The 60,948-nt window shown below is 35.2% G+C and overlaps 1 protein-coding gene across 4 annotated transcripts; it reads left to right on the top strand.

Annotated features, from left to right (window-relative positions):
• The first annotated feature begins 361 nt into the window (after window positions 1-361).
• Window positions 362-34,838, top strand: epb41l5 (erythrocyte membrane protein band 4.1 like 5). 4 transcript variants are annotated; one of them, XM_056389591.1, is made up of 26 exons: window positions 362-777; window positions 2,124-2,335; window positions 7,099-7,203; window positions 8,406-8,448; window positions 8,709-8,787; window positions 9,220-9,264; window positions 10,247-10,299; window positions 12,605-12,725; window positions 12,905-12,992; window positions 13,245-13,333; window positions 13,471-13,540; window positions 15,586-15,755; window positions 16,667-16,773; window positions 17,019-17,037; window positions 17,694-17,739; window positions 17,999-18,117; window positions 25,400-25,551; window positions 25,897-25,991; window positions 26,156-26,287; window positions 27,639-27,706; window positions 28,598-28,720; window positions 30,231-30,312; window positions 30,685-30,765; window positions 31,359-31,421; window positions 31,708-31,847; window positions 32,425-34,838. In XM_056389591.1, exons 2-26 carry the CDS (start codon window positions 2,156-2,158, stop codon window positions 32,492-32,494), a joined length of 2,340 nt encoding a protein of 779 aa, XP_056245566.1. In that variant the 5' UTR covers window positions 362-777; window positions 2,124-2,155; the 3' UTR covers window positions 32,495-34,838. The 4 variants fall into 4 exon arrangements, with proteins under 4 accessions (XP_056245566.1, XP_056245568.1, XP_056245567.1 ...); XM_056389592.1 differs by having other exon boundaries at window positions 364-777; window positions 25,894-25,991; window positions 28,652-28,720; XM_056389590.1 differs by having other exon boundaries at window positions 364-777; window positions 25,894-25,991.
• Window positions 34,839-60,948: the final 26,110 nt, after the last annotated feature.

Below are 60,948 nucleotides of genomic sequence, written 5' to 3'. Positions count from 1 at the left end.
TATGATACATATTTAGGTGAGAGGTTAGGACAAGCTCCAGAGCTCTGTCTCTACTCCTGGCTTCAAAATACACTTAAATTAAATATAATTGTTATATAATTATACATGCCCCTGCTACTCAAAATGCGTAATGAACTTTAAGCCTTAAAAAAGCACAGTGGTCTCTGGCAACATTTGTAAATCATTATTCCTCAACTAACCAGAAGGAGGTGCTGCTGTCAAATGGAGACTGACGCACTCTAAGATTGAAATTCAGAAAATGAATGAGGAGGCCACGCCTCTAACACTGGAAGTTTTAAACAGCACACAACTATTCCATGAATATATGGCTATTTATATATTTGACTTTATATTAGTATTTTTTGTCTGGTCTTGTAATAACAAATGACACTGAAAATCGCTGAAAATATTAAATTATAAATTCAATCATGTATGAATATAACCTGTGGGTTTTATAGGTTGGAAAAGAAAATTGCGTAAAGCCTAATTTAACAACACTAACTCAAAAGGAAAAGAAAAAAAAGTTTGTCGCTTTAAAAATGCTAATTTAGTTTTGTTGGGGCTTTATAGTGACGTCACATCCTGAGGAGAGCTTTGCCTCCTACTTTTTGTTGGGACCTGGGAGGAAATTATCCCGCAGGGGTAACGAGCTGGAATTAAAGAAGAAAAAGAAACGAGAAACAAGTTACAAACCATGGAAATGTACGAGGTTGCTGTTTAGTCGTCTGCAATGCAAGCAGACGTGTTTTCACCGTGAATTCATACGAGGAGGTTTGTGTAAGTATCCCTTCATCCAGGCGTCCTCGGATCCACAAGTGGCTGCGGAGCAAGTGTCTGTCTGATCCAGCTCTCAGAGCCAAAGGCGGCGTTTGTTTTGCTGTACGGGACACAGTCGCACGGTCGGTGTTATACGTATTCTGTGCGTTCGTTGCTAACGGTTAGCTCTTCCAATAAAACAAACGGACACCTTTTTATTTTTGCTTACACCAGGTACCTCAGGCCTGAGCTGAGTACAAGTGAAGCTAGTGGTTATATTTTGTGTTTTTGTTTGATTAATATTATATTATAATCCAGCGGATGTGTTAAAGTTTTTCTGTTGATTTTTATATTTCAGAGGAGATTGGCAGCATGGAAAGCTCCGTCCGTCTCAGTCCATCTGAGCGGTTTCTTTTTCTGGCAGACCTGAAAACAAGTTTACACATCTTAGGAGTCGAGTAACGTTAGCTGACTGCTTCATTTAGCTAATGTGTAAACTCCCTCTCAAATCTCTTCTCTGTACTTGCCACTGGACATTTTATATTCGTCGAATACCATTACACAATTAAAGTAAATATTTTATGTATAAGACATTTTTATCCTTGTTTGAAGTTAACGTTAGCTTTGTTGTAGTGAGGTTTTAACACATACCTGTTACTGTTACTATGGATAATCAAGACACTGTTAACTGTGATACCGTGACAAACAAATACTGGTACACATTAACTAACTTTAACTTGATATATTAATATTACTTCTCTCCTTAGCTTATATACCTTATAAAAAGTAATATCCGTAGTTGTTTTTTTTTACTTACTAGCCTCTTGTTAGCCAATATTTAATTTGCCACCTGTAACTGTCACTATATAGGGAGGTTAGGTTGCAGGCAAGCTATTTAGGTAACATAACCAAACGTTAAAAACCAAAATTTAAAATAATAGCAGTTGCGTTATGTTCCCTCCTGCACCCAAAATATTAGATAGTGACTAATGTTAATTATATGTGTGTCATAATGTAATAGTCATAATGTGAACAATAGTGGTGCACCTGCCAAATTTTTGGTACATCATTTTCTTAGTTAATGTCAGTTAATCATGGTGGGTAACTAGACACCTTCTGGCTGACATTACAACTGTCTACACAAAACCAGTGTAATACACTGGTTAATATTAAAAACAATTTAACACACACACAGAGAGAGCATCTTTCTAGTATTTAATTGTTCACCTGACCAATCAAAAGTTTGGACACACTTGCCGATGTGACTGGTACTGTATATGTAACATTTCTGAAGGCCTGTACAGTTTTCAAATGCAAAAATAGCCTTATTTCTTATGAATTTTAATCTCTGCCCTCACCCCTCACAGGTGTGGTATTGTAACCCTCCCTCTCCACCATCATGCTGAGTTTCCTGCGCAGGACGCTGGGCCGACACTCCATCCGGAAACATGTAGAGAAAACCCGGTTAAGGGAGGCCCAGCGAGCCACAACACACATCCCTGCTGCTGGGGATGCAAAATCTATCATAACCTGCCGTGTATCCTTACTGGATGGGACGGATGTCAGCGTTGACCTGCCGGTAAGAAGAGTTGCTAGAATTTTAGCCTTTACATTTTTTAACTAGGTAGCAAGGCTTACCTTTGTATCAGGAGACTACATACAGAGAAAGATATCACACATGAACCTAAATGTAGATGGTTTCAACAGGGATGTGAACCTATAAACTGTGTCTTGTAATGGGTTTCCCAGTCTTTTTTTCTATTGTGCATACTTTTCTGCTGTTGTTAAGAGGACAGTTAATGCTCAGTAAATGGATTACAGTTTCTGACAGCTCTCTGTCAAATGTTCATTCAGCTTTACCAACAAGCACAAGAGGTGTGCTATTGACCCATGTATGCCTGTGTCAGTAGAACAGTCCTTTTAAGCCTATGTAGTGTGAGTGGGAGTGGGAGTGTGTGGTAGTGTTGCAGTGTTGCTGATCACCTGTAATTCCATGATCCTCTCTGGAGAACACACTTAATCACATGACCACATCATGTGACATGTTGGGCTCATCACCAAGTGGACACAGAGCAGGACTTCACTCTCCCCACCTCTGACTGTCTATTCTGTCTTACTTCTCATGTCCTGTCCCTTTTTCTCATGCTTTGTTATTTTGTTTCTCTGTATGAACTTCTCCTAGACAAACACCAAGGCACTGCTGGGGAAAACTTAAAGTAGCGTTAACTATAACAGTGATTTTGAACCAATGGCATAAATACTTGGATCTTCTTCTGCCATGCAATCTTTATTTTTACCCAGCTCACAGATTACACTCCTGGGACTGTCTGTCTCTCAAATCTGGCAAATCTGCAGCATTTCATTGAGGCCAGTCTGGTATCTAACTGTCCTTTATGACTCTTATCTTTAGCTGTCTGGCATATATTCCAAAGAAAATCTGCTGAAGAGAGTATCATTCCTCGTTATTACTATATATATGTCTTGTTATTATTTTAAACTCCAATTTTGTCTATTCTCTACAAAAAAAACTCTCTTTCTCTTTACATCTCCATTTATTTTTTTAGTCTAACTGACTCAGAATGAAAGGAGATCATTCCCTAAAATCAACAAGCATTCCAGATCTCCTTAGCTGTTTAGCAGCCACAAGAATGCATAAATGTATTTTATTCAGCACGTCTCGTAAGTGATGTCACACATTTTTCAGCCAGTCTGCTGTAAATCCCTCCTATCAGCTCAGTATTATGTGCATAGAGAGGTCAGATTATATTCTTATTCAGTCTTTCTAGTGGAATGTCATCTGCTTGGACTGTTTTTGCTTTCTCCCTGTTTCTCTTTATCTCTCTTGCTCTCTGTCTTTTGTTAATACTCAAGCAGAAATGATTGCTTGTTTTTCCTGTGTTAGTTGTTATTTTTTTAATACCAATTTATTTTACTGATGGAGTTAATTGATTTTGTCTCATCCTAAATGTACTTTCATGCCTTAAAAATTCCCAGGCATTTGCTGTGTGCACCTGAAGAAGGTTTTCAAATTCACTTAGATTTCTGAATGCATTCCAGCAGGGCCCTGGCCTTTCGTTCGGTTTCAAATGAGCTTTCTTTGTTTTTCCCCTCCCCCAGATATAGGTAGCTTCTGCAAACCCTTATTTCTTATCATTCAACTCTCTCTAAGTGATAAGGTCATAAGAAAGACACACAACACAACCAGGCAAGACATGTGGAAGAGAAGACATCAAGGAAAGAAGTCTTGTCTTTGTTAAAGATGATTTAAAAAAAAAAATGTGTTCAAAATAATCACATGAGACACAGACCTGCCTATATTTTAAGCCACATTTCTCAATTAGCACTTACAGTGTAGACAGTCCCACCTAGGACTTTTAAGTATATACTGTGCTAGTTCTGTAACACAGGCCACAGAACTCTCATTGCAGGAACATTGTGAATATAAACATAGACTAAACATATGAGAGTCGAGGGAAATTGAGCAGGTTTGCAGGGAAATATAGCAGGTTCCCATTATCAGTGTTTCAGCCAGTCTTATCATTTCGTTAAACAGCCCCTGAGAAAAAGTTAATCTTAGCACATTACTGCCTTCTGCATATGGTCTGTGTTTGCTTTAAGTGTAGTTTATGGTCTATAGGGCCTGTGTAGTAGGATGAGATCTATAAAACAAGTTAACACAGTTTCATTCTTAATTAAAAAGACTATAGCTCCCCTTGTTGTAGTTTGGAATCATGTGGTGTTTTTCTTAAGCTGCACAGTTGTCAATTCAACTCAGGGTGGCAGAAATGTGGGGGACCCCCTTGCTAAACGGTGCAGTTTGTTTTTCTGTTTAGATGTTCAAGTGGCTGTAGATGCAGAGACACAATCTAAAACTGAATAGGGCCCATTCACATACTGTGGCTTTCCAGCTGTGTGTGTCCCTAGTATATAAGGCCACCCAAAGTTGTCTCCCTGGGATACGTCTGTTTAGCAGCATCTATGTCCACACAGCCTTATGATTCACATTCTTTACTTTAAATGTATTTAGTTCCCTCTCTTTTCTCTTCATCTTTGCCCCCCACTCACCATCCTATAGCCACTGACACTGTCAGCTCCTCCATCTTCCCTTTTCTCTTGTTGGAAGATTTGTAGCCCAGACAAAAGGTTAAGCAAATACATGCTTTTTTAATTTTTACACAAAATAAGTTATTATTCCATTAATGGTAGTGCAGCTCATCGTTTCAGGCAAATGTCAGCTGTGTGGTCACCTTGGGTGTGGATGAGTATGTGGTATTTGCAGAGTCACACAAACTCAAATGTGCATGTGACCTGATGCATGATTGAGGACAGACAGATGATTGCATCATCTTATCTTTTTTTAATGTAATGAGTAAACATGGCCCTGAAATAATACGTTAAGGGATGTTATTCCTTTTATGGATAGCCATGCTAAAAATGCTAGTTTTTACAGAACAGTCAGGTAAAGCATCAACCAAACTGCATGATATTTCCTTTTTAAAAACCCTTATCCTTCAACTTTAACAGGTGCATTACTACACTGGTTGGTGTGTGGATGCTTACAGATGTCTGTAGATGACAGCATCAGCTCAATTGTAACTTAAATATTCTGACAGAGTGTCTGAAGGACAGAGCTGTATGCTCAAAGGCAGGCAGAAAGACAAACAATACTGCAAGCACTATAACAAGGGTTTGGGTGCAACACACACAAACACACACACACACACACACACACACACACACACACACACACACACACACACAATGAGTCCTTTGTACTGTCTCTCCCTGGGTACTGTAGGGGTGCGGTATGCCTTCTCAGCTATGCCAACTAGCATGGGGCCAGCCCCCCTGAGCTGCCCTGGAGCTCTCTCGGGGTGTGTGTGTGTGTTTGTGTGTGTGTGTGTGAGAGAGAGAGAGAGAGAGAGAGAGTGAGTGTGTGAGTGAGTGAGTGAGAGTGAGTGTGTGAGTGAGTGAGTGAGTGAGAAAGAAAGAGGGAGAGTGTGTGAAGGAGACACAGGGAAACCTTTAGAGCACCCATGGTCCTCTCCTTTGCTGATCCATAGTTTAGCTTTTTTAACTACTTTGATTCGCAAACATTTTGTACATAGTTTATATGAAATAAATATGTTTTTGTGTGGACAGTAACCGTGTTCATTCAAGTTAATTTGAAAAAGAGAGTGATCCTACACTTATGAATGATTATTTGTTTATAATCTCAATATTAAAAATTTAAAAATATTTTTTTAAAATTAGTGTTGATTTTGACCTGGTAGCACGGGAGTAGCAGGAGTGGTGAAACGTTTTTATGTATGTTGCTTTGAACCCACTCCACTATTTTATTCGGGGGATACCTGTTAGACTTAACCACAATCAGCCATACTCAGCCTCAGCCATACTCTTGATTAACATTACAGATCATTTTAGTGCAAGCTCAAATATGGTTAAAGAAATAATTGATCAAAAGTGAAAATAAGACAATATCAAGATGGACAGAGGAGAAAAAAATCCAGCTGCTGGTTGATCTTACATCTTTTCCTAATTCATAGAGCCACATGATCACATGATGTGTGCAGCCACCCCACTTCCCTCAGCTCCTGGGCATCTGGGGCACTTCAACCCAGTTACTATAGCAACCCAGTCGCTGTGCCTCATGGTGGGGTTAGAAAGTTGTGTGTGCGTGTGTGTGCATGTGTGCGCATGTGTGCGTGTGTGTGTGTGTCTGAAGACAGAGTCCACATGTGAGGGAGAGTTCTCCCAGTTGAAGGCAGAGCACAGGCAGTAACTGGTACGGCTTGGTCAGAAAGGGCAGCACCTATTCCAACTTTGAATACTTCATGTTAATATTTTTTCTCCTATCTCTCTATATTCAAACCCATAAAAGACAAATCACAACAACATTTATACTTAAACCAAGTAAAAACATTCAGAAAAGTATTTTGAAGAGGTGCAAAAACTAATTTAGAAATGTCTGTAAAACCCTAACTAGTATTTTTTCTAATGACCATGTTTTGTTTTTGTTTGTTTTTTTTAATACCTTTGCTTTTTGGATTTCATTCTTTCAGAAGGCTTCATTCATGACTGAGTAAAGACCCTCCTCAAATCCAAAACTCTCAACAGGAAAAGCAAAGCCATATTTCACAGTCCTACATTCCTGCGCTGTAATGCAAACTTAGGTTTTAGATGGACGTTTCTTCAGGACTCTGTTGATATATTAACCATTCATAGAGTCCCCTTTATTTCATTTTTAAGTACTTTTGCATGACCCCCATCATGAGTGTCAGTCCTTACTGTGAACTTTGACGCTCAGATATTGAAGTCCCCTGTTTGTTTGTGTGTTCTCAGAAAAAAGCCAAAGGTGAGGAGCTGTTTGAGCAGATTATGTACCATCTGGACATCGTAGAGAAAGACTACTTTGGACTACGCTTCATGGACTCGGCACAAGTGCCGGTAAGATTGGAGATGCACTTTATGCAGTAGTCTCTTTCATAATCTTTGCGTTTGTTTTTTCACTTCATGCCATGGTATGGATGCATAATTTGTTGGGTTGAACAGTTAATTTTGAAAAATAATGTATTATGACTTTTAGTTCCCATAATTAATAATCATGGGAAAATATTAAAGCATGAAGATAACAAAATGATTTTGAAAAGTATTTACTGTGGTGAAATTATCCACATCTGTTCAGTAGTATTATTTTATGTTTCACCAAGTGTTTGAGGCATTCACTTCCTAGCCAGACTTTCCATTTCAGTCCAATTCACTATTCACCCATTTGGTGGAAGGCCTGAGACAAGAACTTTCCCTTTCAGTGAATGGGCTAAAGGGATTGGTTATGGGACTCTTGTCAGCTCTGGGAGTCAGGCTGTGCTCTGAGACAAAGCGTTTTAAGTCGGTGGTCTGACACTGACCCTGTTCCTTCACTCTGATACTCTGTGAAGGCCATGGAAGGAAGGAGAGCTGGTGGGAGTAAAGATGAAGCAGAATGGAGGGACAAAGAGGAGAGTGGTGGAGGTAGACAGTGAAATGGTTGGGAGAGCAAATTGAAGTTGAGTGAGAGAGAGGGAGGACTGTTATAAGGAATGTGGGGGAGAGTAGACTAGAGAGTGCTGAGAGTTCCTCCCTTATCTCTCTCTGTCTCTCTCTCTGTCTCTCTCTCTCTCTCTCTCTCTCTCTCTCTCTCTGTCTTTCTAACCTACACATGCACACACAACACAACCACCGCTGCCACCTCTCCTTGACATTGTTCATGCCTCACAGTGCCTTCAAGAAGAATTACAGCACTGACCAGAACACTGACTTATGTGTCTGTGTGCTAACTTTTCATCAACTTATCTGTTTTATTTTTGTGGATTAATTAATTAATGTTTGTATGTTGAATACAAGCAGGTATAAGAGTTGTGGAAAAAAAGCATATGGTCATGTGTCAAATTGAATAATTTTGTTTTTATTTTTTTTGTACTAAACTTAAGCTAGCTAAAGATGTGGTGCTTTTTAGAGGGACAGGCAGAAATATAATTATCACATCAGTTAAATTATGACTGTTGTATATTGATTATTCAACTTGCCATAAAAATTTGTTTTTTTAAATACTAGACCTTGCTGAAGATGCTGTGCTATTTTAATTGTTAATAATCTGCATTTTGTTTCAGCATTGGCTTGATGTTTCAAAAAGTATCAAAAAGCAAGTGAAAAGTAAGTATACAGAGGCCCTGCCTCAACCTATTTCCTTTCCTTTCCCCAAACATACAGAACAACTTTTTCTTTATCAAAACATCCAATGAACAGAACATTTATCTCTACTCTCCTGCATTATTACTGTATGTTATGTGTTATATTAAATTAACTACATTTTTTTCATCCTAGTACTTTGGTTATTACATACATTGTGATTGTAAATTGTATTGTTAAACTTGATAATATTTACTCAGCTGTGATTTTGATGTGTCCTTTAGTCGGCCCACCATATTGCCTTCACTTGAGAGTGAAGTTCTACTCTTCAGAACCGAACAACCTGCACGAGGAGCTCACCAGGTGAGTTAAGACGTGCACACGAAAACTTTCTACTGTAGCTAAATTTCTCCAACACACAAATTTAAAAAAATTAGGCCTCTGTTCATCTCATAAACCTTCAAAAGTTGGTGTTTTATTGGGTCTCTACAAGCAGGTTGTTTTTTAAGTGTGTGTGAATGTAAACATAATAATAAAGTGATACTGCGCTTTTATATTTATTTTTTGGCTGTTTGTTTTATGGGCAAAAACATTCTAGTCACATGATTAGCAAGTCTCCTGCAGGGTTAATTTAACTCACTCAGATCAAACAGCTACTACCATTGGTTTTTTTTTACTACCAGCTTTTTTCTGCTACCAGTTTGGAATAGATGGTTGTTTTTGTATCATATCCCCTAAAACTGCCAAATTTAGTCAAGTTTCATATTTAACTGTATTGTTTTGTTTTACTTTCAGATACCTATTTGTGTTACAATTGAAGCAAGACATCCTCAGTGGAAAGTAAGTAATTATCCCACATTTTAACGATTCATCGTAATAAAGTACTGCACACAGGACAAAACCTAAAGTGATGTCATGTTACACCAAGGAAATGTTCAGTTAGAGAGAGGGACAGACAGAATCACAGCTATCAAATTAAGACTGACGCATATATAGACCTGACGGTGGCATGTCAGGAACATTTTTCCACTTCACTGATTAAGTCATGCCAGCAGTTGATGCAGTTACTGTGGTAAGCATTAATAATTACAGATGCCTTTTTAAAACACAGACTAAATTGATCAAAACAACTAGAAAATCCCTGAAAAATGGTTCCCCTTTTTTTTTATTATCAGAAAACTTTAGCTCGTAGAGTGATGTAGCAACTTCAGATGTTTGATTTTGTAGTTCAGGGTACCTGCTCCCATGTTTGTTCAACACATTCTGAGTGGGTATCCAGTCTGATTGTTCAGAGGCTGTCAGAGTGAGTCAGTCTCAGAGCAGACAAGAGCAGATAATCAGCTTATCACAGGGTGAGAAACACTAACAATTAAACTTTTCTTCACGTACGCTCAGTGCTGGCCCATGTCAACATTTTTCTGTTTCCTGGAAAGTCATTTTCATTTAGCACTGCATTTGTTATTTAACCTGTTATTTCACACAGCTAACTTCACTAAATCACTTGACCGACACAATATACTGCCTTTCTTCATCAGTTGATATCCCTTGAAACCTGAATCCATCATTTGTGTTGGTAGTCATGGACATCTTACTTTAAGAGGATTACAGGATTACATGTTGGTGAACAGAATAGATTTATTAACAGTAGTATGTTAGTCTACATCTTTATTACAAAGAGATTCACTTTTTTTTGCAATGTTTAGAGAGTACTAATAGGAAGTGGTAGAGACCAGTAGGCCTCAGTGACAGTCAGAGGTGTGGTGGCCTGTGGCAGTGTTTATTAATTTTGCTGTGACTGACTTTTTCATGTCTATATTTTCAGGCTAGAATGTCCATTTGACACAGCAGTGGAGTTGGCTGCCTTCTCGCTACAGGGTAAGCACAGCAGGTATCCAGGATCTCTCCAACTTGTTTTGGTAGTTGGATTCACCTTTGTAACTCTGCGTAGCAAAAATATAGCACCAGTGTGGTGTGAGTCAAACGAGCCTTTGTAAGTTTTAGGTTGGGGCATTATATGCTTGTGTACAAAGTGGCTTTTCCCTCTGCAGTGTATATGTTCTTTTTCTTAAAGCTAGTTTCTCTTTGTCCACATAACATAAATCTGTTACAACTCTCCCACATGCCCAACAGACATTGCTCCGAAGCCCTATGCTTACTTTGTAGCTGGTGAGTCCATAACAGAATGTACCAACATCTCACCAAGGCGCTCACCTGACACAGCCATGTGCTCCCAAGTCCAGCTGCCAGAGTGGACCCTTGTGTTTCTGCTCCACAGGAATTTTCCTTGATCTTTTCAAAGCAGTCATGGCTGTCCTTGTGAATCACCATCTGCTTTGAGTGACGTTCCTGGCAACATTTGCTGCCATGGTCACTGAGGCAAATAAACCCCTTCACTACAATAAGATTGCAAATCAAAGGAGTGGTGTAACTTTAGGTGGAGTGGTAGAGAATGAAATAACAGGCACACGTAGCTGAGATATAATTTCCCATACTACATTGAGGGGGAAACACTCAGACTTTCAAAAGAGCTGTTGCTCCTCTGCATTAACAGGCTGATGGGCTCTTAGAAAGCGATAGGCTGCTATTCATTGTGAATGAGACCTGGCGTTGCAGCTCCGCGCCGCCTGCTGAGCTACAGAGATTTAAAAGGAGAGGAGCCAGCTGAGTAATGTGGACAACTGTTTCAGACTCACCACTGGAGAAGTTGAGGGATGTTGTTGGGAGAAGGTTTGTATTTAGGCTTCTCTTCCTGCTTATTGCCAGTGCAATGATTAGAAAATAGACAGATAATAAATTATGTGACTTTAGGGGCAATTATATTTTGATATTCATAAATCCAAGGACAACAACATTTTATAAAATCATATCTCTGTGTCTCTTTCTAGGACCTTGAAATTCTTTCATTACATTTCTGCTGCTATTGTGTCTCACTTCTGTTAATTCCATAGCATCTTCAAATTTTCTCCCAAGTTGTGTCAGTCAAATATCTCGGTAACAGAAGGCATATTCTCCCTTGTTTACTGGCAATATTTGGTTATCGAACTTCAATTTTAAAGTTTAGAAAAGGATAGCTCTTGATGTTTCCATGGCTACGTATATTATGTTACTTTTAAAAATGCACTAATGGAGCAGAAGTTGATTGGGCTTCCTCTACCACCAAATATTGAAACTACACTATTTTTTTAAGAAGTGCTAAATGCTGCATTTACCTGCAAGAGCCACATAAAGAGAGGTGCTTCAGAGGAACAAAGATTGGGTCAGTAGAGACGTTTATAGAATGGGATTGCGTATAGAAACCCTTGGACACACACACACACACACACACACACACACACACACACACACACACACACACACACACACACAGTCACTGTGGGGTAAATGCCAGCTCATTAGTGCTCCATCCTCTTCAGAGGCCCCCTAATCCAGTACCCTTTCTGTCTTCTCTCTTTTCCACAGTTGAGCTTTCTCCCTTCATTTTCCTTTTTTCAGAATCATGTTGTTGGTCCACTGACATTTATTGGGACAGGAATAGGATGATATTATCTTTATGTTGAGGCTTTGCTCACAGCTGGACTAGCTAAACTGTGAAGAGCTCCCAGCAAATCCTAGATTCTCCTATCTACCCAAACATTGCAAAATGTAATCAGGCCCAGGACTTTCAGTCTTTGTCCACTTTCTATACACAACAGTACCAGAGATAAGGATTTTCACTTTGTCTTGTGTTCAACATACTATACTCATTCTTATCCAGTGAAGATTTATGTTGTATTCCTGCCTCAGTGTCCCTTTGTCTCCTTTTTTCACCTGATTAAATCTATGACCTCTTGTCCACTGAGAGTTAAGTCCCTGACCTGATGCTACACAGCACTTTGTTTTGCTGGGACATGGAGGGAGGGTTTGTTTGTTATTTTGTCCATTAGGATTCCCATTACCTACCACCACAGTATTAGGCACTCTTCTCATGGTCCTCTCCCAGGGGTGGAAAGTCATGGTCTCAGTGACCATTAAAGAATTATTTGAATGTTTTTTGGTCTTCAGTTGAACTGAACAGTGTACACATGTACAGTCTCGTGCAGTTCATGACCACAGTCCCTCAAAAAAACTATCATTATCACCTATTGTCACCTATTCTGCTCAGGGTTGGAATTGACAAGTATGTTTGTCTGTGTGTTTTCAGCTGAGCTGGGTGATTGTGACCCATTAGAACATAATCTGGACCTGGTGTCAGAATTTCGCTTCATCCCAAACCAAACGGAAGATGTGGAGCTAGCTATATACAACACATGGAAGGAGTGCAGGTTTGCATTTCAATATTACTTTATAATGTGTGGGCTTGGTCTGAAACGGTTACCAGGAACACTGCCCTCCTCTTTTTTTTTTTTTTAACATTCTCTCTGCTTGGAGCTGCAGATGTGTTTTTGTTGATGCATTTCTTTCCATTTATTACCTACTCTCTTTTTTCCTTCCTCTCCTTCAGAGGTCAGACACCAGCCCAAGCTGAGATTAACTACCTGAATAAAGCCAAGTGGCTAGAAATGTATGGGGTGGACATGCATATGGTCAAGGTAACTGACACACTCTTTATCTTAAGCATTCACTGTATAGCCTGAATCTACTTGTTTCACATATGTGTAGTTGCACATACATGGACATGTTGCACATCAATAGCATAGCTGAGATTTTAAAACAGGAAGTGTCCTACATAAAAGTCAGGAAGTGGAAGGAATGTGCATAAGAGCATAAACATGTGATTGGGTCATAAAGCTGTCTCTTCTTTTCTTTCTTCTTCCTGCTTTCTGTCCATATCTGCCCTGCAGGCAAGGGATGGTAATGAATACAGTCTGGGTTTGACACCCACTGGAGTTCTGGTGTTTGAAGGACAAACCAAGATCGGACTCTTCTTCTGGTATATTTGGTCATGAACTAATTTACTGAAATATTTACTTAAATGCTTTATTGAAACAACATTTAACTTTTAGTGTGTGTGTGTGTGTGTGTGTGTGTGTGTGTATGTGTGTGTGTGTGTGTGTTTGTTTGTTTTAGGCCCAAGATCACTCGTCTAGATTTCAAAAAGAGCAAATTGACTCTTGTGGTCGTGGAGGATGATGAACAGGTGAGCAGGAGCACATACGTTCACCATACATACAGTACTATGAATGGTATCTGACATTTATAACGACTATAGTTGCAACACTTTCGTGTTGCAGTCAAGGCCATAAAAATGAATATAACACTTAACTGTATTACCAATTCTTTGCTGTCACTTACAGTTTGTATTATGAGCATTGTTATCAATTTTTATGGAAATGTGGGGGTGTGTATGAATCTGAAAGAGTAACCAATCACTTTGCAGAGGACGGCAGATGCAGTCACTTTGTGTTTAATGTGTTAACAGTTGATTCCAATTATGACACAGTTTAATGGCAAAGGTATTAAACTAAGTAAACTTATGTTTGAATTTTATAAATGCTATCTGAACTCTTTGTGAAATGTAAATATTAAATGCTTAAAGTCTATAAATTACTACAGCTGGTAAAATTAATTGACCCCATATCATCTGTCACTTACAAAAGCAAACCTGAAACAACCAAACAAACATATCACTTTGCACTTCAAGATAAATCTCAATATTTTCACAACATGTCATAAACTTTTCACATTTTTTACAAAAAGTAGACTATGCAAGTTACTTTTTAATCACTTGAAACACAATGTACAAACATGCAGAGGGTGCTCTGTTTGTAATAAAAGAAATGAAATAATAAAATAAATCTTTTGTTTGAAGTAGTGCCCGACCCTTAAAAGAGGTTAGTACGAAAACAAAATGAAACAAGACTTAAGATTGTAGTACCCAGAGGCTATTGTATATTAGAGGAGAGTCTGTTTATGTCCATGCTGGAGGTCTGTGAGTGAGGTTAATAAAGAAGCCTGCCCCCTCTGGTATTTCTGGTATGCACCATTCTCCTACACACACACACACACACACACACACACACACACACACACACACACACACACACACACACACACACACACACACACAGAGTTCTCACCTCCCAGCTCTGTCCTAAACAGTTATACTGTTTGCTAGCCTTGTCACCCCAAGAATTTACTGTGTACACTGTACTTGAGTTTTTAATTCTCTAACAAGATGCTTGTCCGTCACACACACAAAGCAGGAGCTTTAGAGATGAACCCAAAAGAGAGAAGCTGGCTGTGAGAGGGTTATTGCATTGACAACTGTTACACATATTTTCAGAGTAAATGGTGTCTGCTTTTTAACAGTGGATGGTGGAAGTGAATCACATCTCATTGTCAAAGAGAACAGGTGGTTAGTTAGAATGCACAGAAGCGACCAAATATTTTCCTAGTCGACTGGTAGCCGTTAGTTCAAGCCATTAGTTGACTAGTCATTGCATGTTTATGATATTAATTAACTTATTCCAATATATACATATATTGGCTCTAGCCAATTTTTTGGCTCCAGCTCAATCTTTTAGAGTAAAAATGTTACAAGAAACATTGTTGACACTGTGCTACATTACAGAGAAATACAAAACTATTAATGAGCCTTTAAAACATAAATATTACTGTCTTGTGTCTTCTGTGTGTTTTGATATTTGAGGTAGTGTGTTCCCTAAAAGTTGCTGCCCGCTTATGACACATGTGCTCGGAAAATAAACAAGTTCTTGCTGGTGTTCATCATACTTGGTTTGTATGTGCACAGTATGTCTGTGAGCTTGTGTGTCTACAAAGCAAAGAAGTGTGCAAAGAATATGACTGTGATAGTGGAATGGCTGCAGTGTAAGTTTTGTAAGTTGCTGTGGTGCTGGGCAGGCTTCATCTAGACTTCAAACACTGTAGTGCAGCAATTCATTCTTCACGTCAGCCTCTTTGCACAAGTTAGAGCGAGCGCATGACCTTTGTTTTTACGGAAAATATATTGGCTAGGACTAAAATAATTTTAATGATTTTTCAGTTTGTTTTGAATTGAACCTGCTATAGCTAATTGTGTGGAGGATTATACAACACTGTACCATGATTGGAAGTTCTATTATATTTGAAGATGCTCACATTAGATGCTTTCATGTTACTCTACTGACAACTTACCCTCTTCTCTGTTTGACCCAAATCTAACCCCATGCCAATCCTTCACAGGGCAAAGAGCAGGAGCACACTTTTGTCTTTAGGATGGACCATCCTAAGGCCTGTAAACACCTGTGGAAGTGTGCGGTGGAGCACCATGCTTTCTTCAGGCTGAGAGGGCCAGTACAGAAGAACTCTGCACGCTCTGGATTCATACGCATGGGGTCACGCTTCAGATACAGGTAACCAAAGTAATCCATGGTAATCAAAAGGTTAGGGAGGCTTTTTTTGTATGTATACAAGGTTTACAAGATATTTTAGGGCTTAAAGTTCTCTGGAAGTTTTAGATTCACAAAATAAAGTAACAGAACAGTTTTTTGTTGGGAAAGAGTGTTTGCAGTAATTTCTTTTTCTCATGTTTTGTTATTAAATTAATTCACAATGGATGAAATTTTTTCCTCTAATCAACTGGAAAAACTAATGTCAATGTAAAAACAAAAATCTTCATTTTTTTAAAATTAAAATGATTATATGATAGATAAAATGAATGATAAAATTATTAGACAACCATTCAGCCCCATTAATATAACACACCAAAATCATCACTTGGTTCCAACTGGTTTCCCAAGACTCAAAATTGCTTATATAAAAGAACACAGAAAATTGCATAACAGTTAAGTGCCACAAATTTAAAGAGCCATGTTTGTTTCTGTACCCTGTGTTTAAACGTACCAACAGAGATAATCCTGGTGTGACATACAGTATCGTTCCTCTGTGCATACAAAAAACCCCACATGTGTACACACAGATACTTGCAGTGGTACAAACCAGGCACTCAATGTCAACATACTGCAGTAGCCAGCTAGTTCCCCTCTCTGTGTGTTTAAACATTACCCAGTTGGATAAGCACTGGCAGTAATGTTGGTTTAACACAGAGGTTACAGGGTTTGTTGTTAAAGGAAGGTTATCGCCTGGATGGGTCCAGAGTTCAGTGGGGGTCATCACTGCGCCTGTTGTTTTTGAGACAATGAGATTTATCAAAAAGATAATTAAGAAAAGTTGAATTTTGTATTTAATGTTTTGGCCTGCGTTAGTAGGTACCATGTAAGTGTAAATTAAGTTTTTGTCCTTGTGTGTGTGTTTTTGTTACCAGTGGCAAGACAGAGTATCAGACAACCAAGGCCAACAAAGCAAGGCGGTCAGCCTCCTTTGAGAGAAGGCCCAGTCGACGTTACTCAAGAAGAACCATGCAGAACAGAGGTGAGTACAATACGCCTGTAGTCTCACACCTGCACAGCACACATGAATTTACCGACTATATACATGACAGTTAACAAAAGCACTTTAACCATCCCATAGTAAAAAAATTACTTTGCAAGCTCATGTGTGCATAAAATATATACACACTCTATGTCCCATTACCCATTATATCAGAAATAGAAATGTCTGACATGTTTCCAGTTCATTCATTGTCGTATACATCTTCTGTGTTTGTGTTTTTACAGGACCATACAATCCACAGGAGTGAGTACACTGATGTTTACTAAACTGTGATTGTGCCATTACCTGTTTAAATGACTTAATCTGTCCTACCCCTGTTGTACATCTTTAATTTGGGGGGGGGGTCACCTACTCCTGCTCCTACTCCTACTACACCTACACACTTTCTCTCTCTCTCTCTCTCTCTAACTCACTCTCTCTGTTTCTCTCTCTCTCCATTCATTCAGTTTCCCCATAAGGCTTGTCTGTAATCATGTTGCAGAGCCTTTTGTTAAAGGGATATGTGTGTGGGCTAAAGACATGATGTCAGTGGTAGTTTTAAGCTATCATGGGACCAACTGACTCAAAGCATTGCGATGATAAAAATTCCTCTGACTTTTCATCACACCTAATTGAACAGACCTACACTCTGGAAATGCTGCTACTTTTGAAGCAACAACCCTGACGAAAGGATGTAACAATGCCGACTTAAATAAGGATTGGGATTTGTGAATTGGCTTGTGGATAACCTGGCAGACGAAATAAAAAGAACATAATTGGAAAAGTGTTACCATGAATCTTTCCAAATTGTACATCTGCATAGTCCAAAATGTGGTTCATGCTGTTTAGAATTCTTTTGAGGTGTTGTTAGTTGTGCTGTTAGTTTTTTCAATAACATCTCAATTTCTTTCTTTGCTCAGAGTTCTTTCCTCAGGAAACGGAGTCAGCTCCAGCAAAGACAACAAGGTGAGGGGCTGAGTTTTTTAATCCCTCCTCCATTATAGTGGGAAACAAAAGAACAGCACCACAGACTCAAGCAGGTTTTGAATTCAGATAGACAGCACATAGAAGACCAAATCATTAGATACAGTTGGCTAATGTAAAATATTAGTGCTTTTACAAAAGTATTACAATGAAAGTGACACTTAATACCTCTCTACCATGTCTACTCCCTTACCTGTTTGCTCTGTTTCATATATTTCCCGTCTTTCTCTCGCCCCCTCAGATTTCTCCCAGTAGAGGTGCCTGGTCAAGCGTGCCTGTGGTCACCCCAGCAGCTGCTTCTGCCTGTGGACCAATGGAAATCGAAGCACTGCCCAGGAGTCCTGGAGGAGAAAAGAGGAGGTTGGTTCCTGGATAAATTGAATGTTCCAGGTTCAGTCATTTCGTTAAAGTGCAATTCATCTTTCATATGCTAGCGGCAGCTTACAGGACCGGTGAGGGAAAAAGAAACAGGTTAGGAAAGGTTGGCATGGACTAACCAATCCCTGTTGGGTGCTGAAAGAAGTAGGTGGATAGCTAGGTGTGTTTTCATGGTCTGATGCCATGAGAGTGGCTTAACGTGGATTATCCACTGACCCTGTCTTGTTGTGACCAGGGCAAGCAGGAAAGAAGGGGGTAGGAAGCCACAGAAATTGAATATATTCTTTTTTCTATTTGTGCCTTTATGTCCCTTCCATGCATGGCTGTTCTATTCCCTTATTTTCAAGTTCCTGCTCTGTTTTGTGTGAGTATAATACAACAGAGTTACTTGAGTGTCAGCATGTATGTGACTTAGTGGATGCAGCACTCGCCTGAAGACTATTATAGCAAAAGTATATACATTCAGGCAGATGGTAGAGTTTAACTCATGGGAAATGGACTGCAGTTAGACAAGAAGCAGGCAGACTGATACTGTACAGTGAACAGAGACAGTCAGTGGATAGATGAGCAATCAGAATCAGATTTATTTGTCACTACCATAATATGCATTTCAGCATATATGGAAGCAAAACACCGTAGTCCACAAATCAGGGTGCGTTGCTTGGCTCACTTCTTCTCGGTACCACCTATATTACCTTTTTTATTGTTTTAGTATGTCATAGCTCATTGCTTACTCTGTTCTGTCATATTTATGCTATATTTTGTGAGTGTGCGTGTGTGAATGTGAGAATGTACTTATGCATACAAATATGTATGCAACCTCCTTATAGTTATAAACCTGCGATGTTCCCCTGTGTGTTCCAGTATTAACATGTACTGAGGACTTGGTCTTGTCTGGAGGCAGGCCAGGTAGGTACGATCAAGCACTGAATTTTGCCATTGCTCTGGCTTTAACCAATCAAACACTGTGCAGTGATGGGCTTCATGATTCTGGCTTTGGGAAAGGTTCTCTCCTGCAGTGCAATTGTCTCCTTTGATTTCTCTGTTTGTCCACTTTTGATCAGCATGAAATTCCAACCTAATCTGTGCAGGAAATGATGGGATGATTTTTGTGGGGATTTTGTTTGGCATCATGAATCTGTGAAGTGATGATTTCAGCTGAATCTGTTCTGGTCAGGAATGGGATGTGTGCAGAGGTGTCTGTCCTTTCAGTCATCTAATGTCATGCTGTGCATCCTGTAAACCACCCGCTCTTCTTTAATGCTTATTTATGACGTAAACTGTACAATAGTTTACAAGATATGATAACAATATTTGAGAATTAGTGGAAGTTTTGCTAGCATATTGATGATGCTATGACCTTATCAAAAAATGTGAGGTTTTCAGTGGTGACACCGTAAGACATTACTCACCCACATGCTTTTTCCCAGTTTAAAGTAAGTAGTCTAATGTCCTAACCAGGCCACTCTGGCCTCTGCTTAAACAAAGCTCATTCACATTTACAGCTAAGGCTGATCCTACTTCTAGTAAATTTCTGGTCAGCTGTAATAAGAGGATTGCCTGTCATTTCTGTAGAGCAGTGGCATTTTTTATGTAGTACCCTTTAAAAGCAGGGTGCACAGACATGATCTTGGATAAGGCTGGTGCATAGACAACATGATGATGTATCACACTAATTATACTGTATCCTCCTCTTTTAGACTTTTTTGCTCAAAGGTAAATCTTATAGGCTGCACATACTGATTACTCCTAAACATTTTCTTGATTTTCTTTATTTTTCTGTCTGCAGTGTTCTTTAAAACACACTCTTTTTATGTTGTGCAGCAAGGGCTCTCGATATTTTTACTTCCCAGTTAGTGTCCTTTATGAGTGTGTTAAAGCAAGATTAAGTTTGCCAGTGATGCTACTGTTTTCAAAAGACGTAACGGGTACAGGCCCACATTTCTCTGTGAGGTTATGCTGTCAAGCCCTCAGAAAATGCTTCAATCATAAGAAAAATGTCTTACCAACACTGACGCAAATGCTACTAAGTATTTTATCAGCACAAGATGTTAGACTGAGATGACCTCTGATTTCATACCACCTCTTGTTTATTCCATCAACCCATGGAAACAGTTTACAATGGACTCCATGGACATGAGGAGGATGCTTTGAATGAGAGATTGCTAAATCACTAATACTTCAGACTAATCCCTGGTGCTCTTCGCTCTCTCCTCCCACGCATTTCTCCCTTGCTTTTAGTACAATTTCAGCCTTGATTTTGCATGGTGCACTTTAACCCTCAGCTGTTCTCCTGACAACATGAGCAATCAATGTCCGCTATCTCTCTGTATATCTGTCATGATCCAACTTTACCAAGCACAAAATAGAATGAACAAAAAGCTGACAATATGATCCACAATGTAATGTAGTAACTGACATTATTGCTTGAATGATTCACAAAAAAAGTTCAAGTCAGTGAGTTTTGTAGGAGTGAATTGCATTTTTGGAATCAAGTAGAAATACTACAGATAAACCCATAATTGTACATAACAGTATCAAACGACTCGTAATTAAACAAACTTAACAAATACCAACAAATTATGAATTTTTAAATTTTAAATATTCTCTCTGAGGAAATGTCATGTTTTCTGCTATGCTGTGCTTTATTTTTTCTTATTCAAGTTAATATGCCTTACAGCTTTCTTATGCCTCCCTGTATAGCTGTCATGTAGTGTTTTCTTAATCTGTTGCCTTTTCCTGCCCTCTCATTCCTCTCCTCTGGAACATTATCAGCACTGAGAGTAGATAAGTCTTTGGAGCTAGTTAAAAAAAAAATATATATATAATTTCTATTGCTAAGGAGAGACTATATGGAAAATATGAGGTCAGTTGAAGTTCATCCGCTGTCCATATAGTCAAACACCATCAAGTTCGTCACTGTTTTACAGTGGCAATGGGAGACTGTATGCTCCTTTGCCTTTTATGCTCCCAGTAGAGCTGTCCTCATGAATAAAACCTTGTGGCTCCGGGCCTCCAGCTCTGAATATATAAACACAGATTTGACATAAGACATTAAAGCCCAGCCGGTAGAGCTGCAAAGCCAGGTCACTGACGCTCCAGAGACATCCAGTCCACTTCACTTAACTCAAGTGTGTATGTTACAACACTTGTCACCGTACTCTCAAATGCGCGCTGTAGTGCACAATGTAGCAGATGCAATTGTATGGCTTATTCAGTATCATCACTCTGCTGAGCTTATCAAAACCATGCACGCCTTATTTATTCATATTGTTTCATGTCCACTAAAACAACATTTTTGTGATTATCAGCGGCTTTATTTCTCTTTCCAGGCTGTAGTTGAAAACAGATAGTGCCCTGAGCATTGACACAACTTTAGAAAATCGAGAGGGCGAGTTTAGACCAAAGATTCGTGAGCAGACAAATTGAACGTGCTGATCTGCAACTTTGTGAAAACCTGCTGCAGCTGTTGTTTCCATAGCAACGACTCTGTACTTCCGTTCTAACCACTGCTTTTCAGGGTTTTTTTGTAGCTGGATACTTAGTAGCATCTTAAAATATAAATAGTGACCGTGAGTTACTTGCTACAGTTGCAGTTATAGTATTGATGAAACGGCAAAAAAAAAAAGAGGGCCAGGATTTTTGAAGCAAACACCCAGACATTGTGCAGTGTGACAAAGGGCAGTTTGTTTATCATGTTTAAGTACATTTTAAGGCTTGTGTCATACAGACACAGGTGTTCCTCAAAAAAATTAATAGTTGATCCTCTCTTTCCTCCGTCCAAAACTCCATTGGACCATTTGTAACTTACTTGACAAGCTAACTTTGCTATGAGCTGATTGGCTGTTGAAACAGTTCATGTGCCTTCTGTTATAAAGCCAGCCACTGGTGACTCAATTTACACCGCTGTAACTTTTCCCCGCAGTGGTGTACAACCGTTTCGTCTGTATGGTCTAAGAGAGAGACAGAGATCATAGTTAGCCTGTACATAAAGCCATATGCAATGAATTACACTTCAAAGAATTAATGTCTTCTATCAGCTTCCTGCTGCAAATTCTCTTCTGCTATGTTCTGCTCCCCCTTCCTCCATATATTTTTCATGTCTTATCCTTCCTTCCCTCTCATTAATCTGCATATAATCTCTTTGCTGTTTTCATTAATGTCCCCCTCCTCAATCTCGGCTTTGGTTTACCTACACTCTCACTCACTCCCCATTTCTTAAATCCCCCACCTGTTTGTCCTCTTCCCCTTGTCCTTCTCTTTTTCCTCCACACTGTTCTCCTCAGGTCTCCTCTTCCCTCCATCCTCCCTGCTCATGTCTCATCAAAGCTCCCCACAAGGAGTTGGACAGATCCGACCAACTGACAACAGTCTCACCGTCTGTACTGACATGAATTGGACAGCACACTAATAAATGGGAATGGCTCAGCAGTGACTCGCCCTTGAAAAACTTCTGGTATTTGTGGTAGTGACTGTACCACATGGAAGAACACACCTGGTGTGAATGCACTTGTGCCTTATTAACTGAAATATTCCTCAACAGAAACCTCTCTCATTGTCAGTTATTCAGTCTAGTAACACCTGTCACAGACTGACACAAGTTTGCTGTCACACTTGATACTGTGTCTCAGTTCATCTCTTCATCTCCTGCCACTTTTCCTTCATCCTTGTTCCAGTGACACGTCTGAAAGGTTAATCTCCCTTTCCTCCTTTCACTTTCTTTTCTCTCCCCCTTTCTCTGTTTTCTTACCCTTAATACTTTTTTTTTCTCCTTTCCCCCCCTTTCCTTCTTCTGACCTTCACTCCTAACCTCATAGTGAAACTGGCTATCTCAGGTGAGATGCTATCAGTGTGAGGCAAGGAATTCAGATCCGCTCTTGACTCTGCAAGGAAACAATAGGTCACATAGTCCCTGGAAGGTTTAGACGAGTTGTCTTCTGCTTCATGTTTTTGTAATACTTCAAGCACTGTTGCAATATTAAGTTTGACTTCCATCAAATGATTTTTATATGATATGATTTTTTCTCTTTTATGTTTAATTTGTTCTGCACATTTCATGGATCTGCTGCTCTGTTTTAAAAGGAGGTTGGATAAGAAGGTTTTCATCTGTAGAGAGATTTGTCCAATAGGTTGCTAGCTTAGCTTAGCACAAAAAAAACTGAAGCGAGGGGAAAGAGTTACCTTCACATTTGCAAAGGTGCATTCTAAAAATGTCAAATTTCTGTTCAATTTGCACATTGTTAATTGTTTGTCTCTGCTTCCAGTGCTAAACCTGGACTCAGAAATGAGATTGATAGTGACCTTCTCATCCAACTTGTGAAATCAAGAAATCAAACAAGCATAATTCCATAAAAATATTGAAAATTAATGGAAATAGTTTAGTAGACTGTAACTGTTTTGTGAACACAACTGCAGTGGTGAGGGCACAATTCAGAGGGTTTTTATTAAATGACCCGGCCATCAAGGTAATGGTGAGTTTGGTTGATAAACGTAAGGAATGTGCTTACCTACATCTCAGCTATGCCACTGTACAATTTTTTCCTGCACGTCCCACCCAATTAAGATGATTTCATAATATTTTTACTTAGTTAAATGTTTACAACATAACTATGACCAAAGGATGTATATCTTTCTGAACACTGTTTTAAATCATTTCAGAGAATAAAAACATGATTACTCTTGACACAGAAGAGTATGGGGCTTTAAATAGCATCTTTAATGTGTCTATGATCCCGTTTGCCACTTTACTGTTAAAGAAGCATTATTGGGCTTTTGCATTCATGTTCAGTAAGTAAAATGTCCTAATATTCTGCATCGTCTTTTGCTGTCATTTAAGTTGAGCCTTGGCTATTGGTATACACACACATTTAAAATGCTAGACACAAGCTAGTGGGATCATAAATTGTTGCTGTTGACTATGAAGCACAGTAACAAAGGAAATTTATTCAGCAGGTTACTGTTAAGATTGAACTTGACAAAATATTTGCTGCTAACTTCATACTTGAAATCTCTGGATAGTTTGAGAAGGTTTTCATTGGGGATTTCTCTGTCGACTGTACATGCCTTTATTTTTAATGCCTTTTTATTACTTTAAATAAGTTTTTCTTTTTTAGATTCCTATATAAATACATTCAGACCTTCTGTGAAAAAATTATGAGAGAGCAGCATTCTTTTGAAGAAGAGGAGGCAGGTAGTAAACTAGCTGGTAACCTAAGACTATGATAGGTATCTGAACAGAGTACCTATTTACTATTTAGTGTTTGCTTGAGAGGAGACATCCTTGGTATGTGTGTCTGTGCTTTTTTTTCCCCCTTCTTGTCTTATGTTTGTGTTAATTGTCAACATGAGGGCTCGGTATATCCTCACTGCCCATTGTGTTTCCTTCATGGATTACTTAACATGTGGGAGTATTTATATACATTTGGTTTGTGAGTCCTCTGGCAAAGCATTGTACTTTTGGTGCTTCAGCTCCAGCTAATATGTACTGCTCATTTTTCACTGTGTCTTCAGGCTACAGAAATATGAGGTAATTACGAGGCTGCTGGAAGAGCTTCTACCAAAATCCATGTATCAAATGTTTTGCTTCAGGACGCTCCAGGTTCTGAGAATATTACATCACATTATTTCCCTCACAAGCTATTACTTATTATCACAGGCTGAATCTTGCTTCTGTAAACCGGTTTCTTTACCTCCTGAGAAGACGTGGTTTTGAGCAGAGTTATTTATTTTTAGGGCTTCCCTCTTTGGATACACAGCTTCCATACCTTCCCTGTAGAAAGTGCTACAGGGAAATAATACAGTGGATGTATGATCGTACTTGAAGCATGAATGACATGAGCTTACATGATTTGCAAGGAGTAATCAAGGAGTAATTATTTTAGATATACTTATTACTTTACATAAGCAACAAATGTTTGTTTTTCAAATATATTTTTCCAAACACAGTAGCCTAAATTCTGTATTATTTTTTGGCTTTATTAGTTTTATTCTAATTTTGTTGTTTGTTTATGGGAAATTGGTATTATTCTATATATCCTCTGATATATCACCGTGGGCCAGTTTTGCCATCTTTTCAGAGTCCATTCATATCTTATGGATGCTGCAGGTAAGTTGTAAAGCTGTATAAATCAGAATTGTTCTGTTCCAGTTTTACATTATCTTTTCCATTGTAATTGTTTGTGTTTATATTGAAGTGCAGTTGTTGTTAAACTCCCATCTTGATCGGCCGCTTCTTTTATATCTTCCTCTTCTCCCTTCTCACTAGTGTGCCCGTGGTTGCTGACCTGATGGAGACATGTATTGATGATGTCCTTAGGACTCCTGCTGTTCCCACGGTGACAGCTATAGAGGAGGCTGGACCAAGCAATGCCTATGCCACTACCAGTGTCACAGCAGAGGATCTACTCAGCCTCAATGGTGAGGCTCTTGAAAACCTATCAGTGTAACAATGACAGTTATGCTAAGAAAAAAGAAAATATTTCAAATTTAGTTTTCGAGGCAAATTGTCCTCTAATCCTGTAAATGTATATGGCAGGATAATATAGTGACAGTGTGTCAGATTGTGAGACACTGTCACCACCAACCACCACTCAGACTCACTCTTTATACATTTGCACTGCGGTAATTAATAAACCCAGAGATGATTATCTGTGGTTCATGTTGTTAATAAGTAAACAAAACAGAACTTCTAAAGAAGAAACTTCAAAGTAAATAAAGTTGTTGTATGTGTGCATTCAAATGTATCTTGCGTGTCCTCAGAAGCAGCAGCTCGTCTGAAGCAGCTGGAGTTGGAGAGCAGCCCACTTCTTGCTACACCGAGAAATAACGTTAACGTCAATATGGCCATGAACAATCAGGTGGGTGTTTGTTGATAAAGCATTTTTACTAAAACCAACACTAAATAATAAAAGCCTTTTGTTGCCTTCTAGATATAGTCTAGTCTGCATAGGATGAGGCTTATTTAAAGGCAAATCAACTTTAATTCAGTATTTAAACAAAACATTTTTTTCCATGGGAACAGGAGGATGTGGTGAAGCTCACAGAGAAGTCTGGTCTGAGCAGTACAGGCAGTAGTCCAGTTGTCACTCCACTGCGCACCCCGGAGGATCTGAAGAGTAACATCCTGAAGGCACAAGCTGAGGCTGCCCTCAAGGTGAGGAACACACTACACTAAAATGAACAAAAAGAGAGAGGAGGAGGAAACACTTAAGATAATGCAGTTACAGTACTTTTGTCTTCATATGGTAATTCTCAAACCATTGTCAGCTAAACTAAATGAGCATATCAAGTTACTGAACATCAAAAGGCTTTGGGGAATGACTGCAGCCTTGCTGTTTTCAGCTACATTAGTGCTTCCACATTCTACTTCAGTGTGCAGGTGTAATGAATGAACAGTGAGACTTCACTGAAATGAATTTAAATCTTGTGAGTTGATGGAAGGAGGTTCAGGAGGAGATCCAGACGGCATAGGCAGAAGCATTTATTGAAGCTGGATCAATCAAGGAGAAAAGAGAAAAGCAGTACAAGTTAACAAGTGTAATGTCACCAAATTCTGAAGGACTTCCTCCTGGTTAATTATGTTTAACCTTATACCCCCATCATATATACTAAATGTCCAAATAAGGTTATTCTTCATGCAACCACATCACATCCATACATGTGTGTTTATATTGGGTACCTAATCCTAAACATTAAATCACATTTACCTAAATCACATTGTGTACAAGTATGGAACTTACGTCTTTCGCAGAGAAGATGTGTGTAAATCATGACCATGAGGGGAGTTGTGACTATTCACCGGAGACTCTGTCTTCTCTCGTCTCTGAGGGTCTTTGCTTGACCATGGTTACCTATGGTAACTTCCAATGGGGTATGGGCAGTAAGGGCACTGTGTGTGACCTGTGGGGAAATACCACATAGAGACCTAAAGACTTAATAACAAAGAAAAAATTCTTCACAAATTGATACATGGACTTGTGCTGGTTGTGTGTGCTCCATGGTTTTTAATGAGCTTGTCTTTGATTGAATGTTTGTCAGATTGAACCTTGCGGCTTATTATCCCACATAACATCAGCCCTGTCCACATGATTTCAACAAGATCACTCTTTGTGCAAGTCTTTGTCCCTCCTTTGATGCCTCTGATTGGTTTAAGAAATTGAAATAATGACTATTTTATTCATGTATCTCAAACTATAGTGTAACAACAGAGTATGGAACTTAACAAGGTCTTATCCAGGGCTTTTACACCTAACCCCTTTGATACAGCATGTTTTTGATCTTGCCCTAACATAGTGTCACGGCAGAATTAAATCATCACAGCTATGATATATCACACCTCCAGTGCTGTCTATCAGAAATGTGGAATGTGTCATTGTTAGGAACTTGTAATGGTATTCTGCTATCAAGTGGACTGGCGATGTGTCTCTGTGTAAGTCCCCTATTCCCAACACTTTTCTCTGTCTGTCTGATCATCCACTTATCTCTCTCTGTTTACCTCTGTGTAGGGCTCTTTGGAGGAACATGCTGTAATGGTTGGAGATAAAAACTGTAACTTGCAGGAAGCTTCTGCCAGGTATGACCTCACAATTACACATTTTTCAAAGCTTACTAATCTATAGTTAGAAAATGATGATAAATGAATGAATGAAAAAAACATTTTTTTAAAACTGAACTTGAGTGAGTCAACTGATGCTCTTAAATTTTATTTAACTATGCAAAATATACTGTGTATATTTTTGTAGAATTATATTGCATTTTTTGTCACAATCTCCTCTCCTTTAAAGTACAGCACTGTCAATATAGCGCGAACATGTACAGGAGAGAAGCCGTTGTCGCTTGTGTTTCATTGTCTTGAAACTGGGCCTTTTCCCCTCCTCCTCCTTCATCTTCCTGAGTCATACCAACTGTCATCGCATTGTCTCGACCAATCACACATCACAATCCTTGCTGGTGGAGCTGATTAACCTCTTGAATATTCATGAGGATTATTAGCATAGCTCACAACATTACATCACCTGCAGCTCATCCCTATAAGCAAGGCAATACAGATAAGACAAGCAGGTCCCTGTCTTGTGTCAGAGGCACTAAATGACTCAAACTGGAGGAGAAGCCACATTAGATTTGATAAAATCTGTTGGTCACAAATTTAGTTAAAGTCGCCTGATTGCATGGCCTCAAGATATGGTTTAACAAGACAAAGGGATTTAGTGAATCTGATATGTTTAAAGATTAATTAACTTGTAATAAAAATGTGGATAAAAATAAATTCTTTACAGAACTATGATATAGCTTAAAGCAAGATAAAATAATGCATACTATAGTGAGATTTTACTCAGTATAATAGTATGAATTTGATCCCATCCTGTGAGTCATGTTTTTCCTCTGTAAATCATACTGAATATGTCATGCAGGTTAGTGCGTTATGTGAACATTCACTACTAAAAGATGCGCTGTGTTTCTCCAGGTTGAAGGTGCGTAGCGGGCGAATGGGCAGTAACTCATCTCTTTCTGTCACCAGTCGGCCTGACACCCAGGACTCCTGGGACCTACTAAAGCCAGCTTCACTGATCTCATCAGCAGGGGCCAGGTCAGTGTGCTTGCTTGTGTGTATGAAATGCTTTTGTGTTCAATTTGTACTTTGCATGTGCACTCAGCACATTATATTTTGTCACCCACTTAAATGCTCTTGGGCGCAGGGAGAACAGATTAGTCGAAGAGGAAGTCTTTGACACTAGCTGCAAATATGTAACTTTCTGAGAGGACTGAGACACACATATGATCTGTTTTTCTCTTCTCTTTTATCTAACTTTAAGTCAAATGATAAACTTATTGAAAATTGTCACCAATATTTTTGTTTTAGTGTGTCGTTTAATGCAAAGTTTTATTCATGGATTAATTAAAGGAGGGCATAAAATAGTTATAAGTAAGACTGTAAAGACGGAGTTTAGAGAGTAAAAACCAGGGTGCACCTAGATTACATTGCCAGCCAATCTGCTTTTTTCTCAGTATATAACCTCACTATATAAAGTTGTGTCACTGATAATTATATAGGCCTGTTTTCACCCAAACATAAAACAGAACATAAAATATAAATAATCCAGATTTCACAGTGATCAGAGACAAAGATGCTACTTGTTCTTTATAGTCTTTGCTGACATCTGTTGGCATGTTTGGGTAATGCATGTGTGTATATGTGTTTGTGTTTGTGTGTTGGGTCACATGACTCGAGTTCTGCCTGGATACTGCTGGTGTCTCTGCTCGAAAGTGTTTACAGTAGGATGACACAAAAATACAGACGCTTGACCAGACAATTCACAAAAGGTGTTTTGGCTCCAGGCTCATTGATGCAGTAAATGCTTCTGCTACTCAGGCTGTTTTTCTTCTACAGTCTGGAGAAAGGAGACTCATGTTTTGCTTAAACTAAAAACTGATTAATCACCATTAATCGACAATAATTTTGACTATCAGTTAATCTTTTTATTTATTCATTTATCAAGAAAAAATGCTCAACTTTTCCGATTCCAGCTTCTCAAATGTTTAGGTTTTTAAGTCATATGTATTTTTATGAAGCAATTTCGGCCATTTAGGTGATACAGGTAATACATTTCAGTCACTTCATTTTCTATAATAAAAATAAGAACAAATGGTGGAACAGACGACAAGAACACACACATGTCCACTTGAACAAACAAGACCCTGTAAGACAAGTGCAAGTGCTGAAATAAAGATTATAAATAAAGATAAAGATATTGGGCTTATAATTTATGGAAAGGAAAAAAAAAAAGTTTAGGTTTTTTTTTTCATTTCTGTGTTAAATACTGTTTACCCTGGCGGTTTGAACTGTTGGTTGAGCAACACAAGTCATTTGAAAACATTATGTTGGGGCTGTGTGGTTGGCTCAGATCATTTAGCGATTTCTCCAATCATATGAACAAGAAAGTGCATGGATTGTACCAAGTTAAATGTGTTTATTATACCAAGGATGAGGAACAGGAAATTCAATTATGTCTGTTTCTATGAGGAATTCTCTATGAAGTAGAGCAGAAATCTGAAATTCTCTATTCTTTTATAATTTTTTCTCTTCTTCCATTCATCAGTGCCGAGAGGTTAGCTGAAGATTTAAATCCCTCTGCTCCCAAGATGCCCTCTGAGTCTGCTGGTGAAACCATGGCACCAAAGGTAGCTAGTTAAAGTGTTTGCTGTTATTTAGTGCATTAGTGCATATTTAGTCTGCAGAATAAATATGACTTCATTGAATTTTTCAAGCATCTCATAACATTAACTGTATTACACATTATGATGGTACAGGTAAATTTTACATGTCCATTCTATTGTACTGATGTGACTCATGGAGGAAACCTACAAACTGTGACAGCTCTTTAACCTGAGGCTGTTACTCTTTAATAAAGATGTACGCAGGCTGCTCGTGCGGCTCCTGTTGATGTTTGTGTCATGTTGATCCTAATGTGAACTGATTGTCTAATCCAGGATTTATATGGGTTTCATTGTTGTTTGTATGTTGTGTTTGAGAGTGTTTGTGTCATTCTGCAGGTTAAAGCAGAGGAGGTTGACCTGCAAAACAGTGCTCCACTATCTGACAACCTGATCGACTTCACTGATCCAACTCCGGCAGTAAGTCTTAAGACCACTGCATGTGCAACAGTTTTCAATTCTTGCAACGAGTTGTCATTTAATCATTTTCTGAGAGTTTGCAAGCAACTGTGCAGCAGGAAATGCTTCAGTGACTTTCTCAAGAGCAGCAAGAAGGACACACTGGTCATTACAGGGAGTTAACCACTGACCTTCACCTCAAGACAAACTCAGTCTAACCACACGAGTGGACTTTAACAATACATCACTTATTCACCCTCATTCAGAAAAGTTAAACCCATGTCTGCAGCCCTGGCCACAGTTGCTTCCAACGCTACCAGACTTTAGTGAATGTTTATTTCTATAGGGAAGAATTTAATTCAATGTAAGTGATGGTTAAGGTTTACAGTATTTATGAGTATATAATCTGAAACTGACCTAAACCAAGAAAGAAAGAGTGAATGTGTGTGTGGGAGAAAGAAACTGAACTGGAAATGAAGATGATGATTTTATTTGTATGGAAAGTAGACTTGCATTCAAAAATCTCTCTGTTATCCATGGAAATAAACCTGCTTCAGTGAATGCACTGCACCCTTATAACAGTATGGTCATAGTATGATCAAAATGTCTTCCAGCTACCATCAGTGCAACAGCTCAAACCTCTCATCACACCTCGCTGGATCATTCCAACAACTGCTGTGAGTGGTCATTCTCTGTCAAACTTTTCTCCTGCTCAACTGTCTTCCTGCTTTTGTCTCTGCCTGGTCCTTTCTTGCCACAGGGTCTTTAAGAAATCTTTCAGGCAGTTGTGATGTACATTTAATTCTTTTAATTTGTGTCCATTGTCCTAAAACTGGTGATGTAAGCCTCAGGATTTTTTCTTCCATATGCACTCGCATAGTTGCTGTAAACTTTGGCTGATGTAGAGGCTCTGTAGAAACTGACCTTCCTTCCCTCCTTCTCCCTCATCCCCCTCTAATGCAGCCTCCTGGTGTCTTTACTAACGGCCTGCTCGACCTCGACCCCCCTGCTAAGGTCGCCCCTCTTCTCCCTGCAGATGGGGGAGCTGTTCTCACCCCAGCCCTCCCCCACCTCGCACGCACACGTAACACCAGCTCCGCCAGGTAAAATTCTTGAGATTTGAAGCAAAGCGTTTAAAAGTTGCTTTTAAAGCCAGCGTTGTAGTCTGCTCACCAAGCAAGAAAATGCTTCCTATAGCTAGACTCCCAATGCAAAAGCCCTGCAGATGGGCAACAAGTGAAACATAACTGACTAGGTTGTGTAGCTGTCTTTGCACTTAGCTGAAATCGCTTGTAATTCTTACTTGACTTTGGTTCTGAGTACATGAGTTTTCTTTGAGGCTTCAACGTTGTTTCTGTCTGTGAACCACTAATATATATATCCTTGATGAAACATGTTGTAATGCAGGTTTTTCTTGCTGTAAACTGGTTGGCAAAGAAATTCTCATGGACACAGAGCAAAATAATGTTCAGAATGATGTCAGCTGTGCAATTTACCATGTGATGGATGTTTTATCGCATCTGTTCTTCATCATAGTTGTGTTTTATGAATACAGCAAAATGTTTTTCAAGAGCCATGTGCTCACAAATATTTAATCAACAAGAAAGTGTGTGTTCAATATTCAGTGGTCTTTATCTCTGATCCAGTAACTTAGCATCCTGCCCCTCCTTTGTCCTGCAGCACTGCGGCTCAACCACCAGCCTCGGAGGATGGAGCCAAACCCAGAGGTCTCCTGACCACTGAGCTCTGATGAAGAAATGAGGAGCCACCACCATCAACATTCATCTCCCAGACGGCTTTCCCACCTCATCCCATCACATCCCATCACCCTCTAGCCCTTCCACTCACAGGCAAGCCGGGCCGGATGCGCTGAACACTGTGGGCTAAGAAGAATGCCAGAAGGAAGAGGCAGCTGATTAGCACCACAATTTCAATTGCACCCACACTGACAAACAGATAGAAGAAAATGTACACAGATCAGCAATAGGAATGTGAGCACAGTTTCTCACAACACCAAACTTAGTTTTTGTAAAACCAGTAAAACAAACATTTAGTTCCAGTATTAACATCTTAAGAACATGTAACCTGTGAATTTGCTGTTTGAGTTTCGCCGTTAGTGACCTGCCATTTATTTAATCCATCCAGTCAACCAAACCTCAGCCTCTAACCACCAGCACCAACTTCCTGTAGAAAACAAGTAATGACAGTCATGTCTGCTACAGAGGTCAAGTTGAGGCTCATACACAGAAATCCACCATCTCATGACTGTAAGGTACGTTGCATAAAAGTATCAACCATTAGCTTCTGACATAAATGGTAGGTTGTCTCTTTTAGTTCTACTCCCCCACCACCCTTTTGTTTTTTTAAATCACTGGCAATGAATAGCCACTGGATCCCTGCTACTCTGAGCTTTTCTGCTGAACTACACTGGAACTGGACTGAAAAGACAAGTCTAAAAATTAAGGACAGAAAGACACTTAACTTAAGACTTAACTTAAGATGTTGATTCTAAGAGATAAACAGCACCTGGACTCTTGACATGATGAAACACGTGGACGTGATACTGTACTGTCCTTGTAGCACACTGCAAAACCTTTTTTAAACCCAGTCAATACTACATGTGAAACTTGTCTGTTGCAGCCACTGGATATGAACACTACTCTGGATTATCTTTGCAACACTGGACCTTGAATGAATTCTTTGCAATGGATGATGATTAAGACGACAACTTCGGTTTTTCAACTTTTGTTTTTATTATCCTGCTCTTACACTTTTGTCTATTTTTGATGCTTTTATTTGCCCTTTGCATTACATTTTAAATCTGCACATTTTGGTACCAGCGTCAAGAGGGACTAAACATCACTAACAAAATTAGAACACTTTGTCTAAAATGTGATTCAATAATAAGCTTCACTGGAAACCACTGCTTTCATATGCTGATTTTTTTTTTAGTTATCCACATTAATTTTAATTTGTAAACTGTCAAAAACTCTTAAAGTTAATTGTGATCGTTGGAGTACATGATGGACAGTCAGTCCAAGTTGAACTCGGGATAATTGAACTCATTTTAGACACTAATTTGACCCTTTTTATAGACAATGACTCAAAGTATTAACATGCTGTAGCTATTACCCTGCCTTATGTAAATGAATGTATTCAAAATGTCTATTCCAAGAATGCTGGAGTACAAATATATGACTTGTACAACATCTCATCTTGAATCAACATTTGCTAATACTCTTTATAACCGAAGGAAAACTTTTTGTACCTGTGAAATTGAGGCCTAATTCTACATTGTCTGAGTTATTAATGAACTTTATCACACTGACTCTTAAAAGGTAGAATTGTAGATGTCATACATTTTTTTACCCCATACATCATAACCACTGAGTCTGGACCCTCATTCAAGTTATGTCTGTGTAGCTTTTTTTTTAGTATGATGCTGATGAAGGGAAGCTGACTGTTTTACATTGTCTTCTTAGCAGTGACAGTTATTTATGCTACTACTCACTGTAATTGCTCAAATATTACATGTTGTCCAAAAGTGTTGTAGCATACAGTTACAATGTATTATCAGTATAATGGCATCAGCTGGCTGTAGATATGAAGTAGATTTATATTTTTTTTTTGAAGATGATGTTGGCAGTATTGTTACTACACACTAAGGAGAATTTCAGCATTGAGGTGTTTTCTAATTACAAAACAAGTAGGAATTGTATCACTGATCAAACTGGGGAAAACACAAGTTGTGACATCTCAATTTCATTTTTATATAAACTTTTTTTTTTTTCCTGGAATACCTTGATCATGATTCAGTAAAGCTTTGCTACAGTAGGAGTCAGTTGTTTTTCATTCATTTTCATTCTTTAGCTACTGTTAAAATTATTTGCAAAGGAGGTTATCAGTGATCACAGTTTGATTTATGCAAGATGTGAACCTGATTTTCTACCCTGCTGTGGACCAGATGTGATTTTGTCTGGTTAAACCTATTATGAAACAATAACCTGGATCACTCAAAGGTAAAAAAAACCCAACATATTTTGCATTCCTACTTAGCTGCCCTGTCTGTTATAAGTAAAGCTCTTGTATCTGTATCACTGGCCTGTTTAAAAAATTGTTTTTTAAAGCAATAGCCGGAATTTGAGTTTATTTACTAGTCACCATTTGTCATCTAATGGAGTGCTCAGCAAAGTGGTATTTCTTGCCATTGCACCCCTCAAAAGGATGTGATTTAATCCTACTATTTGAAGTGCATCATCCACTAAAATAAAGGAAAAACTTACTTTTAAAAACAACTAATAAGATCTAAGAAAACAATGTGAATTAACATTTCTGTCTAGTGTCATACAGACATTAAAGGAAATTTGCAAAGTAATCAAACTGATTCTGCAAATTAGCCATTGATAATGAATGATGTGCTGACGGGGCCCAGTTGCCCAGGTGTTACATTTTGTAGTTACAAACTACTGAGATAATTACTAACAGGCTGATATGAAACTCTTCATCACTCCTTTAGTCCATGTGTTCTGCTCTCTTGTCAGTTACTGACTTTTGGTAAAACCCTAAAATACTAGCGGCCACAACCTGCACCATTTTGGCTGCACAAAGAATTTATCACTCAGCTGACCCAGGGTGTTTGGAACGGTGTGAATTTCCTCTCTGTGCAACAGAATCTATAACATCAGCTGCAATCACAAAACACACTTTTCCTTGTATATCGTTCACCTTCATTTACATTCCAGCAATTTATGGAACATGTTTCAAGGAAACTTTATATATAATGCAAGTCCTATTAAAGTGACAGAGTTATAAGTTATGTGATTTATAAACTAACACTGTGCAGACTTGCAAAGAGACACAGTCCTTTTACACAACATGTTTGTATTGGCAGATACTGGAACTTGTTATGGTAGGAAAAGCACAGGTATTACTAATAACATTAAGTAACTATGGTTCTGCTATGTTGCTGATGCCATTTTTACTGTGTGTTGTGGTTAATTCACCACAGGATGGCAGCACAGAACCATTTTTACCTCTGGTGCACAGAGAAATGATTTTCCTCTAACACCATTTACACTCCTGTTTATATAATATACACAGTTTTCAGTGTAGTACCACTTACATCGAAGTTTTAATGCATTAAAAAGTGGGCTCTTTCCAGATTAGGGTTCTCTGGGGATGAATTTAAACACTCTCTATGCCTTTGAATTTGAACAATCATTTTGTATGATCTAATTTCTTTTTTTTTTTTTTTTTTACATTGAGGTAAAATTCAACATAAGCCCCCTTGGTTTCTAACCTCGCCCGGACATCCACTTCATAAAAAACTATATACAGTGTATTTATAATGTTTAATGTGTGTGAATAAATAAATCACATCAAATCAATCTATGATAGATTAATTTTTATCAACATATGGAATTATCATCTTATCTGACACACACTCATCACAGACTTAAACAGGATTTCAGTGAATATTTCCTCCTGAATATACTTGCTGTGTCAATAAATCACAGTCTAATATCTCCAGGTTGAAGATTAGTGTCTCGTTTGCTCAGGAAAGTCTATTAATCAGATTCAATATGAGCGATGTCTGTATTAGGGACACTGGAGTTATTTGTGGGAGTGGATTGGTGCTAGAAGAGTGTGTAAATGATAAGTAATGCTCAAAGCACCATTCTCAAGCACCTTTCTTTCTTTTTTTGAATGAACAGTTGTTTCATCAACAAGAGCAAAACATCCCCTCCCTCCAAGGCGAGATAAGTAACAGCTACAAGCCTATATGGACAACCGTTGGGTGGCTCTTGCCAAATAAAGTAAAATAAAATGAAATAAATGAAAACATGCGCCTTCAGAAATGCATCACATTACAAAATCTTCAATCAGTACTGAAATGAAAGCAGAGACTCTGCTGGTGTTTCTGAACTGTCCTCTTGGTTTACATTTGAAATGCAGTAACTTGAAATTGATTGACTGCGACTGGTCCATGCTACAGAGCAATACATAGTTGGACCATTATTAAACAGCAGACTGGCCTACAGCTCAATAACTCAGCCAGGACTGCTCCCCTCAGCAGATGGGCTGACTTTCCCCCACCTTCCAAATGAATAATTGATTACGTACATGGACCTTATGCCAGGTCATGATTGCTTAAGCATGCTCAAGGCTCTGGGTGGATTCTTGGAGATTTGGCTCTGGGCCTGTGCCCTGATGTCACCAGCTCAGATCCATCTAAAAGCAAACATTACATGTCCTCTCCTAAATCTTAATATTCTTTAAGGTTGGATATCAGTACTGTTGGGTGAAAACCAAAAGCCTTGTTTATGTCTTGACGACCAGCTGTCTAATGTAAGTTTTCATTCTGAGATGGATTCATTAATCCCATAAAGAACATCGGGGCATATGAAACAGAAACAAATCAGCAGAACTGAGCTCCAAGGTTTCCTTCATGAAATCTGCAAAGAAAAAATAAATGTCAGTATTCCATCATCTTAAGTGCATCTGTTTGTCAGTAATGACATGTCTAAGGTTTTGGTAGGTTATTTGTTGTTATTTACATAAGACAAAGTACTTGGTGCCTTCAAATGGGGCCATTTTAGGGTGTTTCATGTTAGATGAGGCCATTAAAAGGACTCTCTAATGTTATTCATGAATTTGTGGCAAATTTTCTAAAAGCTGTGGAGTCGCCAAAGTGTGACTTGTGATATTTTTTAAAAATGTCATAGCTCATGGAAGGTACTTTTTATTTATAGGTATATATTTAAATCTGTTTTCTGTTTCTCATTAGTAGTTCCTCAAAATCTCATACCAGTTTTGAAAACTGAACACTGCAGCATGCATTTTTGTTCTCATAACTTCCTCTAACACCAAGACCACATGATTTTCCTACACTGAAAATATGATTCCCATTTTAAGGCATACATTACAGAGCCTTCAAAACCATAGCATGGGTTAAAACAGCCGCAGGGCCTGAGTTAACCACCTGCACCACGCTGACCTGAATGATAAAGACTTAAAAAACACCACCAATGCTATGGGCAGGTGATTATCCCTGTACTAGTCATGTATCAACAAAAATAAAAAGAAAAAAAGAAAAAGAACAATAAAAATTAAAAAATTAATGGGTGGGTCCAGGATTTTTTTTTAATCACTTTCCTTAATGTGTAAGATTGCTTGGCATAGGTATGTGCTCTACTGAGTGCTATTCTGGTTATTACTATTACAATACATGTCTATGTGGAACCTGTATTGTGCTATGTTCTCTACTCCTGCAATCCAGTTTGTGGTATTTTTTTAACTAAGCCCCTCCCCATGAGAGCTGGTTTTCATCGCACTAGAAATCACCCAATCATGTTTCAAGAACAAAATGTAACTTATCTAAAGTCCTTTTGAGTCATCTATCTCAGGCATAAGTCAAGTCTTGAGTCATGAACACCAAGTAAATGTCAAGTTGAGTCTTTTCAGTGTTGGTCAAGCCAGTCCCAAGCCCTCAAATTTGACTTAAGTCAAACTTGAGTCAAGTCATGTGACTCAAGTCCCCCACCTCTGTTAGCCAGCAATGTATTAGTTTTCATGCTTAATGATTAATGTAGCTAGAATAAATGAGTCGCCAACAGTGGATTCATTGTTTAACCAGACCCTTCCAAAGACAAAACAAAGAAAGAGATACACCTAGTGGCTTTATTTTGAAGGATGAATCAACAGAGTGATGCAGCAGAGTGTGCACCAAATGAACCCAAAAACAAATTTCCACAAAAGGGGGGAAAAAGTTTCTCTGCTTTCTGTCCAAACACACCTTACAGTTTTCCATTAAATCTGAAACTGTGTGCCAAAGAAACATATGGATGAATATCTCCTGGGAGATAGAAAATCAAAGATTCTTTATGGACATGTAAAATCAAATTCTTTTTCATCTGTTGAGTCCATGTGAGAAAAAAAAATTAAATCTGTACCAAGCAGATTTTTTGTGTTGCTAATTAAAACAAGCTTTCACTCTCTGATGAAGTTTCCCGTTTCTCCAGAATAAACTGACCTTGAAGAAAAGTTTCATGTTCCAAAAGACGAACAAATGGTGGAGCATCTGGACGGGAAGACAAAATGAGAGCTAAAGATACTTCTTTTTCAATGAGTGTGAGCGTGTGTGTGTGTGTGTGTGTGTGTGTGTGTGTGTGTGTGTGTGTGTGTGTGTGTGTGTGTGTGTGTGTGTGTGTGTGTGTGTGTGTGTGTGTGTGTGTGTGTGTGTGCATGCACACCAAGGTTGAATTAATCCTCTAGGGGCTGGTCTCAGGTGTATCTATCCAGAGTTCCTGAAAATTCAACAGGTACACTGGTATGAGGAAAATGCAATACCTCTCTCTCTCTCTCTCTCTCTCTCACACACACACGGGATTCTCTCTGTCTGTCATTACACAATAAAGGCTATTGTGTTGTTTGGCTAGCTGTTGCAGGAGATAGCATTCTCTGACAGAGCATTTTGAAAAGAAGCTTATACATCTCAACTATCAAAATGGGTTTATAGCCTAGGTGTGTGTGTGTGTGTGTGTGTGAGAGAGAGAGAGAGAGAAAGAGAGAGAGCGTATGGTCGGTGTGGGGAGGTATTCAAACTCAAAGCTTTGAGATGATAAAGATGTGAATGAATGGTAATTGATCCCTAAAGGGCTGCATTGTGCCAGTAAGTGTCTACTGTATGCATTTGTTTGTGAGTCTGTGTGTTTGTGTGCCAGGTGAGATTGTGATGTGCCAGATTCAGTAAATGCCTCATTATTCAATACAAGAACTGACAAAGATGTTCACACACACACACACACGCACACATACTGCTCTCTCTCTCTCTCTCTCTCTCTCTCTCTCTCTCTCTCTCTCTCTCTCTCTCTCTCTGTCTCACACACACACACCAGGCCACAGTCCTTAATTGGCAATTTTCATGTCAGCAGTGTGTCTCTCTTTAGGAGAAGCTTATTATTTATCTGTCATGTATGTATTCAGCATTGTGTATTGTCGATTATGCACCAAACAGCTGGACTGAATCAACCACACACAAATATGGAGGTGGTTGGGCGCACATACACACACGCACACGCACACCCACACACACCCACACACACACACACACACACACACACACACACACACACACAATGGTACATCTGAATACTAGGTGAAATCTGTACGGTACATTGAGCCTGTGTACTGGATCATTCCAACAGCATATGGTTGATTTTAACCACTTGATCAGTGTGTTCATACATTATCATGAAAATGAATTTGTCAGCACCTTAGAAAACTGCATAAAACTGTCGCAAAGAGCTGCTGACTATATGATTTATTTTTGCTGAACACAACATTGACATCACTGCATATCATTAAGTTGATATGACAAACTTGTATATAAATCCAGCAGTTACAGAGCAACAATATAACTCATGGATGTCTTTTGTCTGTGGGAGGAAGTCGGAGAGACTCAGAGAGAACCCACGATGGTAAAGGGAGAACATGCAAACAGAAAGGCCCAAGGCCCTAGTCACAGTAAAACATCATAGGATTTGAAGTTATAAAAAGTCATAAAAGAGTCATACTATAGTAGGGCAAAAAAATGAAAAAAAAAACATCCTAGTATATTAAGGCTTGAAAAATTTGAAAAAGGTCATACTATAGTAATGCATTCAATTATCTGAAAATTTTATTGTATATTAAGGCATAAACTGTAATAAAATTGTCATAGTATAGTGAGGCATACAACGTCATAGTATTATAAGGTGTAAAATGTCATGAAACCGTCATAGTGAAATAAGGCACAAAAACGTCATAATATAGTAAGGTATAAAATGTCAAAAAATTGTCATAGTATAGTAAGGCATAAAATGTCATACTATAATAAGGCATGAAAACATCATAGTATAATGAGGCATAAAACGTCATAAAATGTCATACTATAATAAGGCATGAAAACGCCATGGTATAGTAAGGCATAAAATGTCATAAAATCGTCTTAGTATAGTAAGGCATACAACGTCATAGTATTGTATGGTAAAAAATTTCACAAAAATGTCATAATATAGTAAGGTATAAAAATGTCATATAAACATCATAGGATAGTAAGGCATACAACGTCATAATATAGTAAGGTATAAAATGTCATAAAATCATCATAGTATAGTAAGGCATAAAATGTCATACTATGATAAGGCATGAAAACATCATAGTATAATAAGGCATAAAAACAGCATTGTATAGTAAGGCATAAAATGTCATAAAATCGTCTTAGTATAGTAAGGCACAAAAACGTCATAATATAGTCAGGTATAAAATGTAAAAAAATTGTCATACTATAGTAAGGTGTACAACGTCATAAAAACATAGTATTGTAAGGCATAAAAACGTCATAGTATAGTAAGGCAAAAAATGTCATAGTATAGTAAGGCATACAAAGTCATAATATAGTAAGGTATAAAATGTCATAAAATCGTCATAGTATAGTATGGCATAAAATGTCACCAAAATGTCATAATATAGTAAGGCATAAAATGCCATAAAAACGTAATAGTATAGTAAGGCATACAACGTCATAGTATTGTATAGTAAAAAATGTCACAAAAACGTCATAATATATTAAGGCATAAAATGTCATACTATAATAAAGCATTAAAGCGTCATAGTATAGTGAGGCATAAAATGTCATAAAAACGTCATAGTATATTAAGGCATAAAACGTCATAAAATTGTCATAGTATAGTAAGGTATACAACGTCATAGTATTATAAGGTATAAAGTGTCATGAAAACGTCATAATATACTAAGGTATAAAATGTCAAAGAATTGTCATACTATAGTAAGGCGTACAACGTCATAAAAACATAGTATTGTAAGGCGTAAAAACGTCATAGTATAGTAAGGCAAAAAATGGCATAGTATAGTAAGGAATAAAACGTCATAAAATCATCATAGTATAGTAAGGCATACAAAGTCATAATATAGTAAGGTATAAAATGTCATAAAAACGTCATAGTATAGTAAGGCATAAAATGTCATACCATAATAAGGCATTAAAACGTCATAGTATAGTAAGGCATAAAACACCATAAAAACGTCATAGTATAGTAAGGCATAAAACGCCATAAAAACGTCATATTATAGTAAGGTATAAAAGGTCACAAAATCTTCATAGTATAGTAAGGCATAAAATGTCATATTATAATAAAGCATTAAAATGTCATGGTATAGTAAGGCATAAAACGTCATAAAATTGTCAAAGTATAGTAAGGCATACAACGTCATAGTATTATAAGGTATAAAGTGTCATGAAAATGTCATTATATAGTAAGGTATAAAATGTCAAAAAATTGTCATACTATAGTAAGGCGTACAAGGTCATAAAAACATAGTATTGTAGGGCGTAAAAACGTCATAGTATAGTGAGGCATAAAATGTCATAAAATCGTCATAGTATGGTAAGGCATACAACTTCATAGTATTGTATGGTAAGAAATGTCACAAAAACGTCATAGTATAGTAAGGTATAAAATGGCATGAAAACGTCATAGTATATTAAGGCATAAAACGTAAGAAAGACGTCATAATATAGTAAGGCATAAAATGTCATACCATAATAAGGCATTAAAACGTTATAGTATAGTAAGGTGTAAAACGTCATAAAAACATCATAGTATAGTAAGGCATACAACATCATAGTATTGTATGGTAAAAAATTTCACAAAAACGTCATAATATAGTAAGGCATAAAATGTCATACTATAATAAAGCATTAAAACGTCATAAAAACATCATAGTATAGTAAGGCGTACAACGTCATAAAAACATAGTATTGTAAGGCAAAAAATGTGATAGTATAGTAAGGAATAAAATGTAATAAAATCATCATAGTATAGTAAGGCATACAACGTCATAGTATTATAAGGTATAAAATGTCATGAAAACGTCGTAGTATAGTAAGGCACAAAAACGTCATAATATAGTAAGGTATAAAATGTCAAAAAATTGTCATACTATAGTTAGGCGTACGACGTCATAAAAACATAGTATTGTAAGGCGTAAAAACGTCATCGTATAGTAAGGCAAAAAATGTCATAGTATTGTAAGGCATACAAAGTCATAATATAGTAAGGTATAAAATGTCATAAAATCGTCATAGTATAGTGAGGCATAAAATGTCATACTATAATAAGGCATGAAACTGTCATAGTAAAGTAAGGCATAAAATGTCACAAAAATGTCATAATATAGTAAGTCATAAAATGTCATACCATGATAAGGCATTAAAACGTCATAGTATAGTAAGGCATAAAATGCCATAAAAACGTCATAGTATAGTAAGGCATAAAACGCCATAAAAACGTCATAGTATAGTAAGGTATAAAATGTCATAAAATCGTCATAGTATGGTAAGGCATACAACTTCATAGTATTGAATGGTAAAAAATGTCACAAAAACGTCATAGTATAGTAAGGCATAAAATGGCATGAAAACGTCATAGTATATTAAGGCATAAAACGTAAGAAAAACGTCATAATATAGTAAGGCATAAAATGTCATACCATAATAAGGCATTAAAACGTCATAGTATAGTAAGGCAGAAAACGTCAGAAAAATGTCATAGTATAGTAACGCATAAAAACGTCATAGTATAGTAAGGTGTAAAACGTCATGAAAACGTCATAGTATAGTAAGGCATAAAATGTCATACTATAACAAAGCCTTAAAACGTCATAGTATAGTGAGGCATAAAATGTCATAAAAACGTCATAGTATATTAAGGCATAAAACGTCATAAAATTGTCATAGTATAGTAAGGAATAAAACGTCATAAAATCATCATAGTATAGTAAGGCATACAAAGTCATAATATAGTAAGATATAAGATGTAATAAAAATGTGATAGTATAGTAAGGCATAAAATGTCATGAAATCGTCATAATATAGTATGGCATAAAATGTCATACCATAATAAGGCATTAAAACGTCATACTATAGTAAGGCATAAAACACCATAAAAACGTCATAGTATAGTAAGGCATAAAACGCCATAAAAACGTCATAGTATAGTAAGGTATAAAATGTCATGAAATCGTCATAGTATGGTAAGGCATAAAACTTCATAGTATTGTATGGTAGAAAATGTCACAAAAACGTCATAGTATAGTAAGGCATAAAATGTCATATTATAATAAAGCATTAAAACGTCATAGTATAGTAAGGCATAAAACGTCATGAAATTGTCATAGTATAGTAAGGCATACAACGTCATAGTATTATAAGGTATAAAATGTCATGAAAACGTCATAATATAGTATGGTATAAAATGTCAAAAAATTGTCATACTATAGTAAGACGTACAACGTCATAAAAACATAGTATTGTAAGGCGTAAAAACGTCATAGTATAGTAAGGCACAAAATGGCATAGTATAGTAAGGAATAAAACGTCATAAAATCATCATAATATAGTAAGGCATACAAAGTCATAATATAGTAAGGTATGAAATGTCATAAAAACGTCATAGTATAGTAAGGCATAAAATGTCATACCATAATAAGGCATTAAAACGTCATAGTATAGTAAGGCATAAAACACCATAAAAACGTCATAGTATAGTAAGGCATAAAACGCCATAAAAACGTCATAGTATAGTAAGGTATAAAATGTCATAAAATTGTCAAAGTATAGTAAGGCATACAACGTCATAGTATTATAAGGTATAAAGTGTCATGAAAATGTCATTATATAGTAAGGTATAAAATGTCAAAAAATTATCATACTATAGTAAGGCATAAAATGTCATGAAATCGTCATAGTATGGTAAGGCATAAAACGTCATAGTATAGTAAGGCATAAAACACCATAAAAACGTCATAGTATAGTAAGGTATAAAATGTCATAAAATCGTCATAGTATGGTAAGGCATACAACTTCATAGTATTGTATGGTAAGAAATGTCACAAAAACGTCATAGTATAGTAAGGCATAAAATGGCATGAAAACGTCATAGTATATTAAAGCATAAAACGTAAGAAAAACGTCATAATATAGTAAGGCATAAAATGTCATACCATAATAAGGCATTAAAACTTCATAGTATAGTAAGGTGTAAAACGTCATAAAAACGTCATAGTATAGTAAGGCATACAACGTCATAGTATTGTATGGTAAAAAATTTCACAAAAACGTCATAGTATAGTAAGGCATAAAATGTCATACCATAATAAGGCATTAAAACGTCATAGTATAGTAAGGCATAAAACACCATAAAAACGTCATAGTATAGTAAGGCATAAAACGCCATAAAAACGTCATAGTATAGTAAGGTATAAAATGTCATAAAATTGTCAAAGTATAGTAAGGCATACAACGTCATAGTATTATAAGGTATAAAGTGTCATGAAAATGTCATTATATAGTAAGGTATAAAATGTCAAAAAATTATCATACTATAGTAAGGCGTACAACGTCATAAAGACATAGTATTGTAAGGCGTAAAAACGTCATACTATAGTAAGGCATAAAACACCATAAAAACGTCATAGTATAGTAAGGTATAAAATGTCATAAAATCGTCATAGTATGGTAAGGCATAAAACGTAAGAAAAACGTCATAATATAGTAAGGCATAAAATGTCATACTATAATAAAGCATTAAAACGTCATAAAAACCTCATAGTATAGTAAGGCGTACAACGTCATAAAAACATAGTATTGTAAGGCAAAAAATGTGATAGTATAGTAAGGAATAAAATGTAATAAAATCATCATAGTATAGTAAGGCATACAACGTCATAGTATTATAAGGTATAAAATGTCATGAAAACGTCGTAGTATAGTAAGGCACAAAAACGTCATAATATAGTAAGGTATAAAATGTCAAAAAATTGTCATACTATAGTTAGGCGTACAACGTCATAAAAACATAGTATTGTAAGGCGTAAAAACGTCATAGTATAGTAAGGCAAAAAATCGTCATAGTATAGTATGGCATAAAATGTCATACTATAATAAGGCATGAAAATGTCATAGTAAAGTAAGGCATAAAATGTCACAAAAATGTCATAATATAGTAGAGCATAAAATGTCATACCATGATAAGGCATTAAAACGTCATAGTATAGTAAGGCATAAAACGCCATAAAAACGTCATAGTATGGTAAGGCATACAACTTCATAGTATTGAATGGCATACAAAGTCATAATATAGTAAGGTATAAAATGTCAAAAAATCGTCATAGTATAGTGAGGCATAAAATGTCATACTATAATAAGGCATGAAAATGTCATAGTATAGTAAGGTATAAAATGTCACAAAAATGTCATAATATAGTAGAGCATAAAATGTCATACCATGATAAGGCATTAAAACGTCATAGTATGGTAAGGCATACAACTTCATAGTATTGTATGGTAAGAAATGTCACAAAAACGTCATAGTATAGTAAGGCATAAAATGGCATGAAAACGTCATAGTATATTAAAGCATAAAACGTAAGAAAAACGTCATAATATAGTAAGGCATAAAATGTCATATCATAATAAGGCATTAAAACTTCATAGTATAGTAAGGTGTAAAACGTCATAAAAACGTCATAGTATAGTAAGGCATACAACGTCATAGTATTGTATGGTAAAAAATTTCACAAAAACGTCATAATATAGTAAGGCATAAAATGTCATACTATAATAAAGCATTAAAACGTCATAAAAACCTCATAGTATAGTAAGGCGTACAACGTCATAAAAACATAGTATTGTAAGGCAAAAAATGTGATAGTATAGTAAGGAATAAAATGTAATAAAATCATCATAGTATAGTAAGGCATACAACGTCATAGTATTATAAGGTATAAAATGTCATGAAAACGTCGTAGTATAGTAAGGCACAAAAACGTCATAATATAGTAAGGTATAAAATGTCAAAAAATTGTCATACTATAGTTAGGCGTACAACGTCATAAAAACATAGTATTGTAAGGCGTAAAAACGTCATAGTATAGTAAGGCAAAAAATCGTCATAGTATAGTATGGCATAAAATGTCATACTATAATAAGGCATGAAAATGTCATAGTAAAGTAAGGCATAAAATGTCACAAAAATGTCATAATATAGTAGAGCATAAAATGTCATACCATGATAAGGCATTAAAACGTCATAGTATAGTAAGGCATAAAACGCCATAAAATCGTCATAGTATGGTAAGGCATACAACTTCATAGTATTGAATGGCATACAAAGTCATAATATAGTAAGGTATAAAATGTCAAAAAATCGTCATAGTATAGTAAGGCATAAAATGTCATACTATAATAAGGCATGAAAATGTCATAGTAAAGTAAGGTATAAAATGTCACAAAAATGTCATAATATAGTAGAGCATAAAATGTCATACCATGATAAGGCATTAAAACGTCATAGTATAGTAAGGCATAAAACGCCATAAAATCGTCATAGTATGGTAAGGCATACAACTTCATAGTATTGAATGGCATACAAAGTCATAATATAGTAAGGTATAAAATGTCAAAAAATCGTCATAGTATAGTAAGGCATAAAATGTCATACTATAATAAGGCATGAAAATGTCATAGTAAAGTAAGGTATAAAATGTCACAAAAATGTCATAATATAGTAGAGCATAAAATGTCATACCATGATAAGGCATTAAAACGTCATAGTATAGTAAGGCATAAAACGCCATAAAAACGTCATAGTATAGTAAGGTATAAAATCACATAAAATCGTCATAGTATGGTAAGGCATACAACTTCATAGTATTGAATGGCAAAACAAAGTCATAATATAGTAAGGTATAAAATGTCAGAAAATCGTCATAGTATAGTAAGGCATGAAAATGTCATAGTAAAGTAAGGCATAAAATGTCACAAAAACGTCATAGTAATAGTAAGGCATAAAATGTCATACCATAATAAGGCATTAAATCGTCATAGTATAGTAAGGCATAAAACGTCATAAAAATGTCATAGTATAGTAAGGCATAAAAACGTCATAGTATAGTAAGGTGTAAAACGTCATAAAAACGTCATAGTATAGTAAGGCATAAAATGTCATACTATAATAAGGCATAAAAAAGGCATGGTATAGTAAGGCATAAAATATCATAAAATCGTCTCAGTAAAGTAAGGCATAAAATGTCATACTATAACAAAGCCTTAAAACGTCATAGTATAGTGAGGCATAAAATGTCATAAAAACGTCATAGTATATTAAGGCATAAAACGTCATAAAATTGTCATAGTATAGTAAGGCATACAACGTCATAGTATAGTGAGGCATAAAATGTCATAAAAACGTCATAGTATATTAAGGCATACAACGTCATAGTATTATAAGGTATAAAGTGTCATGAAAACTATAATATAGTAAGGTATAAAATGTAATAAAATCATCATAGTATAGTAAGGCATACAAAGTCATAATATAGTAAGGTATAAAATGTAATAAAAATGTGATAGTATAGTAAGGCATAAAATGTCATGAAATCGTCATAGTATAGTAAGCCATAAAATGTCATACCATAATAAGGCATTAAAACATCATAGTATAGTAAGGCATAAAACACCATAAAAACGTCATAGTATAGTAAGGCATAAAACGCCATAAAAACGTCATAGTATAGTAAGGTATAAAATGTCATAAAATCGTCATAGTATGGTAAGGCATACAACTTCATAGTATTGTATGGTAAAAAATGTCACAAAAACGTCATAGTATAGTAAGGCATAAAACGTCATAGTATTATAAGGTATAAAATGTCATGAAAACGTCATAATATAGTAAGGTATAAAATGTCAAAAAATTGTCATACTATAGTAAGGCGTACAAGGTCATAAAAACATAGTATTGTAAGGCGTAAAAACGTCATAGTATAGCAAGGCAAAAAATGTCATCGTATAGTAAAGCATAAAACGCCATAAAAACGTCATAGTGTAGTAAGGCATAAAATGGCATGAAAACGTCATAGTATATTAAGGCATAAAACGTAAGAAAAACGTCATAATATAGTAAGGCATAAAATGTCATACCATAATAAGGCATAAAATGTCATACCATAATAAGGCATTAAAACGTCATAGTATAGTAAGGTGTAAAACGTCATAAAAACGTCATAGTATAGTAAGGCATACAACGTCATAGTATTGTATGGTAAAAAATTTCACAAAAACGTCATAATATAGTAAGGCATAAAATGTCATACTATAATAAAGCATTAAAACGTCATAGTATAGTGAGGCATAAAATGTCATAGTATAGTAAGGAATAAAACTTCATAAAATCATCATAGTATAGTAAGGCATACAAAGTCATAATATAGTAAGGTATAAAATGTAATAAAAATGTCATAGTATAGTAAGGCAAAAAATGTGATAGTATAGTAAGGAATAAAACGTCATAAAATCATCATAATATAGTAAGGCATAAAACGCCATAAAAACGTCATTATATAGTAAGGTATAGAAATGTCATATAAACATCATAGGATAGTAAGGCATACAACGTCATAATATAGTAAGGTATAAAATGTCATAAAATCGTCATAGTATAGTAAGGCATAAAATGTCATACTATGATAAGGCATGAAAACATCATAGTATAGTGAGACATAAACTGTCATAAAAACGTCATAGTATATTAAGGCATAAAACGTCATAAAATTGTCATAGTATAGTAAGGCATAAAACTTCATAGTATTATAAGGTATAAAGTGTCAAAAAATTTTCATACTATAGTAAGGCGTACAACGTCATAAAAACATAGTATTGTAAGGAGTAAAAACGTTATAGTATATGAAGGCAAAAAATGTCATAGTATAGTAAGGAATAAAACGTCATAAAATCATCATAGTATAGTAAGGCATACAAAGTCATAATATAGTAAGGTATAAAATGTAATAAAAATGTGATAGTATAGTAAGGCATAAAATCTCATAAAATCGTCATAGTATAGTGAGGCATAAAATGTCATACCATAATAAGGCATTAAAACGTCATAGTATAGTAAGGCATAAAACACCATAAAAACGTCATAGTATAGTAAGGCATACAACGTCATAGTATTGTATGGCAAAAAATTTCACAAAAACGTCATAATATAGATATGCATAAAATGTCATACTATAATAAAGCATTAAAACGTCATAGTATAGTGAGGCATAAAACGTCATAAAATCGTCATAGTATAGTAAGGCATAAAACGTCATAGTATTATAAGGTATAAAATGTCATGAAAACGTCATAATATAGTAAGGTATAAAATGTCAAAAAATTGTCATACTATAGTAAGGGGTACAACGTTATAAAAACATAGTATTGTAAGGCGTAAAAATGTGATAGTATAGTAAGGCAAAAAATGTGATAGTATAGTACGGAATAAAACGTCATAAAATCATCATAGTATAGTAAGGCATACAAAGTCATGATATAGTAAGGCATAAAATGTCATAAAATCGTCATAGTATAATAAGGCATGAAAATGTCATAGTATAGTAATGCATAAAAGGTCACAAAAATGTCAAAATATAGTAAGGCATAAAAGGTCACAAAAATGTCAAAATGTAGTAAGGCATAAAATGTCATACCATAATAAGTCATAAAAACGTCATAGTGTAGTAAGGCATAAAAGGCCATAAAAACGTCATAATATAGTAAGGCATAAAATGTCATACTATGATAAGGCATGAAAACATCATAGTATAATAAGGCATAAAACGTCATAAAATGTCATACTATAATAAGGCATAAAAACGCCATTGTATAGTAAGGCATAAAATGTCATAAAATCGTCTTAGTATAGTAAGGAATACAACGTCATAGTATTGTATGGTGAAAAATGTCATGAAAACGTCATAGTATAGTAAGGCACAAAAACGTCATAATATAGTCAGGTATAAAATGTCATACTATAATAAAGCATTAAAACGTCATAGTATAGTGAGGCATAAAATGTCATAAAAACGTCATAGTATGGTAAGGCATAAAACATCATAAAATTGTAATAGTATAGTAAGGCATACAACGTCATAGTATTACAAGGTATAAAATGTCATGAAAACGTCATAGTATAGTAAGGCACAAAAACGTCATAATATAGTCAGGTATAAAATGTCAAAAATTGTCATACTATAGTAAGGCGTACAAGGTCTTAAAAACATAGTATTGTAAGGCGTAAAAACGTCATAGTATAGTAAGGCAAGAAATGTCATAGTATAATAAGGCATACAAAGTCATTATATAGTAAGGTGTAAAATGTAATACAAATGTGATAGTATAGTAAGGCATAAAATGTCATACAATCGTCATAGTATAGTAAGGCATAAAATGTCATACTATAATAAAGGCATGAGAATGTCATAGTAAAGTAAAGCATAAAACACCATAAAAACGTCATAGTATAGTAAGGCATAAAACGCCATAAAAACGTCATAGTATAGTAAGGTATAAAATGTCATAAAATCATCATAATATGGTAAGGCGTACAACTTCATAGTATTGTATGGTAAAAAATGTCACAAAAACGTCACAATATAGTAAGGCATAAAATGTCATATTATAATAAAGCATTAAAACGTCATAGTATAATAAGGCATAAAACGTCATAAAATTGTCATAGTATAGCAAGGCATACAACGTCATATAAACATAGTATTGTAAGGCGTAAAAACGTCATAGTATAGTAAGGAATAAAACGTCATAAAGTCATCATAGTATAGTAAGGCATACAAAGTCATAATATAGTAAAGTATAAAATGTAATAAAAATGTGATAGTATAGTAAGGCATAAAATGTCATAAAATCGTCATAGTATAGTAAGGCATAAAATTTCATACCATAATAAGGCATTAAAACGTCATAGTATAGTAAGGCATAAAATGTCATACCATAATAAGGCATTAAAACGTCATAGTATAGTAAGGCATAAAACACCATAAAACCGTCATAGTATAGTAAGGCATAAAATGCCATAAAAACGTCATAGTTTAGTAAGGTATAAAATGTCATAGAATCGTCATAGTATGGTAAGGCATACAACTTCATAGTATTGTACGGTAAAAAATGTCACAAAAACGTCATAATATAGTAAGGCATAAAATGTCATATTATAATAAAGCATTAAAACGTCATAGTATAGTAAGGCATAAAACGTCATAAAATTGTCATAGTATAGTAAGGCATACAACGTCATAGTATTATAAGGTATAAAATGTCATGAAAACGTCATAATATAGTAAGGTATAAAATGTCATAAAATCTTCATAGTATAGTTAGGCATAAAATGTCATACTATAATAAGGCATGAAAACGCCATTGTATCGTAAGGCATAAAAACGTCATAGTATAGTAATGCATAAAATCGTCTTAGTAAGGCATACAACGTCATAATATAGTCAGGTATAAAATGTCACAAAAACGTCATAATACAGTAAGGCATAAAATGTCATACTATAATAAAGGTATTAAAACGTCATAGTATAGTAAGACTTAAATATGTCATAAAACCGTCACAGGATAGTAAGGCATACAACGTCATAATATAATAAGGCATAAAATGTCATACTATAATAAAGCATTAAAACGTCATAAAAACATCATAGTATAATAAGGCATAAAAATGTCATAAAAACGTCATAGGATAGTAAGGCATACAACGTCATAAAAACGTCATAGGATAGTAAGGCATACAACGTCATAGTATAGTAAGGCATAAAACGTCATAAAAACGTCATAGAACAGTAAGGCATAAAAATGTCACAATATAGCCAGATATAAAATGTCATAAAATCGTCATAGTATAGAAAGGCATAAAATGTCATACTATAATAAAGAATGAAAATGTCATACTATAATAAGGAATGAAAATGTCATCGTAAAGTAAGGCATAAAATGTCACAAAAACGTCATAATATAGTAAGGCATAAAATGTCATAATATAGTAAGGTATAAAAACGTCATGGTATAGTAAGGCATAAAATGTCATAAAATCGTCTTAGTATAGTAAGGCATACAACGTCATAGTATTGTATGGTAAAAAATGTCACAAAAATGTCATAATATAGTAAGGCATAAAATGTCATAAAAACGGCATAGCATAGTAAGGCATAAAACGTCATAAAATTGTCATAGTATAGTTAGGCATAAAAAGGAATAAATAAGGTATAAAATGTCAAAAAATTGTCATACTATAGTAAGGCGTACAACGTCATAAAAACATAGTATTGTAAGGCGTAAAAACGTCATACTATAATAAGACATGAAAATGTCATAGTAAAGTAAGGCATAAAATCTCAGAAAAATGTTATAATAAAATAAAATGTCATACCATAATAAGGCATTAAAACGTCATAGTATAATAAGGTATAAAATGTCATAAAATTGTCATAGTATAGTAAGGCGTACAACGTCATAAAAACGTCATAGTATGGTAAGGCATAAAATGTCATAGTATAGTAAGGAATAAAACGTCATAAACTCATCATAGTATAGTAAGGCATACAAAGTCATAATATAGTAAAGTATAAAATGTAATAAAAATGTGATAGTATAGTAAGGCATAAAATGTCATAAAATCGTCATAGTATAGTAAGGCATAAAATGTCATACCATAATAAGGCATTAAAACGTCATAGTATAGTAAGGCATAAAATGTCATACCATAATAAGGCATTAAAACGTCATAGTATAGTAAGGCATAAAACACCATAAAACCATCATAGTATAGTAAGGCTTAAAATGCCATAAAAACGTCATAGTTTAGTAAGATATAAAATGTCATAAAATCGTCATAGTATGGTAAGGCATACAACTTCATAGTATTGTACGGTAAAAAATGTCACAAAAACGTCATAATATAGTAAGGCATAAAATGTCATATTATAATAAAGCATTAAAACGTCATAGTATAGTAAGGCATAAAACGTCATAAAATTGTCATAGTATAGTAAGGCATACAACGTCATAGTATTATAAGGTATAAAATGTCATGAAAACGTCATAATATAGTAAGGTATAAAATGTCAAAAAATTGTCATACTATAGTAAGGGGTACAACGTCATAAAAACATAGTATTGTAAGGCGTAAAAATGTCATCGTATAGTAAGGCAAAAAATGTCATAGTATAGTAAGGAATAAAACGTCATAAAATCATCATAGTATAGTAAGGCATACAAAGTCATCATATAGTAAGGTATAAAATGTAATAAAAATGTGATAGTATAGTAAGGCATAAAATGTCATGAAATCGTCACAGTATAGTAAGGCATAAAATGTCATACTATAATAAGGCATGAAAATGTCATAGTAAAGTAAGGCATAAAAGGTCACAAAAATGTCATAATATAGTAAGGCATAAAACGTCATACCATAATAAGGCATTAAAACGTCATAGTATAGTAAGGCATAAAACGCCATAAAAACGTCATTATATAGTAAGGTATAAAATGTCATAAAATCGTCATAGTATAGTAAGGCATAAAATGTCATAGTATAGTAAGGCAAAAAATGTCATAAAAACGTCATAAAATGTCATACTATAATAAGGCATAAAACGTCATAAAATGTCATAGTATAATAAGGCATAAAAACATCATTGTATAGTAAGGCATAAAATGTCATAAAATCGTCTTACTATAGTAAGGCATACAACGTCATAGTATTGTATGGTAAAAAATGTCACAAAAACGTCATAGTATAGTAAGGCATAAAATGTCATAGTATAGTAAGGTATAAAACGCCATAAAAACGTCATAGTATTGTATGGTAAGAAATGTCACAAAAATGTCATAAAAACGTCATAGTAATAGTAAGGCATACAAAGTCATAATATAGTAAGATATAAGATGTAATAAAAATGTGATAGTATAGTAAGGCATAAAATGTCATGAAATCGTCATAATATAGTATGGCATAAAATGTCATACCATAATAAGGCATTAAAACGTCATACTATAGTAAGGCATAAAACACCATAAAAACTTCATAGTATAGTAAGGCATAAAACGCCATAAAAACGTCATAGTATAGTAAGGTATAAAATGTCATGAAATCGTCATAGTATGGTAAGGCATAAAACTTCATAGTATTGTATGGTAGAAAATGTCACAAAAACGTCATAGTATAGTAAGGCATAAAATGTCATATTATAATAAAGCATTAAAACGTCATAGTATAGTAAGGCATAAAACGTCATGAAATTGTCATAGTATAGTAAGGCATACAACGTCATAGTATTATAAGGTAAAAAAATGTCATAAAAACGTCATAATATAGTATGGTATAAAATGTCAAAAAATTGTCATACTATAGTAAGACGTACAACGTCATAAAAACATAGTATTGTAAGGCGTAAAAACGTCATAGTATAGTAAGGCATACAACACCATAAAAACGTCATAGTATAGTAAGGTATAAAATGTCATAAAATCGTCATAGTATGGTAAGACATACAACTTCATAGTATTGTATGGTAAGAAATGTCACAAAAACGTCATAGTATAGTAAGGCATAAAATGTCATAAAATTGTCATAGTATAGTAAGGAATAAAACGTCATAAAATCATCATAGTATAGTAAGGCATACAAAGTCATAATATAGTAAGGTATAAAATGTCATAAAAATGTCATAGTAAAGTAAGGCATAAAATGTCATGAAATCGTCATAGTATAGTAAGGCATAAAATGTCATACTATAATAAGGCATGAAAATGTCATAGTAAAGTAAGGCATAAAATGTCACAAAAATGTCATAATATAGTAAGGCATAAAATGTCATACTATAATAAAGCATTAAAACGTCATAGTATTATAAGGTATAAAGTGTCATGAAAATGTCATTATATAGTAAGGTATAAAATGTCATAAAATCGTCATAGTATAGTAAGGCATAAAATGTCATACTATAATAAAGCATTAAAACGTCATAGTATAATAAGGCATAAAATGTCATAAAAATGTCATAATATAGTATGGTATAAAATGTCATAAAATCATCATAGTATAGTAAGGCATAAAATGTCATAAAAACGTCATACTATAGTAAGGCATACAACGTCATAGTATTGTATGGTAAAAAATGTCACAAAAACGTCATAGTATAGTAAGGCATAAAATGTCATAGTATAGTAAGGTATAAAACGCCATAAAATTGTCATAGTATAGTAAGGAATAAAACGTCATAAAATCATCATAGTATAGTAAGGCATACAAAGTCATAATATAGTAAGATATAAGATGTAATAAAAATGTGATAGTATAGTAAGGCATAAAATGTCATGAAATCGTCATAATATAGTATGGCATAAAATGTCATACCATAATAAGGCATTAAAACGTCATACTATAGTAAGGCATAAAACACCATAAAAACTTCATAGTATTGTAAGGCGTAAAAACGTCATAAAAACGTAATAGTATAGTAAGGCATACAACGTCATAGTATTGTATGGTAAAAAATTTCACAAAAACGTCATAGTATAGTAAGGCATAAAATGTCATACCATAATAAGGCATAAAACGCCATAAAATTGTCAAAGTATAGTAAGGCATAAAACACCATAAAAACGTCATAGTATAGTAAGGCATAAAACGCCATAAAAACGTCATAGTATGGTAAGGCATAAAACTTCATAGTATTGTATGGTAGAAAATGTCACAAAAACGTCATAGTATAGTAAGGCATAAAATGTCATATTATAATAAAGCATTAAAACGTCATAGTATAGTAAGGCATAAAACGTCATGAAATTGTCATAGTATAGTAAGGCATACAACGTCATAGTATAGTAAGGCACAAAAACGTCATAGTATTATAAGGTATAAAATGTCATGAAAACGTCATAATATAGTAAGGTATAAAATGTCAAAAAATTGTCATACTATAGTAAGACGTACAACGTCATAAAAACATAGTATTGTAAGGCGTAAAAACGTCATAGTATAGTAAGGCACAAAATGGCATAGTATAGTAAGGAATAAAACGTCATAAAAACGTCATAGTAATAGTAAGGCATACAAAGTCATAATATAGTAAGGCATAAAACACCATAAAAACTTCATAGTATAGTAAGGCATAAAATGTCATACCATAATAAGGCATTAAAACGTCATAGTATAGTAAGGCATAAAACACCATAAAAACGTCATAGTATAGTAAGGCATAAAACGCCATAAAAACGTCATAGTATAGTAAGTATAAAAATGTCATAAAATTGTCAAAGTATAGTAAGGCATACAACGTCATAGTATTATAAGGTATAAAGTGTCATGAAAATGTCATTATATAGTAAGGTATAAAATGTCAAAAAATTATCATACTATAGTAAGGCGTACAACGTTATAAAGACATAGTATTGTAAGGCGTAAAAACGTCATAGTATAGTAAGGCATACAACACCATAAAAACGTCATAGTATAGTAAGGTATAAAATGTCATAAAATCGTCATAGTATGGTAAGGCATACAACTTCATAGTATTGTATGGTAAGAAATGTCACAAAAACGTCATAGTATAGTAAGGCATAAAATGGCATGAAAACGTCATAGTATATTAAGGCATAAAACGTAAGAAAAACGTCATAATATAGTAAGGCATAAAATGTCATACCATAATAAGGCATTAAAACTTCATAGTATAGTAAGGTGTAAAACGTCATAAAAACGTAATAGTATAGTAAGGCATACAACGTCATAGTATTGTATGGTAAAAAATTTCACAAAAACGTCATAGTATAGTAAGGCATAAAATGTCATACCATAATAAGGCATTAAAACGTCATAGTATAGTAAGGCATAAAACACCATAAAAACGTCATAGTATAGTAAGGCATAAAACGTCATAAAAATGTCATAGTAAAGTAAGGTATAAAATGTCATAAAATTGTCAAAGTATAGTAAGGCATACAACGTCATAGTATTATAAGGTATAAAGTGTCATGAAAATGTCATAAAATCATCATAATATAGTAAGGTATAAAATGTCAAAAAATTATCATACTATAGTAAGGCGTACAACGTCATAAAGACATAGTATTGTAAGGCGTAAAAACGTCATACTATAGTAAGGCATAAAACACCATAAAAACGTCATAGTATAGTAAGGTATAAAATGTCATAAAATCGTCATAGTATGGTAAGGCATACAACTTCATAGTATTGTATGGTAAGAAATGTCACAAAAACGTCATAGTATAGTATGGCATAAAATGGCATGAAAACGTCATAGTATATTAAAGCATAAAACGTAAGAAAAACGTCATAATATAGTAAGGCATAAAATGTCATATCATAATAAGGCATTAAAACTTCATAGTATAGTAAGGTGTAAAACGTCATAAAAACGTCATAGTATAGTAAGGCATACAACGTCATAGTATTGTATGGTAAAAAATTTCACAAAAACGTCATAATATAGTAAGGCATAAAATGTCATACTATAATAAGGCATAAAACGTCATAAAAACCTCATAGTATAGTAAGGCACAAAAACGTCATAAAAACATAGTATTGTAAGGCAAAAAATGTGATAGTATAGTAAGGAATAAAATGTCATAAAATCATCATAGTATAGTAAGGCATACAACGTCATAGTATTATAAGGTATAAAATGTCATGAAAACGTCATAGTAATAGTAAGGCACAAAAACGTCATAAAAACGTCATAATATAGTAAGGTATAAAATGTCAAAAAATTGTCATACTATAGTTAGGCGTACAACGTCATAAAAACATAGTATTGTAAGGCGTAAAAACGTCATAGTATAGTAAGGCAAAAAATCGTCATAGTATAGTATGGCATAAAATGTCATACTATAATAAGGCATAAAATGTCATAGTAAAGTAAGGCATAAAATGTCATACCATGATAAGGCATTAAAACGTCATAGTATAGTAAGGCATAAAACGCCATAAAATCGTCATAGTATGGTAAGGCATACAACGTCATAGTATATTAAGGCATACAACGTCATAAAAATGTCATAATATAGTAAGGTATAAAATGTCAAAAAATCGTCATAGTATAGTAAGGCATAAAATGTCATACTATAATAAGGCATGAAAATGTCATAGTAAAGTAAGGTATAAAATGTCACAAAAATGTCATAATATAGTAGAGCATAAAATGTCATACCATGATAAGGCATTAAAACGTCATAGTATAGTAAGGCATAAAACGCCATAAAAACGTCATAGTATAGTAAGGTATAAAATCACATAAAATCGTCATAGTATGGTAAGGCATACAACTTCATAGTATTGAATGGCAAAACAAAGTCATAATATAGTAAGGTATAAAATGTCAGAAAATCGTCATAGTATAGTAAGGCATGAAAATGTCATAGTAAAGTAAGGCATAAAATGTCACAAAAATGTCATAATATAGTAAGGCATAAAATGTCATACCATAATAAGGCATTAAATCGTCATAGTATAGTAAGGCATAAAACGTCATAAAAATGTCATAGTATAGTAAGGCATAAAAACGTCATAGTATAGTAAGGTGTAAAACGTCATAAAAACGTCATAGTATAGTAAGGCATAAAATGTCATACTATAATAAGGCATAAAAAAGGCATGGTATAGTAAGGCATAAAATATCATAAAATCGTCTCAGTAAAGTAAGGCATAAAATGTCATACTATAACAAAGCCTTAAAACGTCATAGTATAGTGAGGCATAAAATGTCATAAAAACGTCATAGTATATTAAGGCATAAAACGTCATAAAATTGTCATAGTATAGTAAGGCATACAACGTCATAGTATAGTGAGGCATAAAATGTCATAAAAACGTCATAGTATATTAAGGCATACAACGTCATAGTATTATAAGGTATAAAGTGTCATGAAAACTATAATATAGTAAGGTATAAAATGTAATAAAATCATCATAGTATAATAAGGCATACAAAGTCATAATATAGTAAGGTATAAAATGTAATAAAAATGTCATAATATAGTAGAGCATAAAATGTCATAAAATCGTCATAGTATAGTAAGCCATAAAATGTCATACCATAATAAGGCATTAAAACATCATAGTATAGTAAGGCATAAAACACCATAAAAACGTCATAGTATAGTAAGGCATAAAACGCCATAAAAACGTCATAGTATAGTAAGGTATAAAATGTCATAAAATCGTCATAGTATGGTAAGGCATACAACTTCATAGTATTGTATGGTAAAAAATGTCACAAAAACGTCATAAAAACGTCATAGTATAGTAAGGCATAAAACGTCATAGTATTATAAGGTATAAAATGTCATGAAAACGTCATAATATAGTAAGGTATAAAATGTCAAAAAATTGTCATAGTATAGTAAGGCGTACAAGGTCATAAAAACATAGTATTGTAAGGCGTAAAAACGTCATAGTATAGCAAGGCAAAAAATGTCATAGTATAGTAAGGCATAAAACGCCATAAAAACGTCATAGTGTAGTAAGGCATAAAATGGCATGAAAACGTCATAGTATATTAAGGCATAAAACGTAAGAAAAACGTCATAATATAGTAAGGCATAAAATGTCATACCATAATAAGGCATAAAATGTCATACTATAATAAAGCATTAAAACGTCATAGTATTGTAAGGCGTAAAAACGTCATAAAAACGTCATAGTATAGTAAGGCATACAACGTCATAGTATTGTATGGTAAAAAATGTCACAAAAATGTCATAGTAAAGTAAGGCATAAAATGTCATACTATAATAAAGCATTAAAACGTCATAGTATAGTGAGGCATAAAATGTCATAGTATAGTAAGGAATAAAACTTCATAAAATCATCATAGTATAGTAAGGCATACAAAGTCATACTATAATAAGGCATGAAAATGTCATAGTAAAGTAAGGCATAAAATGTCACAAAAATGTCATAATATAGTAGAGCATAAAATGTCATACCATGATAAGGCATTAAAACGTCATAGTATAGTAAGGCATAAAATGTCACAAAAATGTCAAAAAATCGTCATAGTATGGTAAGGCATACAACTTCATAGTATTGAATGGCATACAAAGTCATAATATAGTAAGGTATAAAATGTCATAAAATCGTCATAGTAATAGTAAGGCATAAAATGTCATACTATAATAAGGCATGAAAATGTCATAGTAAAGTAAGGTATAAAATGTCACAAAAATGTCATAATATAGTAGAGCATAAAATGTCATACCATGATAAGGCATTAAAA

Source organism: Seriola aureovittata, chromosome 11 (genome assembly GCF_021018895.1).
Source record: "Seriola aureovittata isolate HTS-2021-v1 ecotype China chromosome 11, ASM2101889v1, whole genome shotgun sequence".
In the NCBI taxonomy this organism is placed as follows: Eukaryota; Metazoa; Chordata; class Actinopteri; order Carangiformes; family Carangidae; genus Seriola; species Seriola aureovittata.
This window is presented reverse-complemented; position numbering and strand designations above follow the sequence as displayed.

Excerpts from the sequence above, each read along its gene's own strand:
- epb41l5 (XM_056389590.1), top strand. The coding sequence starts at position 2,156 with ATGCTGAGTTTCCTGCGCAGGACGCTGGGCCGACACTCCATCCGGAAA. Across the intron at positions 9,265-10,246 it reads CAAGACATCCTCAGTGGAAA|GCTAGAATGTCCATTTGACA; the intron begins GTAAGTAATTAT and ends CTATATTTTCAG. Across the intron at positions 28,721-30,230 it reads ATCTCATCAGCAGGGGCCAG|TGCCGAGAGGTTAGCTGAAG; the intron begins GTCAGTGTGCTT and ends TCCATTCATCAG.